The sequence below is a fragment of the Nicotiana tomentosiformis genome, chromosome 1, assembly GCF_000390325.3.
Source record: "Nicotiana tomentosiformis chromosome 1, ASM39032v3, whole genome shotgun sequence".
NCBI classification, from domain to species: domain Eukaryota; kingdom Viridiplantae; phylum Streptophyta; class Magnoliopsida; order Solanales; family Solanaceae; genus Nicotiana; species Nicotiana tomentosiformis.
Window position 1 is genome coordinate 36707518 of NC_090812.1, and position 69051 is coordinate 36776568.

General features: G+C 37.1%; 4 protein-coding genes across 6 annotated transcripts; 1 reads left to right on the forward strand and 3 right to left on the reverse strand.

The window, feature by feature from the left end:
• Nucleotides 1-22575: 22575 nt before the first annotated feature.
• Nucleotides 22576-23550, reverse strand: LOC138905727 (uncharacterized). The gene has a single exon (XM_070194252.1). It carries the CDS (start codon nt 23548-23550, stop codon nt 22576-22578), a length of 975 nt encoding a protein of 324 aa, XP_070050353.1.
• Nucleotides 23551-29811: 6261 nt separating this feature from the next.
• LOC104103492 (phytyl ester synthase 1, chloroplastic-like) lies at nt 29812-41156 on the reverse strand. 2 transcript variants are annotated; one of them, XM_009611406.4, is made up of 13 exons: nt 40861-41156; nt 39399-39450; nt 39204-39259; nt 38404-38562; nt 38205-38309; nt 37627-37733; nt 37036-37157; nt 36132-36240; nt 34693-34823; nt 32324-32693; nt 30797-30910; nt 30353-30450; nt 29812-30227 (listed from the first exon to the last, which is right to left on the reverse strand). In XM_009611406.4, the coding sequence occupies exons 2-13, from the start codon at nt 39446-39448 to the stop codon at nt 29927-29929; spliced, it is 1722 nt and encodes a 573-aa protein (XP_009609701.1). In that variant the 5' UTR covers nt 39449-39450; nt 40861-41156; the 3' UTR covers nt 29812-29926. The 2 variants fall into 2 exon arrangements, with proteins under 2 accessions (XP_009609701.1, XP_009609700.1); XM_009611405.4 differs by lacking the exon at nt 40861-41156 and adding an exon at nt 39773-40823.
• A 5268-nt stretch (nt 41157-46424) lies between these two features.
• LOC104103491 (uncharacterized) lies at nt 46425-47110 on the forward strand. Its single transcript, XM_009611404.4, has one exon. The coding sequence runs from the start codon at nt 46492-46494 to the stop codon at nt 46870-46872; it is 381 nt and encodes a 126-aa protein (XP_009609699.1). The 5' UTR covers nt 46425-46491; the 3' UTR covers nt 46873-47110.
• A 554-nt stretch (nt 47111-47664) lies between these two features.
• LOC104103489 (uncharacterized) lies at nt 47665-58382 on the reverse strand. 2 transcript variants are annotated; one of them, XM_009611403.4, is made up of 19 exons: nt 58062-58382; nt 57444-57553; nt 54678-54836; nt 54274-54339; nt 54068-54157; nt 53637-53939; nt 53437-53534; nt 52966-53001; nt 52604-52724; nt 52195-52431; nt 51448-51543; nt 51269-51334; nt 51058-51096; nt 50854-50988; nt 50350-50711; nt 50056-50149; nt 49674-49850; nt 49304-49420; nt 47665-48341 (listed from the first exon to the last, which is right to left on the reverse strand). In XM_009611403.4, the coding sequence occupies exons 2-18, from the start codon at nt 57540-57542 to the stop codon at nt 49322-49324; spliced, it is 2277 nt and encodes a 758-aa protein (XP_009609698.1). In that variant the 5' UTR covers nt 57543-57553; nt 58062-58382; the 3' UTR covers nt 47665-48341; nt 49304-49321. The 2 variants fall into 2 exon arrangements, with proteins under 2 accessions (XP_009609698.1, XP_009609697.1); XM_009611402.4 differs by having other exon boundaries at nt 58058-58381.
• Nucleotides 58383-69051: the final 10669 nt, after the last annotated feature.

Below are 69051 nucleotides of genomic sequence, written 5' to 3' on the forward strand. Positions count from 1 at the left end.
GGAAGAAAGAGGGAGGAGAATTGGATCGAGTACCTTACTGCTCTGATACCATATTGGAATAAGAACAGAAAAATGTAAAACAAATTCTTCTCTGTATCTTTCATTGAAAGACTGTACATTTATATATACAAAGCAAAAGAAATAAAATTTGTTATTCACACCTACAGGTGTCCTACCTCTATTGCTTAGCTCATAATTAACTAAAAGAATCCAAAGAATTTAACAAATATATTATTTCTATACAAACAGTATCACTGATTTTATCTGAATAGGGAAGCTTCTAGATATAGATGATTGTACTTGGTCACGTGTTCAGCTTGTGCTAAGAATCAATGGACCAGATTAAATCTTTGTAATAACACTTGATGAATGGCCCTGATTAACTTGACCCACTAAGATAAAATGGTCTGATCTTCTTTGTTTGTATTGACATTTTGTTTCAAACCCTCATTCTTCACTTTATCTGTAGACTTTGTGAAGCTGGTTCCAACATAATTGAACAAGTCAGAATGAAGATATGTTGGAAAACTAATTCAAAATTATAGTTTTTTAGAATTTTAAATTTGCTAGCTACTTAATTTATGTCTAAATAGAATTTTTAGTCAAATTCATATAGGAATAGATGATGTTGGGCATATTTCTATAAGTTTTAATATTACTTTACCCATGTTTTAACCTTTTTTGGTGCTATTTATTGTTAAAAATGATCAACATGTGTTAATTATTGGTTTTATGACTAATTAAGTTGTGTGTGATGATTTAGGATGTTTGGAGTGCAAAAATATGAAGAAAAGGTGCTCCATCTATAGGAGAAGAAGATGGATGCGACCCAACCTAGGAAAAAAGTGTATTTGGTGCATGTTTAATCAAAAAATAAGATTCTCGGTCAAAGCCTATTTTTAGAAGAACTCAGGCTACTGATAACCAAGAAATTCTGTACTTTCTCAATTATATGAAAGAAAATAAACGTGACAAGAAATATGGAAATAATTGATTGAAAACAAAAGAAAGTAATTGTATTACAGTAAGAATCAGAACGTGCCTTTACAAGTGAAATTCTCCTCCCTTATATAGGGGTTTACAAATATAACGTTTCATTCCATTTATGTCTAAGTCATTATGAGCATTAATGACATTAAATGAACCATTATAATTGGCGATCGCAACTGTCCATGAAGATTCTGTAACGGTTCTGATTCTTCTTCCTCATTAATTGGAGGTTCGTGAATCTTCTCTTTTTATTGTCTTGATTCATTTCATCTGTCTCTTCATTGAACAATTTAGGCTCGTGCAACTGCGTCCTTTCATCTCGTGAATGATTTGTTCGTTCCTCTTGTAACTTGTGCATATTTTAATTATTACACTCCAGTTGTCATCTTCTCAGTGATCCACGTATCATGCCCTGTCAAGCCACATATAATTCCATGTGTATTATTTATTTTCTACCAAAACAGATAGTCTCCCCACTTGCTAAATATTCTGCAATTGAATATTTGGGAAGTGGTACGTATTTATGACGGGAATATTTTGCCGTCGTTTCCCATGTATCATTGCGTATTCTTCAGAACCAACGCATCGCATGTCACTTCCATTTAATGTATGTGCCATGTGGCCTTCATCGATTGGGTCTACGACTCTTCATCGATTTTTAGGGCTTTCTTGCGGCTGCGTTAGTCATGAAGTGACGGTTTCATTATGACGTTTCCATCATGACTTACTTTACATGACGGTTGTTTTTTCTTATAAATACCTCATGTGCTTTTAGTTTCACAAAACCTTCAATCTACAGTGTTCTTCTTCTTTAATCGTTCATGTTCTTCAGCACGCATTATTTTCTTGTATAACTATGTCTTCATCAAACCCCAATCCTCGTAGAGTAGTAATTGTAGATGAACTTCCCCCTTCAACTACTCCTGTTAGGAGTATAAGAGGTGGTAGATTACGTAGTTTAGGATCTGTATCTATTCGTGGTTCTACTTTCCAAACCAACATTGTTACTCCTTCTTCTTCTAGGACTAGGACATCTTCAACCCATAGATCTTCTGCCAGAAATAGGGAATCAAGTGAACCCATTCGAGAACCAACAGTTGATGAAATCGTTCCTCAAGAATTTTCTTTCTCTACTGATCATGAATCGATTAGGAACCAAGTTACTTCTATGACTTCCCATGATCGTGCCGATGTCTATCCTTCCCAGATTACTAATGTCTTGATTTCTCTTGTGCGAAGAGAATGCCACTAAAAATCTGATTTTTCAGTTTTAGTTCCTGGATCAAACCAAAGGGTAACTTCTTACCAGACTGGTTATTCTTTTGTTTATACATATCCTTTTATCTTAGGTTTCAGACCACCTATTGACCTGGCGATCATAGAATTTTGTTGTTTCTTTAACGTTTGCTTAGGACAGATTGGTCCTATTGTATGGAGAGTTATTGCATGTCTACGATACCTATCTAATTTGGCTTCCTTACCTTTTACCTTTCAACACTTGCTTCATATTTATGCCCCAAAGTTATTTCGTTCAGGGGTCTTTACTCTCGTGGCCAGAAGCAAAAGGGTTTTGGTTAGCCCTGAAGATGATAGAGAACGTGGCCGGTACGCCCATTTCATTGCTGCTCCCACAAGTGGTTTGGTGGGTGAGGAGAACATGCCCTATCCAGAAAAGTGGAATTTTGCATGTAAATTTTTTTTTTTTAAGTATCTCTCTTCTTCTTTTATGAGGGAAGAAGAAACGTACGATCTCGTGGCTTTTTTCTTTTCTTTTTAGAAACCATGGAAGTTTTTGAAGAAATACCAAACTTCCGTGCTTGGGTAGAGAAATTGTTGCCGGTTGCTCCTATGGAAGGAAGGTCTTGGAAATACCTTTCTCATAGGTTTGGTTGGAAAGTCAAGACTCATGGTATCCTTCTCTTTAATTTTCCTCCTTTTTTTTGTATTTACTTGGAGGTTACTAACTTTTTCCTCTGCTGGGGTTTCCCATTCGAGGTGCCATTGCCACATTCTCTTTGTCCCTTGCTCAAGAGATGATTTTAAATTCTTCATCAAAGAGAAAAGCGGAGGGAGCTCGTGGCTCGAAGGGTGAAGAGGAACAAGAAGAGGGTCCTTTAGTGTGCAGGCCTCGGGCTAGGAGGCGCATTATTTCGGATGATGAAACCACCCCTCCTCCATGTTCAGTTCCTGTGAATGAGCCTGAAAGTGCTACTTTAGTGAGTTCTGATGAAGAGATAAATGTTGCCCATCGTGACTCTACCGATCAATTATTTACCCGTGGTTTTGATAGTGAAGATTTTGGTCCTGTTTCTGAAGAAGCACCCCTTGCCTCTTTTCCAATGTCAGTTCCTATTGATTCTCAGATTTTCACTCCTGTTGTTGCTGCTACTACTCCCCCCGGGGTTATTTTCACTTCCTCAACTGTCCCTATTGCTATCACTTCTCATGTTGAAGTTGGTACTTCCAGTAGCAATAGGATGATAAAAAAGGTTACCATAGAGTCCCCGAGGATGGTAATCTTTTGAAAAAATATGGTCAAGCCGACGTATGGCTAAAACCTCTACTTAGCCCAGTTGAGAAGTCAAAGTTGGAAAGCCACAGTTCCTTGACGTGGATAAATTATATTGTTCATTCATCTTTGAAGGTACAAATCTTAGCTCTTTCCTTTATTTTCCTCGTGATTTTTTATCTTTGTTTGATAATCACTTCTTCTTTTTCTTTTGTAGTTTAACTTGATAGGTACGGAGCTTATGAAGAGAATTGCCCACACTAAACAGCTAATCAACGATTATCGTACGGAGGTGGACAACTAGAATGAACAAAACGAGGGTATTCAGTTGGAGAAATAAGTTTTAGATGAGGAGAAGTGTGCTTTGGAACAACAAGTAAGAGTGATGGCGGCAGAATTGGCAATTGAAAAAGCCTCTTCCAGTCAAGTTGGCAAAGATAAATACATCCTTGAGTCTTCATTTGCAGAGCAACTTTCCAAAGCTATCAAAGAGATTAGGGGTTTGAAGAACTCCTTAATCAGAAGGAGACCTATGCCGGGGAGCTTGTTCAAATACTCACTCAGGCTCAAGAAGACCTTTGTGCCTCTACTGATAAAGTCCAGTTCTTGGAGAGATCCCTCGCCCCTTAGAAGGCTTCTTATGATGCCTCTTTGACTGAAAGAGAAGAGTTGAAGGCTGAAATTGAGCAATGGGAGAAGGACTACGAGACTCTTGAAGATAAATCAACTTTTGACGTAAGTTGGGCTTTTCTGAACACGTGCCTCGAGACATTGATGGAGGCTAGCCAGGAAGGCTTTGACTTGAATGCTGAGATTGCAAAAGCTAAGGAAACTATTGAAAAAACTCAACAAAGTCAGAACTTTTCCTCACCTAAGGTCAGAGTTCCCGAAGGTGATGAACTTACTCCTGGTGAAGTTGGTGTTCAAGACTCTTCTGCTCAAGTCGAATCTTCTCCCGCTATTGATGATGCCATATTGGATTCTACCTCTCCCGCTGCTGATAGTGTTGCTTTGGATTCTGCCCCATAGTGTTCTTAGTTTGTTTCTTGAACTTTTGATGGGAAGTTTGTTTTGTTTGTTTTTGTTTTTTTATTTTCTGAATGATTGGCTAGTTTTTGCCCCTGGTCCGTTCTGGGGTTTGTAATCAAACTAATACCTTGGTTTTAACTAAGTTTATATTTAGTTTTAGCCAGGTTTATTATATAATATTTCATTTGATTTTATGTTTTACTCTTTTACTTGCATTTTAAAAATGCTTTAGTATTTCGTGATTTTGGTATAGACACGAATTTTATAAAAGAGGGCCCATTTATAAACAACACTAATGAAGAAGACATCTCAACTTCATATTGGTATAAGTATATGAAATAAGTAGAAAAATACATGTTTCGAAGAGATTTCTTGAATAATTTGAGGAAGTTTCATATTTTGAACTTTCAAATTATATAACACTTTACATGTATTCAAGTAACTTTTTGTATAACATCTACAACTCTTTCATAACTATTTTCCTTATAACAAAATTTCATAAAATTCTAGGGTATATTTTCCAATCCATGACTAATCATTGCCCTTAACCTAAATACTCGTAGGATCTTGTAATTTGCATCCGCGAATTTACACTTTATCAAAGTTTATTACAAAGGTTTTTGAATCAGGCTTGTTTTTTTGCTCTTGATTAGCTCTTGATTTTTGATTTTTGGGTTGATCCAGGCTTGACTTGAATTCTGACTCTTTTAGTCTTCTTTGACTTTCAGTCTTCTTTGCCTTCCATAGTCCCCCAAGTGTTAGAGCTTTGAAGTATGAAATCTAGAGCACTTGATTATTCCTTCCATGTGGTCCATTTTCTGAAAAGGAAAATACATATGGGATTCGAAGGTATATTTTTAGATGATGACTGCTTAACCCTTTTTATTTCCATCATAAAGGTTACAACCCAGACCGGGAATAATTTTGTATCTCGCATGTCTTTTAGGTCTAATATCATCATTTGGTGTGGGCTAGCTTTTTGCCTATCATCTATAATTCTTAGTATAATTTAACTGAACAAAACAAAATCGTAGTTAAGTGATACCTGGCCATGGGTATTTCCCTTGCTTAGAAATAATATTTCTTCAAATGAACATGTCACGACCCAAACTAACCCCTGTCGTGATAGCGCCTATCGTGGAACTAGGCAAGTCTTTTCAAAAACAAACCGATATTTTTATTTCAAAGATAATTTCAATGTTATTTAACATAAAAACCTTCGTAAAGGAGCACCAATAAAAATTAAATGTGTGGAAGGAAAAGCCCGACATCGGGGTGTCACTAGTCATGAGCATCTACTACAATCTGTCTAACAATATTAAGGCTAACTCAGCCTGAAAAATAGCTAAATACAACTAGAGGAAGATAAGAGGGAGAAGAGTAGGGGACTGCGATCGCCAAACAGCTACCTTGCTATCTCCAAGAAAATCTGCAACCAGAACAATCAATAACCGCTACCCTGTCTAGCTACACTTGAATCTGCACACAAGGTGCAAGGAGTAACGTGAGTATGCCAACTTAGTAAGTAACAACAATAAATAAAGACTGAGCAGTAGTGACGAGCAATAAAGCATATAACATTCATATCAAAAAATCTCAGTAAAATACCAGATGCTTTTAAAATCATGATTTGAATCAAACATCTCGTTTAAACTCAGTTCCAGTAAAAATCATTTAAAGATATTTTTCAACAATTTTCGAACAGAGGAAAAATGCAAAGGTGAGTAAAAATGATGAAATCGTAAACATCCCCTCGAGGAAAACATCACTCATATACTACCCCTCGGGAAAACCTCACAGTCACTCGTGCCACTCGGACATACCTCACAATCACTCTTGCCACTAGGGCATACCTCACAATCGCTCATGCCTCCCAGTCACTCAGCATTCGGCACTCGGCACTCGCACTCAGTAGGTACTTGCGCTCACTAGAGATGTGTACAGACTCCGGAGGAGCACCTTCAACCCAAGCGCTATAATCTGCACGGACAACTCACGTGCTATAATAATAAAATATGTTGTAGGTGGGCAGCCCCGATCCACACTCATCCTCACAAATCAGGCCCTCGGCCTCACTCAGTCATAAACCTCTCAAGCCACTCGGGCATTTCAGTAAAACAGGGCATTCGGCCCAAAACATTTATATGCATCGAAATAGAGTCATAAAACTGAGTTATGCGGTAAACAAGTATAAACATGACTGAATATAGATTTTTAATCGAAAACAATGAGAGGATGGTAAGCAACAGCCCATAAGGGTCCAAACAACATTGGCGCAAGGCCCAAACATGGCATTCAGCCCAATTTACAGAAATCCTTTCTAAAACATATAAGTATCATATGGTTTCAACAAAGTATGAAACTTTACTGTTGCTACGGGATGGACCAAGTCACAAATCCCCAACAGTGCACGCCCACACGCCCGTCACCTAGCATGTGCGTCACTAAAAATAGTAGAATGATACAAAATCTGGGGTTTCATATCCACATGACTAGATTTACAATCGTTACTTACCTCAAACCGGTCAAATCTCTACCCCGCAATGCCCTTGCCTCTGGACTCGGCCTCCAAATGCTCAAAATCTATTCACAATCAGTACAATACCATCAATATACTCTAATGGAATGAATTCCACAAGAAAAGCTTCAAAATTAGACCAAAATTCAAAATTGGCTCAAACCCGGACCCCGGGCCCACGTCTCAAAATTTGAAAAAATTCACAAAACTAGAAAAATCATTCACTCACGAGTCTAACCATACCAAATTCATCAAAATACGACATTGTTTGGTCCTTCAAATCCTTAAATTACTCTCCAAAAATTTCAAGCCCTAACCCCTCATTTTCACTAATTACATGATTAAACAATGGGAAAATCGCCATACATACGAATATTAGGATCAAGCAACTTACCTCACTGATAGACCTTGAATCACCCTTCAAATATCACTCCAAAAGCTCCAAAAACCGAATGGAAATGGTGAAGAATGCACCAAAATAGCGAATGGTTCTATTTATGGTTTCTGCCCAGGTTTTTCGTACTTGCGGCCATTTTCTCGCACCCGCGCGACTACACCTGCGGTCCAAGGGGCCGCACCTATGCAACTCACTTAATCCCCCAGCTTCCGCACCTGTGGACACCTTTCTCGCACCTGCGAACTCGCATTTGTGGTCCCTGCTGCGCATCTGCGAAACCAGCCCAAAATTCTCTTCTCCGTATATGCACTCAAGGCCTCGCACCTGCGGGCTCGCAGATGCGGCCAATTCTTCGCACCTGCGTTCCCAGCCTTGGCCCAGCTTTGCCCTCACCTGCGCACTCCTCACGCGCACCAGCGGCCTCGCACCTACGAGGATTTCTTCCGCAGGTGCGAAAATAGCAGAAGCAGCAGCTCCAACTGCAAATTCCAACTTCGACAAATTCGTTAACCACCTGGAATCACTCCGAGGCCCTCGGGACCTCAACCAAAAATACCAACAAGTAATATATCAACATACCAACTTAGTCGAACCTTCGAATCACTCAAAACAACACCTAAACACCAAATTACCCTCGGATTCAAGCCTAAGAACTTCTAAATTTCCAAATTCGGCAACCGATGCCGAAACCAAACAAACCACGTTCGAATGACCTCAAATTTTGCACACACGTCACAAATGACACTACGAACCTACTCCAACTTCCGAAATTCCATTCTAACCTCGAAATCAAATTTTTCATTGCCGACCGAAATCGCCAAATTTTTAATTTCGCCAATTCAAGTCTGTTTCTACCGCGGACCTCCAAATAATATTCCGGACGCACTCCTAAGTCCAAAATCACCTAACGGAGCTAACAGAACCATTAGAATTCAAATCCAAGATCGTTTACACATAGGTCAATATCCGGTTGACTTTTCTAACTTAAGTTTCTACTTAAAAGACTAAGTGTCTCAATTCACTCTGAAATTACTCCGGTCCCGAACCAACTAACCCGATATAACATAATATAGCTGAATAACACAAAAGAGGTAGAAATGAAGAAAACGGGGCTATAACTCTCTAAACGACCGGTCGGGTCGTTACATCCTCCCCCTCTTAAACATCCGTTCGTCCTCGAACGGGTCTAGAAACATACCTGGAGTCTCGAATAGGCATGGATATTTGCTCTGCATCTCCCGCTAGGTCTCCCAGGTGGCCTCCTCCACAAGCTGACCTCTCCATTGCACCTTCAATGAAGTTATATCCTTTGACCTCAACCTTCAAACCTGTCGATCCAAAATAGCCACCGGCTCCACATCATAAGTCATATCACCCTCCAACTGAACCGTGCTGAAATCCAAAACATGGGAGGGATCTCCAATATACTTCCGGAGCATGGAAACATGAAACACTGGATGCACACTCGACAAGCTGGGTGGCAAGGCAAGATTATAAGCCACTTCCCCTATTATCTGAAGCACCTCAAAAGGCCCAATGAACCGGGGGCTCAACTTGCCTCTCTTCCCAAACCTCATAACACCCGTCATGGGTGATACCTTCAGCAAAATCTTCTCCCCAACCATAAAAGACACATCACGGACCTTCCTATCCGCATAGCTCTTCTGCCTAGACTGTGCGGTGTGAAGCCGCTCCTGAATCAATTTCACATTATCTAATGTGTCCTGGACCAAGTCTGTACCTAAGAGCCTAGACTCACCCGGCTCAAACCATTCAACTAGAGATCTACACCTCCTCCCATATAAAGCCTTGTACGGAGCCATCTGAATACTCGACTGACAACTGTTGTTATATGCAAACTCTGCGAGTGGCAGAAACTGGTCCCATGAACCCCCAAAGTCAATGACACAAGCACGCAACATGTTCTCCAATAACTGAATAGTGCGCTCGGAGACCGTCCGTCCGAGGGTGAAAAGTTATGCTCAACTCAACCTGAGTACCCAACTCACGCTGCACAACCCTCCAAAACTGCGATGTGAACTGAGTGCCCCTATCTGAAATGATGGAAACTGGGACACCATGCAGGCGAACAATCTCTCGGATGTAAATCTCATCCAACCACTCTGAAGAGTAAGTAGTACCAACTGGAATGAAATGCGCAGACTTGGTCAGCCGATCCACAATAACCCAAATAGCATCGAACTTTCTCGAAGTCCGTGGGAGCCCAACTACAAAGTCCATGGTGATCCGCTCCCACTTCCACTCTGGTATCTCTAATCTCTGAAGCAAGCCACCCGGTCTCTGATGCTCATACTTAACCTGCTGACAGTTGAGACAACCGAGCCACAAACCCAACTATATCCTTCTTCATCCGCCCCTACCAATAGTGCTGCCTCAAATCCTGGTACATCTTCGCGGCACCCGTATGGATGGAATACCGCGAGCTGTGGGCCTCCTCAAGAATCAACTCTCAAAACCCATCTACATTAGGCACACATATCCGGCCCTGCATTCTCAGCACGCTGTCATCACCAATAGTCACATCCCTAGCATTACCTCTCTGAACCCTATCCTGAAGTACGAGCAAGTGTGGGTCATCATACTGACTCTCCCTGATACAATCATAAAGAGAAGACCTAGAGACCACACAAGCCAATACCCGACTAGGCTCTGAAATATTCAATCTGACAAGCTGGCCCGCTAAGGCCTGAACATCCAATGCCAAAGGTCTCTCTGCTGCTGGAAGATATGCCAAACTCCCCAAACTCTCTGCCCGGCAACTCAAAGCATCGGCCACCACATTGGCCTTCCTCGGATGGTACAAAATAGTGATATCATAGTCCTTAAGAAGCTCCAACCACCGCTAACGCAAATTAAGATCCTTCTACTTTAACAGATACTGCAGACTCCGGTGATCAGTATAGATCTCACAATGAACCCCATACAAATAATGACGCCAGATCTTCAAGGTGTGAACAATGGCTGCTAACTCAAGATCATGGATAGGATAGTTCTTCTCATGGGTCTTCAACTGGAGCGAGGCATAGGCGATCACCATACCCTCCTGCATCAAAACAAAACCAATGCCTATCCTCGAGGCATCACAATACACGGTGTAAGAACCTGAAGCTAATGGCAGAACTAACACTGGAGTTATGGTCAAAGCAGTCTTGAGCTTCTGAAATCTCTCCTCACATTCATCCGACCACCTAAATGGAGCACCATTTTGGGTCAATTTGGTCAAGGGCGATGTAATAGATGAAAATCCCTCCACAAAGCGACGGTAGTAACCCGCCAAACCAAGAAAACTCCTAATCTCTATGACTGAGGATGGTCTGGGACAACTCTGCACCGCCTCTATCTTCTTCGGGTCTACCTGAATACCCTCACTAGACACCACGTGCCCCAAGAATGCTACTGAACTGAGCCAAAACTCACATTTGGAGAACTTTGCATAAAGCTTCTCCTCCCTCAATCTCTGTAATACAATCTTCAAATGCTGAGCGTGCTCCTCCTGGTTATGAGAGTACACCAGGATATCATCAATGAATACAACGACGAATGAGTCCAAATAGGACTGGAATACACTATTCATCAAATGCATGAACGCGGCTAGGGCATTGGTCAGCCCAAAAGACATCACCAAGAACTCATAATGGCCATATCGGGTCCTGAAAGTTGTCTTAAGAATATCTGAATACCGAATCTTTAGCTGATGATAACCGAACCTCAAATCAATCTTGGAGAACACCCTCACTCCCCGAAGTTGGTCAAATAAATCATCAATACAGGGCAAAGGATACTTGTTCTTGACTGTGACCTTGTTCAACTGCCTGTAATCAATACACATTCTCATGGAAACATCCTTCTTTTTCACAAATAGAACCGGTGCACCCCAAGGTGACACACTAGGCCGAATAAACCCCTTATCAAGGAGTTCCTGAAGTTGTTCTTTCAATTCCTTCAACTCCACCGGTGCCATACGATATGGTGGAATAGAAATGGGCTGAGTGTCCGGCACCAAATCAATACCAAAGTCAATATCCCTGGCAGGCAGCATTCCCGGCAGGTCTGCAGGAAACACATCTGGAAAATCACATACCACCAGAATAGAATCAATGACATGAGTCTCTGTACTAATATCCATCACAAAAGCCAAATAAGATACGCAACCCTTCTCAACCATGCGTTGAGCCTTCAAATATGAAATCACCCTACTTGGTACATAATCTACAGAACTGCTCCACTCAACCCTCGAAATTCCCGGCATAGCCAACATCACCGTCTTAGCGTGACAATCTAGAATAGCATGACATGGATATAACCAATCCATACCCAATATCACATCAAAGTCAACCATACTGAGCAACAATAGATCTACTCGAGTCTCCAGACCCCCAATAGTCACAACACATGACCGGTATACGTGGTCCACAATAATAGTATCTCCCACCGGAGTATATACATGTACAGATAAAACTAAAGACTCATGGGGCATATCCAGAAAATGGGCGAAATACGAGGAAACATATGAATACATGGAACCAGGGTCAAATAATACTGAGGCATATTTGTTACAAACTGAGACAATACCTGTAATCACAGCATCTGAAGCAATAGCATTTGGTCTAGCATGGAGAGCATAGAAACGGGCCTGACCACCCCCTGATCTGCCTCCCCCTCTAGGGCGACCCCTAGCTGACTGGCCTCCACCCCGAGCTGACTGGGCGAGTGGTGAGATAACTGATGTTATAGTCAGAGGCTGACTCATCTGCTGAGATAGACCTCCATGACGACGAGGACACTGCCTCCACATATGCCCAATCTCCACACACTCAAAACAACTCCATGGTGCTGGCGGCGGAAACTGAAGGGAACCCCTAGCACCGGGATGATTGGTAGAAGAACCTGGCATGGAAGATCCCTGAATAGGTGGAGCACAGGACGAACTATGAACTGGGAGGGAACTAAGTGATGAGTGTCCCTGATAATAACTATGAAAACGATGGCCAGATGATACACCCCGATGAAATGGCCGAGCTGACTGAGCCTGTCTGAAATGACGACCTCTACCGTGCTGGAACTAACCCCCAAAAGGAGCACCGCTGAATCCACCCTGACTACGAGGCCTCTTGGCCTCCCTCTCAGCCCTCTCCTGACCGTGAACCATCTTAATTTGCTGAGCAATATCGACAACCTCATCAAAAGTAGCGCCCGGAACCCTCTCTTTGGTCATGAGCAACTGTAGCTGATAAGTGAGACCATAAATAAACCTCACGATCCTTTCCCTATTTGTGGGAACCAACCAGATCGCATGATGGGCTAACTCAGAGAACCGCATCTCATACTGTGTCACAGACATATCACCCTGGCGAAGCTGCTCAAACTGTCTGCGCAACTCCTCTCTGCGGGATCGAGGCACAAACTTCTCCAAAAAGACCACGGAGAACTGCCGCCAAGTAAGGGTTGCTACGCCAACAGGCCTACGCCTCTCGTAAGTCTCCCACCATCTGAGTGCAGCCCCAGAAAAAACTGAAAGGTAGTGAATGAGACCCCAAAAGTCTCCATAATACTAGCAGTATGGAGTATCCTCTGACACCTGTCCAAAATGTCCTGAGCATCCTCTCTCTGTGTGCCACTGAAAGGTGGTGGCTGGAGTCTCCCAAACCTCTCCAACCTACGTTGATCATCCTCAGGCATAGCAGGAACCACATAATCCTGAACAACTGCAACCGGCTGGGCTGGTGGTGCCTCCGGTGTCTGAAGTCCCTGAATAACATCCTCGGGTGTGCGAGCGACGGGAGTCTAAGTGCCTCCCCTAGCCTAAGAAGTGGATGCGGTCGTCGAAATAGAGACCGCCTGAGCAAGACCAGTACACGCTGTCAGAATCTGAGCTAGGGCCTCCTGAAGGCCTGGAATCACAATAGGCATATGTGGTGCCTTAGCTATTGCATCAACAACTGGAACCTGGTCCTAATCTGGGACAACCGGTGGAACTGTAGGTACTACCCCAGCTGTTGTGCGGGCTACACCTCTGCCCCTACCACGGCATATACCGCGGCCTCGGCCTCTCGCGGCCCTGGCTGGTGGTACTGGTGACTGGACCTCCTGACTGGCAGCACGAGTCCTCACCATCTGTGAGAGAATGAAACAACAGATGTTTCGTTACTAGAATCAACAAATTCGCACAACAAGAATTCAAGAATGTGAAGTTTTCTAAAGGTTCTGCAGCCTCTCGAAGATAAGTACAGACGTCTCCGTACCGATCCGCAAGACTCTACTAAACTCGCTCATGACTCGTGAGACCTATGTAACCTAGGCTCTGATACCAATCTGTCACAACCAAAACTAACCTCTGTCGTGATGGCGCCTATCGTGGAACTAGGCAAGCCGACTCATTTCCAAAACAAACCGATATTTTCATTTCAAAGATAATTTCAATGTTATTTAACATAAAAACCTTTGTAAAGGAGTTCCAATAAAAATAAAAGTGCGGAAGGAAAAGCTCGACATCGGGGAGTCACTAGTCATGAGCATCTACTACAATTTGTCTAACAATATAAAGGCCAACTCAGCCTGGAAAATAGCTAAATAAAACTAGAGGAAGATAAGAGGGAGAAGAGCATGGGCTGCGATCGCCAAACAGCTACCTTGCTATCTCCAAGAAAATCTGCAACCAGAACAATCAATAACCGTTACCGTGTCCAGCTACACCTGAATCTGCACACAAGGTGCAAGGAGTAATGTGAGTACGCCAACTCAGTAAGTAACAATAATAAATAAAGACTGAGCAGTAGTGACGAGCAATAAAGCATATAATGTTCATATCAGGAAATCTCAGTAAAATACTACATGCTTTTAAAATCAGGATTTGAATCAAACATCTCGTTTAAACCCAGTTCTAGTAAAAATCATTTAAATATATTTTTCAATAGTTTTCGAACAGAGGAAAAATGCAAAGGTGAGCAAAAATGATGAAATCATAAACAGCCCCTCGGGCAAAATATCACTCATATACTGCCCCTCAGGCAAACCTCACAGTCACGCGTGCCACTCGAGCATACCTCACAATCACTCTTGCCACTCGAGCATACCTCACAATCACTCATGCCTCCCAGTCACTCACCATTCGGCACTCGCACTCAGTAGGTACTTGCGCTCACTGGGGGGTGTGTACAGACTCCGGAGGGGCTCCTTCAACCCAAGCGCTATAATCTGCACGGACAACTCATGTGCAGCATGGATAACTCACGTGGTATAATAATAAAATATGCTGCAGGTGGGCAGCCACGATCCATACTCATCCTCACAAATCAGGCCCTTGGCCTCACTCAGTCATAAACCTCTCAAGCCACTCGGGCATTTCAGCAAAATAGGGCATTCGGCCCAAAACATTTATATGCATCGAAATAGAGTCATAAAACTGAGTTGTGCAGTAAACAAGTATAACCATGACTGAATATAGATTTTCAATCGAAAACAATGAGAGGATGGTAATCAACAACCCCTAAGGGTCCAAACAACATTAGCACAAGGCCCAAACATGGTATTCAGCCCAATTTACAGAAATCCTTTCTAAAATATATAAGTATCATATGGTTTCAACAAAGTATGAAACCTTACGGTTGCTACGAGACGGACCAAGTCACAAATTCCCAACAGTTTACGCCCACACGCCCGTCACCTAGCATGTGCGTCACTAAAAATAGTAGAATGATACAAAATCCGGGGTTTCATACCCTCAGGACTAGATTTACAATCCCTACTTACCTCAAACCGGTCAAATCTCTACCCTGCAATGCCCTTGCCTTTGGACTCGGCCTCCAAATGCTCCAAATCTATTCACAATCATTACAATACCATCAATATATGCTAATGGAATGAATTCCACAAGAAAAGCTTCAAAATTAGACCAAAACCCGAAATTGGCTAAAAACCCGGCCCCCGGGCCCACGTCTCAAAAGCTAAAAAAATTCACAAAACTAGAAAGCACATTCACTCACGAGTCTAACCATGTCAAATTCATCAAAATACGACATCGTTTGGTCCTTCAAATCCTTAAATTACTCTCCAAAAAGTCCAAGCCCTAACCCCTCATTTTCACTAATTACATGATTAAACAATGGAAAAATCACCATATATACGACTATTAGGATCAAGCAACTTACCTCACTTATAGACCTTGAATCACCCTTCAAAACTCACTCCAAAAGCTCCAAAAACCGAATAGAAATGGTAAAGAATGCACCAAAATCGCGAAGGGTTCTATTTATGGTTTTTGTCCAGGTTTTTCGCACTTGCGGCCAGTTTCTCGCACCCGCACGACCGCACCTGCGGTCTAAGGGGCCGTACGTATGAAACTCACTTAATCCCCCAACTTTCGCACCTGCAGACACCTTTCTCGCACCTGCGGACTCGCATTTGTGGTCCCTGGTGCGCATCTGCGAAACAAGCCCAAACTTCTCATCTCTTCATCTGCGCACAAGGCCTCGCGCCTACGGGCTCGCAGATGCGGACAATTCTTCGCACCTGCATTCCCAGACTTGGCCCAGCGTCGCCCGCACCTCCGTACTCCCCACGCGCACCAGCGGCCTCGCACCTGCGAGGATTTCTTCTGTAGGTACAAAAATAGCATAAGCAGCAGCTCCAGCTGCAAATTCTAACTTTGACAAATTCGTTAACCACCTGGAATCACTCCGAGGCCCTCGGGACCTCAACCAAAAATACCAACAAGTCATATATCAACATACCAACTTAGTCGAACCTTCGAATCACTCAAAACAACACCCAAACACCAAATTACCCTCGGATTCAAGCCTAAGAACTTCTAAATTTCCAAATTCGGCAACCGATGCTGAAACCAACGAAATCACGTCCGAATGACCTCACATTTTGCACACACGTCATAAATGACACTACAAACCTACTTCAACTTCCGGAATTCTATTCCGACCCCGATATCAAATTTTCCACTGCCGACCGAAATCGCTAAATTTCCAATTTTGCCAATTCAAGCCTAATTCTACCACAGACCTTCAAATCATATTCTGGACGCACTCCTAAGTCCAAAATCACCTAACGGAGCTAACGGAACCATCAGAATTCAAATGCGAGATCGTTTACACATAGGTCAACATTCAGTTGACTTTTTCAACTTAAGTTTCTACTTCAAAGACTAAGTGTCTCAATTCACTCTAAAATCACTCTGGTCCCGAACCAACTAACCCGATAGAAAATAATATAGCTGAATAACACAAAATAAGTAGAAATGGGGAAAACGGGGCTATAACTCTCGAAACAACCGGCCGGGTCATTACAAAATAGTATTCCAATTCGAAGGTAACACCTTGTCGTCCATGGTTTCTAATTCATAAGCACCTTTCCCAGAGATACCTCGAACTTTATAAGGACCTTACCAATTTGGGTTCAAATTTCCTGCTCCAACTGTTTTTGTTGATTGAAAAACCTTTTTGAGAACGAAATCCCCAATCTTGAAGTATCTGAGATGAGCCTTCCTGTTGTAGTATCGTTCAATGGTTTGCTTCTGTGTTGCATCATTATTAGAGATGCTTCTCTTCTTTGCTCGAGTAAATCCAAGTTCATTCTTAACTCTTCATCATTTGATTCTTCTGTTGCTTATGTGAACCTCATACTTGGCTCTCCTATTTCAAGTAGGATTAAGGCTTCTGAATTATAAACAAGTGAAAATGGTGTTTCTCCCGTGCTTGTCTTTGTTGTTGTTCGATAAGCCCATAATACTCCTGGTAACACCTCGGGCCAATTGCCTTTTGATTCTTCTAATCTTTTATTCAAATTATTATTAATAATCTTGTTTGTTGACTCAGCTTGTCCATTTACCACGGGATGATAAGTGAGGAAGTTATTCGTTTGATTTGGCAACTTTGAAAACATTTTGTGACTTTCGAGCCTATAAACTGTGGGCCATTATCACATACGATTTCTTCTGGCACTCCGAATTGGCATATAATATTCTGCCAAATGAAATCCATTACTTCCTTTTCTCGTACCTGTTTGAAAGCTCCTGCCTCTACCCATTTGGAAAAATAATCTGTTAATACTAACAAAAATCGTACCTTTCCTTTAGCTTGTGGCAAAGGACCCACTATATCCATTCCCCACTTCATGAATAGCCATGGGAAAATAACCGTGTGTAATAATTCTGTTGGGCGATGTATATTATTGCCATATCGTTGGCATCTATCACACTTTGCTGCAAAACTTTCTGCATCTTCCTCCATTTTAGGCCAGTAGTATCCTGCTCTAATTAGAGTTTTTACCAAAGATCTACCTCCTGCGTGATTTCCACAATGCCTCTCATGCACTTCTTTCATCACATATTCTGTTTGAGAAGGTCCAAGGCATCTTGCTAAAGGTCCATCGAACATTTTCCGATATAGATTTCCTCAAATTAAACAGTAACGAGCAGCTTTTCATCGGAGCGACTGAGACTCTTTTTTGCCTTCAGGTATGGTTCCATACTGCAAAAAATTAACAAGCTCCTTTCGCCAATCCCAAGTCAGATTATTGAAACTTACTTCGTTTTTATCCTGGTCTAGTGCTGAATGAAATAAATGTATTACGATAGCATTTTTTGCACTTGTTATTTCCGCAACTGATGCAAGATTAGCTAGTGCATCTGCTTCTGCATTTTTTTCCCTGGGTATTTGCACACAATCTTCCATGATTGGAATTGCCTTATCAATTCTTGTGCCTTTTCCAAATATTGTTGCATCCGTGCCTCTCTAGCTATGTAAGTTCACTGCATCTGATTGACTACCTGTTGAGAATCACTTTTAATCACGATTTGCTCTATGGAGAGTTCTCGTGCCAGTTCTAACCCTGCAATTACAGCTTCGTACTCTGCTTCATTGTTAGTAATAGGGTAACATTTAATTGATTGTCTTATACTTTCTCCCAAAGGTGGAATTAAAACAATACTCAAACCTGCTCCTTTAATATTTGAGGAGCCATCAGTAAATAGAGTCCACGTACCTGGATTAGATCCGGTGAATATTTGTAATTCCTTTTCTACTTCAGGAACTATTTTTGTGCTAAAATCTGCTACAAAATCTGCTAAAATTTGTGATTTTATTGCAGTTCTAGGTTGGTACATGATATCATACTCACTGAGTTCTATTTCTCACTTGGTAATCTACTTGACGATTCTTGTCTATGCAAAATATTCCTTAAAGGATAAGCAGTTATTACGGAAATAGGGTGACATTGAAAGTAAGGTCTCAACTTTCTAGATGCCATAACTAATGCTAAAGCAATTTTTCTAAATGAGGATATCTAGTCTCAGCATCCAACAAAGATTTACTGACATAATAAATTGGAGATTGTTTACCTTTGTCCTCTCGTATCAAAATTGCACTTACAGCCATTTCTAAAACTGCGAGATAAACGAACAGCCTCTCACCATCTTTTGGTTTAGCCAGCAAATGAGGATTTGATAAGAATGCCTTCAAATTTTTGAGGGCTTGTTGGCATTCTTCAGTCCACTCGAACTGATTTTGCTTTTTTAGCACTGAAAAGAATTTGAAACTTTTCTCTGAAGACTTAGAAATAAATCTTCCCAGAGCTGCTATCCTTCCTGTCAATCTTTGTATCTCTTTTTTGCTCGTGAGTATATCAGGAATTTCTTCAATAGCTTTGATCTGTGCAGGGTTTACTTCAATACCTCTATTAGATACAAGAAAATCTAAGAACTTACCTGAAGCTACGCCGAAGGCATACTTTTCTGGGTTCAATTTCATATTATAGTTGCGGAGGATCTCGAAGGTATTTGAAAGATTTTGGAAATGATCTTCCGCTCGTGCAGATTTGACTAGAATATCATCAATATATACTTCCATAGTCTTTCTTGGGTGTTCTTGAAACATCTTGGTCACCAACCTTTGATATGTGGCTCCAGCATTTTTCAAACCAAAAGGCATGACTTTATAACAATAAGTCCCCATGTCCATAATAAATGAAGTTTTTTCTTCATCCAAAGGGTCCATTTTTATTTGATTATAACCTGAATATGCATCTAAAAAACTCAATAGCTCATGACCTGCGGTAGAATCAATCAATTAATCTATATGCGGTAAAGGGAATGAATCTTTTGGACAAGCTTTATTTAGATCAGTATAATCTACGCAAACTCGCCATTTACCATTCTTTTTTGGAACTACCACAATATTAGCTAACCAATTAGGATATTTTACCTCACATATTGAACCGATCTTTAAGAGTTTTTGTACCTTATCATGAATCACCTGATTTTTGAATGAACCTTGCTTCCTCTTCTTTTGCTTGACAGGTACGTATGATGGATCTTCATTCAATTTATGAGTCATCACCTCTAGAGGTATACCTGTCATATCTTAATGCGACCAAGCAAAACAATCTGCATTAGCTTTTAAAAATTCAACTAACTTACCTCTCATTCCGGGGCTCAGCTTTTCTCCAATATAAACTTTTTGATCTGGCCATTGTTCGAATAGTACAACAACTTTGAGCTCCTCAATTGTTTTTTTGATGTTTTCATCCTCCTCTGGTTCTTTAATTACATCTTGTCTCGAATCCATATCAGTTTGCTGTTACATCTCGCGTTTTCGTACGTTAAAGTTTTGTCTTCAGTTAATCGACGTAGACTCGGGGATGATATTATCTTGAGGTTATACGCATGTATGCTATCTATAACGAGCGATAAATAAGTACCGTGAAGGTTAAAGGGTAAACGAATCAAAGAAAATGAGTTTCGTCGAATGTGGTCAATTGGGATATAATACGATCCGAGCCATAATACCTGGTATTTATAGACTAGTATCATACAAAGTACCCCATGACCATGATAGAATGGTACATAAAGTGTATTAAAAGTGAGTAGTATTTTAAGTAATTTGAGATAATTCTTAAATTATGTGGGTAATTGATTAATTATTGGGTAATTAATTAAAGAGTGGGATAAGATTTAACCCCTTCCCCCAACGTGGCAAGCATCCTTTTTTCCATTTAATGACTAAGTAATAAAGGTTGCAAGGTGTCACACTCTGAGAAAGAAATGTGACACCAAGCTTAATTATGTGGAGCCACCTAAAAGGTTAAGGATAACAATTATAATCTCTTATGAAAGAACTTCAACCAAGCTTTCCATACATTAGTAACGTTATTTCTAAGAGATTCAGTCAAGCTTCCCATTTCATAGTTACGTTAATCCCAATCACTTAAGGAAAAGTTTCAGCCAAGATGGTCTTTGCATAAGCAACGTTATTGCTTCGAGCTTTTCATACAACTTGTTCCGTGTTTTGTCGCAATTAACGTGTGTTAGAAGATTGTCAAGAGAATCGACTCATGTATGTTAAGGCTATCCCTTCTTTCTTTTGGCATGATCTATACGACACAAACGAAACGAGCAAATGCATAATTTCCATAAATGACTTTATTCGTAGAAACGCTAGAGATGCGTATATTCTTGTTTTCCCATAAGTGTTATTATTCTATCATTTGTTCATGGGTCTCAGAAAATACGTAAGTTAATAAAGTCTATTTTATGATATTAATCAGATGCATAATGGTCTTATGATACTCCGAAAGATTTTATTGACGTACTTATCATGCATTGCATTCATTTATATTGACCCATGACCAGATGGCGTTATATACGCGTATATATGTATAATATATGTATATGGGATATAGGTAAAGGTTTCGGCATTATATACGCACCATCACCTGATCAGTTGGTATATGTGGATGATTTTGCCCACAGTGGCCGAGATGATATGATGGGATGCCCTCAGAGGCTTGATGATATTATGTATACCTATACCTATGCATGACATTATAAATATTTCAGGATTTACAAACTTATTTAGACTTACAGGTGGAATTCTTTATTCCATGTTTCATCTATGTCTTTTATTTACTGATTTTTATGCCTTACATACTCAGTACATTATTCGTACTGACGCCATATTTCCTGGGGCCTGCATTTCATGCCCGCAGGTGCAAGAAGACAAGCCGACGGTCGCCCTTCTTAGGATCCTTGATCAGCGAGAGTTGGCGTGCTCCATTTGATCTGGAGATGCTTTTGATTTTGGTATGATATGCTTGTATACATGTATGGGTATGACGTGGCTCAATCCCGTCCTTGTATATTTGTATATTCTATTAGAGGTCTATATACAGAATGTATAGTTGGATAGTATGTGGCCTCGCCGGCTTTCAGTTTTGGATATATAGTTATCTATAGCATCCTTGCCGGCTCGCCCCATTGTATTCCGCATGTTTATGTATATATGTCTTTTGGACAGGTTTCCCTCACGTACACTAATCATGTGTATATCTTAGATGCATACTTAAGGATGTTCGATAGGTAGGACTCGGGCATCCGTCGCGGCCCATCGATTTTGATCGTGACATTTGCTTTGATACATTTTCAGATGAGATTTGATTTACCACATCTTCCACGAAATCCTCATTTGTATCAATGCTTTCCTTGTGTGACTGCACCATTGAATTGATATTCTTAGAAGTTTGTTGATCTCCTCGAATTTGTAGAATTCCCCATTTTGAAGGAAAATTAATAACTTGATGTAATGTAGATGGCACAGCATCCGTGTCATGAATCCATGGCCTCCCAAGAATCACATTATAGGTCATGTCCGTGTATATTACTTAAAATTTTGTCTCTTTGATGACTCCTTCCGCGAATATAGTTAACATTATCTCACCCTTCGTAATAATGGTTGAATTGTTGAATACAAATAAGGAACGTGCTTTTGGTATCATCTGGTCGCCAATTTGCATTTCGTTCACCACTTGCAATAAGATAATATTCACGGAGCTACCTGAATCAATCAAAACTCATTTTACATTAGTATCATGTATAAGTAAAGATATTACCAGTGCATCATTGTGAGGAATCATTAATCCATCCGCATCTACATCATCAAATGTTATGCTATCTTCTTCCAAGGTTTGTCGAACTCGCTTTTCGTGGGTTACTGTGAATTTCGCCATCTTTTTCGCAACTGTGTACGTTACACCGTTGACTTCTTCTCCCTCGTTTATCACGTTCACTATTCTCTTTGGAGATGGAGGTTTTGAAGGTTTTGGAGGTTCTTATCTATTTTTCATGTAAGACTGTTTACCTTTCTCGCTGAACAGGTCTGTCAAGTATCCCTGCTTCAACAAATGTTCTACCTCACCTTGTAACAGTCTGCAATCTGATGTTCTGTGGTCGTGGTCATTATGAAACTCGCACCAGAAATCTGGATTTCTTCTATTTGGGTTTGATCTCATTTTCTTTGGCCATCGTACCTTATCTCCCATACTCCTTAAAACAGCTACCAACTCAGAAGTACTGATATTGAAACTATAGTCTCCAATCCTTGCATTTGCGTTGGTATCCCCATCACGCACATCTCGATCTTTTCTGAACCTAGATGATGATAAATCTGAATCTCTGTTCCTCAATCTATGGTCAGATCGTACATTTTCTGGCTTGGAACGTGTGTCTCGCCCTAAGGGTCCCATATAAAACTCGTACATGTTTTTACCGGACCTATTTTCAGATTCCGACTGCCTCGATCCTGTTCTCTCATCAACCTTTGTACTATACATGTTATATACGTCATTCCATGTTGTAGAAGGGAATTCTCGTAAGCTTTCTTTGAGCCTCCTCGTGGCTTCTGAACTTTTTTCGTTTAGATTACTCGCGAACGCCATGGCTGCCCAATTATCAGGTACTCTTGGTAGCATCATTCTTTCACGCTGGAATCTATCTACAAATTCTCTGAGCAATTTTGTATCTCCTTGCTTCACTTTTAAGATATCTTCCATTCTTTTTTCAACTTTTTGAGCCCCCGAGTGTGCTTTTATAAATAAATCTGCAAGCTCAGCAAAAGAGTCAATAGAATTTTTAGGTAAAAGATAATAACATGTTAACGCCCCTTTCGTGAGTGTTTCTCCAAACTTTTTGACCAATACTGACTCAATTTCCTGCTTGGTTAAATCATTGCCTTTTACTCCTGTGGTGAATGCAGTGACATAGTCACGTGGATCGGTTGTTCCATCATATTTTGGGATGTCAGGCATTTTGAACTTCTTGGGAATGGGCAATGGAGCCGCGCTTGGTTTCCAGGGTTGTTGAGAATATTTTCGATATCCACTCCCTTAATCACAGGCGGTACGCTAGGTATTTGCTCGATGCGGTCGTTTTGTTCTTTCACCTATTTCTGCAAAGTTAGTAGTAAAGTTTGTAAATCATAATTATTTGGTGTATCTGGTCTCCCATTACGTGACTCATTAGGAGTTCCCTCGCTTCCTGAATTAGCAAGCCCTGAGCGTGGAATTTCCACAGTTGCAGTATTATTTGGGGAAGGAGTTGGTGGTACAGGTTACAGTCCCCTCACGAAAGCTTGGAGAGCATTATTCACGTGTTCAGTGATCAACTGTTTCACAGCATCCTGCTCAACGGTCTGCTCATCTCCATGTTGTACATTCGTGTGAGTAGCAGATATTTCAGGTGTTCATTCTCGAGAAGTGCGTGGAGATCCCTGAGGTGATGGAACTGGAGTTCCTTCTACCTATTGGTTGTTGTCATTGACAGTTGACATGATTTGGTTGTGAGAGAGAAAGATTTGGAAAGTAAAAAAATTATTGTATTCCCCGGTAACGGAACCAATTTGTTTAACCAAAAAATAAGATTCTCGGTCAAAACCTATTTTTAGAAGAACTCGAGTTACTGATAACCAAGAAATTCTGTACTTTCTCAATTATATGAAGCGTGACAAGAAATATGGAAATAATTGATTGAAAACAAAAGAAAGTAATTGTATTCCAGTAAGAATCTTCCCTTTTTATTGTCTTGATTCATTTCATTTGTGTCTCTTCATTGAACAATTTAGGCTCGAGCAACTGTGTCCTTTTATCTCGTGAGTGATTTGTTCGTTCCTCTTGTAACTCGTGCATCTTTTAATTATTACACTCCAGTTGTCATCTTCTTAGTAATCCATATATCATGTCTTGTCAGCCACATATAATTCCACGTGTATTATTTATTTTCTACCAATACAGTGCACCCTTAGCAGTAAAGTCGGAATAAGGCATCCGCCTTAGCATCCGCACCATGGCACAACAGAGATGAAGGAACAGAGGGTGGAAGCATCTGATTCTGAGAAGTTCAAGCTGAGGCGGACGCAAAGCATCCACCCCAGCATCAATCCCTAAAGCTGATTCGGAAAAGGAAAAGGGAAACTTTGGCCCACGACTTTTGTACGCAATATATAAGTCAAAACGCCTCTTTTAGGGCATAAAACACACTTTTTGAAGGGGATTCAACCGAGGGAGAGCAAGGAGCCACCGTGGAGGCCGGATTTCATCTTTTTTCGCCAACTTAGTAATTTTTATGTTTCTTTGTATGATTTGTTGTTTGGCTTCCATGTCTATGTGGAGCTAAACTTCACGTTCTAGGGTTGTGATTCTTTCATGACTATTGTTATTAGAATATTGATTTTTCTTTCTTGATTTATCATATTAGTTTATTTATTTAATCTCGCGCTTAATTATTTGATTGTTCGATCACCAATTGAATATTATCTACGAATCTAGAATTGAACTCGAAAGTGGGAATTCTAGATTGCACATAGGATTGAGTAGAGCAAGTTCTTGAACTTGGGCATCAGGGAACGGATTCGCGGTTAGGATAGACATATACCTAATTGACTTGCTTGGTTGATGTACAGGAATTATAAATGCGTTATTGCTAGTTCTAACTCCATAGACATATAAGCATTAGGTTAACTTGTATAGGCGAGTAAGAACTCGACAGATTCTTACGAGCAATATTAACCATGTCAATCAATAAGCTAGATGAATTAGTCAGGCAATTCAATTGAAGAATACAATAGGAATGTTAGATAGCTCATAACCCTAGATCGTTTTCATTACATTGATAACATAAAAATCTACACTTCCTTTATTCAGAGTTCATTATTTATTTTCTTTTTAGTTTAGTTAGATCGGAGCCATATACCTCTAGGTTTAACTCTTGTTTAGATAATTAGAATAGTCTAATTTAGTTAATAGTTAATCACAAGTCCTCGTGGGTTCGACACTCCATCTTATCACTTTATTACTTGACGACCGCGTATACTTGTGTGTGCGTTTGGCTGGAACAATAGACTTTCCATTTTCTAAGTTAAAGTAAGTTCCATACTATTGTATTATATATAAGTCAAATTCTTTCTTCCAACTTTGATAATTCTCATATCCATTTGTGGTTGTTTCTGGAAGCTTTTAGGAAAAGTCCTCATCTGCTGCTTGACTTACTCTTAATCTTCTTTTAATCAGGACTGACGTTCCAAATTTCGTGTTTTGGACTTTGTTCACTCCAGTTCATACCTTTTGTTGTTTGTGATGGACTTCTTATAGTTGGTTTTTCGTATTAGCTCATGAATTGCCTCATTATTGAAATTTTATTTTGGTTTTACTTTTCATTTTTGCTGTTGCTTTGTTGATCTTTCCGCCTGGTTTTTATTTCTATGGAGCAGGTGGACAGTGCGCTCACTTTTTAAAATTTTATTTCAAAGTAAATAAGTTTTGGCCAAACTATATATACTGGAAATTAGATTAAAGTAAAGCTGAAATCAATATTAACTTGATCAAGAGGATGATTTAAAGTAATAAATTTGATCAAAGTATGGTACTTTTCGATATTAGATGAAGTTAAGTTTGTCCAGTGAATGAGAAATTTATCCAAATTATCCAGTTCACTAAGCTAGGTTGGAAACAAACAACTCATGTGCCAAACCATGAACAAATCTACATAATAAACACAACTGTTCTCTCATTTCATATGCAATCACAAGTACACAAGCAAACTGTATTACTACTAGACTAGCAACTACTACTTACCATAACATGCTTTTATTCAAACACAAACACTCAAGAAAACATTACCACACTCGCGAAGTAGAAAACAAAAGATATGATGTGCTTGATTATCATTGCAGCAGGAACCATCTTCAATAAGCCAAGTAATATCCCTGCATTTCTCTAAGGAACAAATGCACCGTTGTACTTTTTCACAGCCTCTCTGCTATCAAGTGTTCCATTGTATTTCATATGTGCTGGTGACACGGGTTTTAAGTTAGCATACCTTTTCTTGGCCTCACTGCTATTGATGGTTTCTTTCGGTGGGATGCTTGAACCATAGCGGGGTTCCTCATATGGAGATGGAAAAGACTTACCGCCCTGGATTTTGTCGGGGTAATGGTCTTCCATTTGTGGACTGTGGTGTTCCTTTTGTGGAGACGAAGGGGTAAATGAAGGTTTCCAACCTCGTGTTTCATAATCAGGGTAGCTTTGTTTCATTTCAGGTGTTGAATGTGATGTTGGAGGGTGTGGTTTTTGCTTATCAGCAGGGGAAAACAGAGGTTTCCCACCTTGTGGTTTATTCGGGTAACTTTCTTTATTTTGAGGTGTTGGATTTGAAGTTGGATAATGTGGTTGTTGTGCAGAACCAGTGGAAAAATGAGGGTTTGCATCGTGTGCTGTCTCAGGGTAACTTTCTTTTCTTTGATGCATTGGACTTGAAGTTGGCAAGTGTGATTGTTGTGTATAAACAGGGGAAAACAGAGGCTTTGCGCCATGTGCTGTTTCAGGGTAACTTTCTTTCCTTTGAGATGTCGGATTAGAAGTTGGTGAATGTGATTGTGGTGTATAAACAGGGGAAAACAGAGGCTTTGCGCCATGCGCTGTTTCAGGGTAACTTTCTTTCCTTTGAGATGTCGGATTAGAAGTTGGTGACTGTGATTGTGGTGTATAAACAGGGGAAAACAGAGGCTTTGCGCCATGCGCTGATTCAGGGTAATTTTCTTTCCTTTGAGATGTCGGATTAGAAGTTGGTGAATGTGATTGTGGTGTATAAACAGGGGAAAACAGAGGCTTTGCGCCATGCGCTGTTTCAGGGTAACTTTCTTTCCTTTGAGGCTGAGGTTTTGAAGTTGGTAAATGTGGTTGTTGTGTATAGCCAGGGGAAAACAGAGGCTTCATTACTTTTATTGGTTCAGGGTAACTTTCTTTCCTTTCGGTTGTCGAATTTGATATTGGATAATAGGATGGTTGTGTAGAAACAGGTGAAGCCAGAGGCTTTCCACCTTGATTTCTCTCAGGGTAACTCTCTTTTCTATGTGGAGTTGAGTAAGATGCTGGAAAATGTGATTGTGGTGCATAAGTAGGAGAAGCCAAAGTGTTATTACCTTCCTCAAGGATCTTCATAGCAGTGCCAATATCATTTGTGGCCTGGCTAAGTGGAGGACTACTACTTGTTTTGTAACCTCCATTGAATTTTGGCTTGTCATAATCATCTTTGGTGTTGCTATATGGGCTTATTCCTCTTGATCTTGGTGGTGAATCCCATTTGTTGTTGACCCCATAGTCCTTGAAATGACCAGCCTTGGGAGAATCCGCGGAGTGAGTGAAGCTAGGCTTTTCATAACCATCTTTCCTGTACGAATATGGACTTGATCCGCGATTATCTTGAAGGTGCAATCCTTCAAACTTATTGCGAAGAGGGCTGCCATCAAAATCGCGATGATCGCTATACTTGGGAGAGTCATGATCTTCACTCCTCCAACTAGGCTTAGTGCTCCACTTTGGAGAGCTCAAAAGAGTGGGATGAGTTGGTTGACTAGCTTCGTTATGAACTTTATCAAAGAATTCATGGACCTTTCTAGGACTATGATTGTCCCATTCTTCGTGCACATTGTACTCGTCTAGAAGACCTCTCGAATCATAACTATGACGAACTTCAACAATTCTTTGAGCTCTCACCACATAGCCCTCGACGCCACCAATGATAACAGGGCGATGGACATGATCAGGGTAGTCACTTACAGTAGTAATTGGCTTCCCCCAATCATTTTGGTATGGACCCTTGCCATAACCAGCCATAAACTATTATTTAGACTATAGCTTATTGCTTAGTTTTTTTTCCCCTTGTTTGGTTTTAATCAAGTTAAAGTTGCTCCTTATATAGAGAAGTTGAGTCATGTTGTACGTGTATACATTCTCTTCTTTATTCTGTTTCTACTGTTATATCTTTGGATTCTCTTAGCTTTGGCTATAATGTGAAAGAACCAAATTCTCCTACTTTGCCTGGCTATGAGGTTTTCATTTCCCATTGGTTGATTTTCGTGAGAGGGCTAATAAGGCCAAGAAGGAAACAGGTAACAAGAGATTCTTTTGTGAGAATAGTTCAGGGTATAAGAGATAAATGTGAATATTTCACTCTTCAAGTAAAGAATAAGATTACTCCAATTTGAGCCTCCAAGAATTAGAACAAGCTACTAGATGAGGATATTTGCTATTGGAATAGAATCTCTTACTTTTACTTGAAGTGAACTTCAGTAAACCTCTATTCCATGGAATTTAACTTTAATATTTTACTTCCTTTTTATCACATTTTCTGTGGCACACTACAAAAGGAACATGTTACTTGTCCATCGGCCTCTACAGGAAACCAAATTAGTAAACTGAAATCAATATGAACGGAACAGATCACATTCAACTTTTTACTTGCACTACAGTCTACAGGAAACCAAATAGGAGTATGACTTTTCGGGAAAGAAGTATTGGCTATTTAAAAATTCTAACGTTTTACGTGGCACTATTTACTTATTAGTATGTTCCAAAAAAGAACTGGCACCTCTTTATATTTGAAAATAATTCAACTTTAAACTTCTTATTCCACCCTTAATTGTTTCAACCTTCGTTATATTGGAAGGGAGAATATGTATTTAAAAGAGAATCTGGTGCAAACTTATCTGGATGAGATAATGAAGCATATATTTTTTCTGCCTCAGTTCTTCAGTTATATCCACCCACTTCAGCTCTAACCAACAAATAGTCCGGAATCCGAATATTATGCTTCTTAAGGACGGTATATTATCCTCTTGCTAATGTTGAAAACGACCCCAAAAAGATATGGTCATTTTAAGTATACATCTATAACGATCAGATGTATGTCCCTTCGCTAAAACTGGTAGCTGAAAGTCAAATTTCTTGTAGTGGATCAGCTGCAGTTGATGCACATGTTGTGATGTTAACAGGGAATAGTAACTGCAGTTGAGTTTTCATATTGGAGCCTAGTCAGTGGCTTAGCTTGAAAATTGAACTAAAGTAGGATCAAAGTGGTACTCAATCTAAAGACCCTTAAGAACATAGGTGCAATATGTACATAATCTTTGACAATTAGAACAATATCTGCAGAAAAATTAAAATTGTTTCTGCTTGATCAAGTTCTATCTGACACTGATGCAAGTTATGATAAAGATTTGATATTTTCCTTAGTCATTGGTGGAAAGCTTGCTCATATTGGGAGAAAATTTTAATATACCAACATAAAATTGAACCATGAATACGTATACATCATCTACTATAAAAATAAATCTAACTTCTAACTCATCACCTAATAATCAAATGTTGGGACATCATCAAAAGTAGCAGAAAATGCTCTATATGTGGTCCGATCAATGACGCTTCGGTAAGGATCCTCCTCTCTTTTCTTAAGCAAATAATTCATGCTATTTTGAACTTCAGATTTTATATGCAAGTACAATTCTTTTGCTTTCTCTCTATCTTTCAACAGGTCCTGCCTTCCCTTTGTATGAATAGGTTTTCCAAACAAGTAGTAAAAACGACCGGGTACCTTAGGTAAAAGGCCCGGGAGATACAATGTTTGATTGGCAACCTCCCCGGTCATACCCGTCCTACAGAAAAATTTATAGAACGGTTAAAAGGATATAATAATAAATGGTTCAGAATGAAAGAGGCAGGAGCGCAAGGAGCAAATATTAGGAAACGATACGAAAACAATAGGGAACCATGAATGAACCTGACTGTTACACCCATCCTCGCCACCAGTTCGTTGTCACGCCTTATCTGATCACTCAATATAGGAATCTTTTTTAGGTCGTCATAGTCGAGAACTAACTGCAATCAGAACAGCTAAGATCAGGCAAGAATATGTTGAGAAATGGTACATAACTGGTTCCAATTCCAAGAATGAACAAGTCACTATATACAGATCAAAGGGATAAGTGAATAGTTCTTCCTTGTTCTACTCCTATTTCTACGAAAATCTCTTTCAAGATTAATTTATTCGAAAATGCAATATACCCAAGAGAAAATAACTCACTGCAACTTCCAAATTGAAATGAGACTAGCTAACAGATACGTGACCAAAGCTTTTAAGGGAAATAATATCAAGGAACCAAAAAGCATCATTATTTCTTCTAATGTTACAAAGGAAAATATATGTAAGACAGCATAAACAAACCTGTGCTATATCATCTTCCCCAACAACGCCAAATGGCACAATTGTCGCACCAAATCTTGCAGCCATTCTGATGAATTCTGGTTGGTCAGGCCAAATCACCTTGTACTCTTCTCCCTATCACAAATACAAAACCATCAACATAGGAAATAACATCACAAGGAAAAACCCTAACTTGATGACAATGAGGTTATTGTTATTTTCTTGTCATTTCGATGAGGTACACTAGAAGACAGCCAGTCACCAGCCTTTCTCTTCAACTTACCTTTGTGAATAGCAGTTACAGAAAAGCACAGAAAATTATACTAAATCCACTTTGAAGCAAACATTTCCAAAAGAAAAGGTGATATTCTCACTTTGTTATTGGGAATACCAGTTGTAACATATCCCTAAAAGAGACTATGACTACATAAGCTCTGTCGAAGTTCAAGAATATAAGGTGCTTGTTCTTATGTTAGAAGTAAACTGTTAATAGTTAAAATGATAAGAGTTAGAATATTTCAAGATTCAATTCTTAAGTAAGATATATCACACAATGGACAAATATTGTGTGTATTGAGGTTGATACTTAAAGTGTGTCATGTATTCATCATATCGTCAATTATTTGATACATTAAGTTTCTTCTCTTATTTTCCAGCAAGAAAGCATTGCTTTGTTATTTTTGCGTTGCTAGATGTCTTTATCAAATTCACAAGCAAAATGAGCTTTAATTGCTTATTAACGTCACTGACATCATAAATAATTTTTTATTTTCCAGTTAAATTAGCGTCCTCTTTTACGCCCTTGACATTCCAGTGTATGGAACTAACGAGAAGTAACAGACAACCTAAATCTCTAAAACTTTTCCAATATGTCCAGTTAGATTCTTAACTAACTTGATGGGAAGTTCAGCCAAGTTATAACTTATAAGAATCATGAACTAACACATTATGCATTTTAATTAAATAACACATATAGAGACATTTATACACATGCAGAAATGTAGTTTTCCTGCATCAATTTCACCATTTAACAACTATGAAATGTTATATAAAGAGACACACTAACTAGACAAGTGTATATCATAGTGGTTAGCTTGCCACCAAATGGAGGCCACTGGCTAAGGTGAATAATTGCAAAACAGTTAAGAATCTCCTCTGTGAGCCTTTCTGTTCAGCACTGGCCTTACTTTTAGCTAACGGTACTTTTCCTTTTCTGAAGTGAGTTATTTTTAGCTGTCCTTAGTTGCAAGGAAATTCCATCTTTATGGTTTTAGGCATATATGAGGGGTATACTCCCCCATGAATCCACTATTCATTAAATTCCTCTAGTTACAGAAGAAAATGTATCTACAAGCAGAGAATTCCAGTATTAAGTACCAGTAATTCACATCCTAGCGTAAAGGTAAGGAACTGGAGTCAAGAATGATTTTAAAGTGGATAACAATTTTACCAGACTTGTAGGAGAAGGCATGAACAGCAATAGTACAAGGCTTCCCATTTAAGAATAATATAGAAGATGGAATTAACCAAGGGAAGATTATGACGCACCTTACGATGTAAGGCCTCACGGGCACCACCAGGATACAGCAGAACATGTGACTTTGTTGCAAGCAACTTAAAAAAGTTGCTGGCAGTGACAGGCGTAGCTCCATATAGTCTCAGCATGTCAAAGATTGAACTTTCATTAGTTTCACTCTCAATCAGCTGAGTGAACAATGTTGGATGTGCTATACCACGAAGTAAAATTTTCTTCTGCCTCAAATATTGTTCAACAAGAGGGATTACTTCTAAACCCATAAGCATGTGATAACCAACCAACAATACAGGGCCTTCACATGGGACCCCTGCTAGACCTCTTATAATTTTCCCATTTTCCATTGTGGACAACATAACTGAACAAGTAAAATTGAGATACCATCTGCAATATCATTTTGCATAATATTAGCCGCAAGGTGCAAGATATTAACACGCATGCATTATAAATCAAATAGGTAGCTGAAAATTTGTTAGTTTGATTGGCGTATTAAAGGAAAAAAGAAAGACTAATGCAATTCGGTTATAGCTCTATGACCCAACACCTTCCTAGAAAATAAATTGCTCCAACTTCAATTACCTTCTTACAGGTTTGACCAAATAAAGGAGCATGAGCTTTTGCATAATGATAGTTTTCGTCCCAAAGTGATGGACGTTATAGGTTCAGAATTCAATTAAGCACTCTCGTCAAGGGATCAGACTCCTTAATCCTAGCAGGGCTGTAGTTAAAACTTTATACATGATGTCTTATCATTATCTAAAGGCGATAAGGTAATAAACTTGTGTCACATGAAATTGTGTTCTTTTTACACCCTTGCCATGTTGATTATTTCCTTTTTGCATTTAAATTACTGTTAGGAATTAAAGAATACACTACATAACTAGATGGAACATGCACGAAATGAAGATCATACATCTGAACAAATATTGTCATGTTACTTTCTCTCATTAGCAAAATTTCAAATTATATCACATAGAGCGTTCTCAGCGAAAATCCTTGATATATCTGTTGCATAACTAAAACACATATACTTTGCCCAACACTTTCAGAGTATTTCATCCAAAACAACAAAGCTGCAAGGAGGAATCGACAAGCTTGGTCACAAGTAGAGAATGAAACAAAATCACAAAACCATGAGCAGGTCGAAGAGGAGAAAAAAGGGAACAAAATATAAAAATTACTGAAGGTGCAAATGGCAGGATTGCCAAAGATCATTCAAATACTTCTAATGGCTATGTCAGTCATTTATGTCTATCAGTGCTGCAGCAAGTGCCAACAAGGAACTGCTACATGAACAAAGTGACAGTCAACTGAGCAGAGGTGAGATAGTTGAAAGAAATTAAAACGTGTTCAAGTGAATAGATATTTATTGCTGCATCGAAGCAAGTAGGACATGCATATGCTTCACATGGACATACATATACACATGGAGATAGAGAGACTCGGGAAAGAGGAAGAACGCACATAAAGAAGCAAATATGTGTTTTATACATGTGGAAACGTGTAATCATTGATGTAGATACTGCTCACTAACGGCTTAACTATGGTGGTAGCTTTTTGCAGATACATACATTTTATAGGTTAAAATGGAGGAGGACTTTATCTGTTTGGTTTTCACCATGCTGTTTTAGTATGTCAATGGAGCTTTTCGTGCAATGTAACCTTAATTCCAAGAAAAAAGTTCAAAAGAGAAGGATGACAAATTAGCGTCATTCCCCTGGTTGTTTCCACTAGTTCAATCACCCCTTCCTCTAATCACTTATTCAAGTAATTTTGTCTACCGCATGGGCATTCAATGATGGTCTATCAGTGAAGACTTTGGCCAATCTCTAGATTCAAATTGACTCAACCTTCCTTATATTGCAGCAGGGATTTCCTATCTCCTTTTCCCCTTGAAGTTTAATGACCTTACACAAATCGCAGTCGACCAAAGTCTGGTCTTGCATTGTGGAGCTTTGTTAGGCAGTGACTATTTTATTGTTCTAAATGCAAGTCAGCATAGGAATTCATCACAGATTGTTAAATATATATTTGCTTCTCCACGTCTTTATCGATAAAGGGTAACAAATAGAGGTTACTTGAATATTTTGTCAAAATAGGTGTGGTTCACAATTAGTCATATAATTTAAATTAATGTTAAGCTGTAGTTCAAATCAGCCCTCATTTGTATCACATATGCTCGACTACACAAACATATGTATTCTACTACAGACCGCACAGGGAAAGAAAAGATCATGCAAACAAGAGGGAAAAAGAACAAAGAGAAACAAGGAAGAACTACTGGGAAAAATAGAAAAAGGAAAAAAGGGATAAGCTTATGCTCGATGATATGCTACAACCAAGTATTTGCCTGATGCACCTTATGCTCAAATAGTCAAATTACCGAAAGTCCTGGACTGCTTTCTTGAACTCTGACATACTAGGAGGCAGAAAATCCATGACATAATCATGCCTTTTTGAATGACGATATTTACTAGTACCTTTGATGATGGATAGCAGATTAATACCATCTTCCTGCACAATTAAAACTGCAGTCAACCAACTGCTTCAAAGTTCCCACAACAGAATTCATCCACATAGCATAAGGTCATGTTACAGGAATACAACTACCAGTCACCAGACTCACCAAAAAACATAAGAATCCAAAAATAAACTCTAATTTTCTGTCTTTTTATTAGATTTTCTACTGCAGATTTCAGACAATTTTAAAAAACTGAAACAGAAAGGGGAAGAGAACATAGAATTACATCTGCATTTAGCAAAAAATAGGATGTTCCATTCACTACACTCAGGCATTGAGGGGGATGTACACTAAATTGAAATGGAGAAGGAATAGGCACTGACTTATTAACCCTCGCCAGGCATGAATATCAGATACCATTGTAGCTTTAAATTTTTAACGAGGGTATGGAAAAAATATGTCAAGTTATAAAAGGCAGAACAACAACAACAACAGAAAGGGGAAGAGAACATAGAATTACATCTGCATTTAGCAAAAAATAGGATGTTCCATTCACTACACTCAGGCATTGAGGGGGATGTACACTAAATTGAAATGGAGAAGGAATAGGCACTGACTTATTAACCCTCGCCAGGCATGAATATCAGATACCATTGTAGCTTTAAATTTTTAACGAGGGTATGGAAAAAATATGTCAAGTTATAAAAGGCAGAACACATAATAATAATAATAATAATAATAATAATAATAATAATAATAATAATAATAATAATAATAATAATAATAATAATAATAACAATAATAAGAAGAAGAAAGAAACAGAAGAGTATATGTTTAGTAATAGCTGTGTAAAATGTGGCAATTTTATTTTTCTAATGCTACTTTTACTGCAAACTTCATGTTTGAACTTGATAAAATCTTAAGCATGTTCAAATGCCATTATTATCTAAACACCGAACACCACTTGAGAAAAAAAATCTAAAAGGTCCAGATGGACTTGTACTTATAGAAAACTTTTAAATTATTCAATTGTTCTAACTTCGAAAACTAAGAAGTGCAAGCTGCAAGTGGCAGCTTATTTTGGATCGGTAAATTAAAGTAAGAGTGAAGTGTTATCTTAATATCTATTTCTAGGGCACCTAGAGAAACAAGAAAAACAATTGGGAATTAAATCAATATGAAACTTAAATTTAAAAACAATGATAAGTTATCGAGGCTCCCTACAGCTACCGTCTGATTAAACTTTAAAGTTACCACAAATATAGTAAGGACAGTAACTCCTGAAAGAAAGCAGTTAGTTTTATTTTTTTTCAAGGAAGAAGCATGATAAGAGCCCAAAAAGGGAAGAACTCCCCACTTACCAATAAAATAGCATGTCCATTGTCTTTGAAGTACCGTACTTTGCAGTTTCTTAATGAACTTGCTAGCCTCTGAGCTTCATTTGCACTTGGAAGCACGTTGTCCTTGCCACTATACATTACAATTCAGTTACATCACTTCTTGTTTTAAAATGTTTATCCAATAGGCAGAATAAATTCAAGCTCATGCATGCATGGAATACAGAGAGAAAATCCTACAGAAGATATTAGCATTATTAGCAATCTTTCCCTCATAAGGCAGAAGTATGCTCGTAAGGATATACATCAATTTAGGTTCCATGAGATTTTTTTCACTTTTCAGAACATCAACTAAGAAAGGTTAAAGAATTTAATGGAACCGAAGGTGATGATTATTATGGAAAAAGAAAATTGATGCTTATTAACTATTATGACCCCTAAAGTATAACTTTTACCTTATCAAAAAAACTATTATGACCCCTAAAGTATAACAACTGATGAAAGCCTAAGTAGAGAGAGTATTTCTTTTGCATGAGTTATTATCCCAGACAAAAACAATGAAATTGATTATTGCAATTTCGTAAAGCAAATGATAACTACTCCAAAACAGACTCTACCCATGAACTTCACCTTCGCTGTAGTGAAAGATATTTGAATTAAATGTTTTGCTCCAAAGACTACTTATATGCTTCGTACTGCACGAGATGATCCACCAAAAAGAGATAGAACGAAAAAATAAAAATAAAAACCAAAAGAGAAAAGGTGAAGAAACATAAACTAATTCTTAGATAATTGGTCTAGAAAAGGCCCATGAGGCATAACTACAAGGCCTAGTGTACCAATATTCAGAATTGAGCAAAACGCTTTAACCTACATACCCGCACAAAAAACTTCAGTCACAACAACATAAAGAGAATAGAGATCAGACCTAGCAAGCACAAGTACTTCAGCATTAACAGCATGGAGACGGGAATTTGAATAAGATGAAGCAGATCTAAGAAGCTTCAACTTCCAGAGAAGAGTTGCCTTTGGTATAATATCAGCCACACCCTGAAGAAAGGGAAGGGATACAATTACTGTAACATGAATCCCTAAACAATTTCCTAGCGGAGAAAAATGACATGGAACTTCAAATCATTTGAATGACCAAGCAGAAGCATCTATCTTCTTATTTTTCTTCTTTAAACAACGGCCGTTCTTCTTCTTCTAGTATGCACATTCTCCTCTTCTGCTACTTCTAATTGTGGCCTTCTCTTTTCTTCTCTTTTCTACTCTCTTAGTATAATTTCTAGAGTAATTAAACATGAAAAGTTCTGTCACTCATACAAGGAGTACTGTTTTAATTTGATCCAAGCTGTGACAGAACTATCATTTTGGTTAATATCATAGTTATTATCCTAGACAACAAGTGAAGAAACTGAAACTAGCACTTGCTAAAACCAGTCTATACAAAAGTCTTCCTTTAGCAATAGAGAAACCTAAATCCAGGAAGAATCAAAGTAGTTCAAGCAGAACTTACAGAAAGGTGGGCCAGGAAAGCAGTGAGGTTGTCAGAGAGATGTTGAATAATTTGTCTAGGAGGAAGCATGGAATCAATGTTAACCATCGCCATCTTCATTGGATCACCTGATGCAGAAATGGCACATTATTTTGTCGACAATATGAAGAACTTGCCAGTTGCAACTGCACATTGTTCATCAATGTAAAAGGGAAAAAGGACGAAATAAAGGGTTATAAGAAATATATCCTCTTCAACACAATTTTCGAACAGGAAAAAATCAACAAGAACTAAGAATGCATAAGCAACTCAATTTTGGATTGATGTCTCATAAAGTTCCGAGATTACTCCAAGGTATAATCAAGATTTATGTATGGTACAAGTTTCTAGTAGAAGAAATATCAACACTATGAACACTTGAAATATTATTCAGCTAAAGAGGAAAATGACGACCATCAATTAACACGCAACGGTTAAAATTACAAGAATGGAAACACATATCTTGTTAAGATCAAAAATCAAAGAAACATTTCAATAAATGCACCAAGAAACTTGGAAGTTACAGACGATTATATTCTGGGAAAGAGATTGAATTATACCCATAATAAAGCTCAGAAGATAAGGGACTGTCACATGAAATTCATCAGGCAAAGACTTTAGAAGAGGAAGCAGAGGTTGGAGAGGCATCCTGCCAAATGAAGTTGCTGAAAGATACAGAAACTGATAATTAGACAATGGATTATTACCGCGTGTCATAAGGAGTTACAGTAAGAAGTTGCTCTCTTTCTGATAGCTTACCTGGATTAGCTAATATTAGAACAAGGTCAATCTTAGGGTTACGAGCAGCAACAGCAAGAGCCAAGCACCCTCCAAATGAATCTCCAACTAAATAAATAGGCTTGTTTGGAGATGAAGCATGCCTCATCCTCACAGTTTCCTCGACATATTCCGCCAGCTCTATACGATTTAAGCAAATAGAATATAATCATAAACTATATTCTTTTCCAGCTGTGATAAATCTCACTTACAGATGAACCAAAACCAAAACACATTCAAGCATCATTCATAATTTCCAACCCCAATCTCCAAAACGGTAAAAAGTAGACCTTTACCTTTTATTTCAGTTCTTAAAGCTTTTGGCTGGCGGTTAACCATACAAAGGACAACTATATGGAAAAGAAAAAGAAGTAGAAAGCAAGAAAACATAAAACTCCAATTTCTTCTCTCTGCCAATTTTATTCCCTAAGCATGTGATTAAGTAGTTTGGTTCTTAATTCGATCATTCAAAAGAGAGAAACATGTGAGATAATTGGAGAGACATGCATAATGTCAAACTACTGCCTTCTATATTGATTTCCTTCCATCAGCCTCCAATGTGCCTTCTTCAAGTAGTCACCCAAATTCTTTCTATCAATCCTTGCAAATGCAGGAACCTATGATATTTTTTTAACTCGCTTGGTGATTTTGTACAGTAAAGTTTCTAAAATTGATACGTGTTGCAAATATAAACATAAATCCAGAATAGAAGGCTTCTTAATTGAACCAACCAACAGATGCACAAAGCACTAAATAAAGAGAAGAAAGAAAAAATACTATACCGTCAAACGGTGTTCTATCATACACAGGAATATGCAAGCACCAAACCTGAAAAACTCTGCAACAAGCAAGTTACAGTATCATACACTTGTGGAATCACGAAGCTGACTGATTGCTGCCTCGGCATCAATAGGGAAAGAACAATACCAGAACAGACGAATATTATTACATGTTATAGAAGATTGTGTGGTACTTACTTCCCAAGAGCCTTCTCATGTAAAACAAGACCCAACCCAGTGCCATCCATTCCTATACATTCGAATAGCGTTCTAGTTAGTAATTCAAATCCAACAATAAAAACTGTATCCTAGGAACAGCATGCATGGCTTGCTGAAATGTACTGCTCCATCTAAAAATGCAAAGGAAAACCCTCCACAAATTCAACAATAAAAACTGTATCCTAGAAATCGCATGCATGAGTTGCTGAAATGAACTGCTACATCTGATTGATTCAAAGGCTTTTCCTCAAATTTTACGACTACCATACTAATATTAATTCCCCTAGCTGTACCACTAAATTATAAGAAAAGCTCTGTTCAATCATTATTTTTCTTTTCATTATGAAGATTACCAGGCAGAAAAAGAAGGAGAGGAGAGTCTTTCAAAGGAGGGCCAGCTGATATGGGAGTAAACCACCGCGGAGGACCTCCATCGGGCTTAATAATGTCCGATCCTATCTCAAGAAAATCCTTCACAGTTTGAGTTCCATATCCGTCATCCCAAAGGGGTTCCAACTTGTCATGAATATCCTCCTTGCTCTTCTCCTTAATACTTGAAGACAGATGACCGTTTTCCACATCATCTATTGGGATAACTTTCTCCCTTTCCTCAATAGATGGTACACCATTAACTCTAACAGTATCTGAAGACAATAACGTGGAGTCCCTGCTAGCTAAGCACCTGATTTGAGCTATACACTGAGGCTTATAGTCTTGGTTAAGAGCAAAACGAGGGGTTGCCCAGAAATTTCGCAGAAGAGAAGCCATGGTTTCTGCAACCAATGGCCACAAACTGCAAAGTTCAAACTTTTGAACAAGTACTGAATAGGCTCCAAAATATAAGCCCTCTCTCTTACTCCCTATATGTTTATGAAAATAATACTAGAAAGCGAATTTAACACTTTCTGTCCACCACTACCATCAAAAGGAATGACAACAAGAATAGCTGGTGAAAGTAAAAGAAACCAGAAATGAATACCTAATTTGCAAAAACAAAGAAACTTTGAAAATTCAAGACTCCTCTAATCACATGAAATCTGAACAAACAGACCAATTAAAGAAGCTTAAAGACACAAACTTTTGTTAGATTCTTGTCTTAAAAAAAAGGTCTATTACAACAAATAAACACACACAAAATAAAGCAATGAATTCACCACTAGTACTTCATAGCTAATCCAGAACAGACAAATTAACCCTCTCAGTGAACATGTGAAAGTGGAAGGTGCAGAGAGATATAGTAAAATAAGGCAAGTGGGGTCTGACGAAAGTACAACTTTTACATGTGGCCTTACTTGAATAGTTGAATTGAACTATTGAAACATACCATCCAATTACAATATTTTACAAAATTCTTGGAGATTTCTCGAGATAACAAAAGAAAATGCACTGTTCATAACCAATTAAGAAATTGTAAATGACGTGAGATTGGATGTTTACTTACCAAATCAGAAGAACCCATGTGTGGCTTTTTATGGGAGATACACTCCATTAATGAGAAATTAAAATGGTAAAAAATGCTAGAACTTTTGCAGAGAATGGAGAATCTCGTAAGTAGCTTGAATTGTTTGATGGTGACTGTTGGTGGAGAATTTGGTGGCAGATTCTATAATTTGCAAAGTACCTAAAAAGTTTCCTCCTTTCTCTTTTCTTTTCTTCTCTTTCCTTTTCCTTTGAAATAAAACTATAACGGAGTAATTATTTTTCCCGTAATAAACTCTTAAGCATAGTCAAAATAGGGAAATTTGTACTTCTCTCTTCAAATACTTTGATATGTGAAATTCATCCATTTGAGTAGAAATGTTTTTCTTAAAGACTTTTTTTTTATGTGACGTCTCATTTCTATCCCCATCAAATATTTAATACAACAATTTGGGTGGATATTAATCTTTTCTAGATTCGCTGTCATTGTTGAGCAATAATGAATAAAATTAACATTGATCTTCTCTAGATTTGCTGTCATTATTGAGCAATAATAAATAAAAATAATCATTACATTAGTGTTCTTGTTTGACAAAGTTAAGTACATCCCTATCTGAAGTGATATTTGGTTAGTGATGTTGCCTAAAACTGCATAAAATTGCTTTTATTCCCACCTAAATTTTATAGAACGAAGAATAAAATACCTTTATTACTAACACTGTATTATTAATATCCTATTATAATCCGTACATAATATGTTTCTAAACTATACTATTTTTCTTCTTCATCCATGCATAACTTGCTTCAAAACCAAAGGATCCCTCCCTAAGGTCATATAAATTATTTGTATAACTTATTTGGAGTATTGTGTTTCTTTAAACAATTATCCCATACAGTAGAGAAGTTCTATGAAAACACAAAATCAGAACTCATATAGAGCAATTCTGTGGGTAGAGTTAACAACGACCTTAATGTTAACTTGTACCCATTTTTTAAATTTTTTTTAACTAGTACCCAAAGTTTAAATAACTTAAGCCTTTTTCTCCTCTTTCTTCTTCTTCTTCTTCTTCTTCTTCGTGTGACAATAAATTTATATTGTGTTTGTGAACATATTTTAAGGTAGTTTATGGTGTTTTACAATGGTGAGCTGTTGTGACACTTTATTTATTTTTACTACTAATTAGGATTTCTTCTACTTCTTTTTCTTAATTGCAAAATGGATTCGTTAGAATTATTGTTGTTTTGACAAATTGATGATTAGGTTTTGTTCTTGATGATATTTGGAGGTTATGTTTCAAATTTGAGCTCATTTGGAGTAGATTTAGGTGTTAAATCGTATATTGATTGTTAAAATTCTAAGAACAAATTTATGTTTCTCCACAATTTGAACTCCAGTCCTATTTGGCCTCAAGTGCATGAAACCATTGGTTTCACTTCAGGCCTATTTGGCCTTATGTGCATCTATAGTATAATATTTTCACTTCGGGCTAATTTTTTTTAAATTCCACACCATATAAGTCTGAGGTTGATCGTAAAGTGTAGGCTTGCTTGCAAAGTGGGTATAATTTCAATTGTGATCCCAAAATCGGGTATAGATGCAAAAAGCCCCGACCTTAATTACATTATAAAAATGAGAACCCCCTCCCCTCCCCCTCCCTCCCCCCCCCCCCCCCAAAAAAAAAAACATAAATAGCTCAAAAATCCATTTCCATTTTCCCAAAAATTTCATTTACTTTTTCCTCTTCTCTTATAGCCTATTTGGCCAAACAGGAGAAATCAACTTATTTTGAGAAGTACTTTTTTTAAAAGTGCTTTTGAAAAAAGTATTTTTGCAGAAAAGCAGTTTGTGTTTGGCTAATCAATTTGAAAAGCACTTTTGATCAATAATTTGTGTTTGGCCAAACTTTTCAAAAAGTGCTTTTAAGTATCAAATTACGAATAAGGACATGAATAGATTTGCTTAATAGTTAATATTATAAGTATAAAAAAATAATCTTAAAATTTTGTTCTTACATGCAATAATTAAATCTTTTCATTTTATTTAAGTAAAATATGAAAATAAAATTTTAAAATACTTAATTCTTTTAATATAAGTTAAATATATTAAAAATCATTCAACAAAATATAAAAATATTCACCCCTAAAGTCACTATATATTAGAAAGCTATCCTAAAAATAATAAGAAATTATTATACATTAATATCCTAAGTATTATGTTTAACGGTTATTTTGGTATATACTATATTTTGTTAAGGGTATTTTTGGTAAGAAGAAAAGTCAAAACTACTTCTGCTTCTGCTTTTGGGAAGAAGCTACTTTTTTCTGCTTCTCAAAAGCTGCTTCTGCTTCTTCCCAAAAGCACTCTCCCCTCTCTCCCCCCCCCCCCCAAAAAAAAAAAAACTTGGCCAAACACCTCAAGTTAGGGGGAAAAGTGCTTTTGAGAAAGAAAAAAAAAAAATATTTTTGGCCTATTGAGAAACTTGGCCAAACATGCTATTATACTGCATGGGCTTGGATTTGCTGGGATCAAATTGTAAAAATTACACGTGGCGCCCTATTTAGTCGTCCCCATTTAACCCATACCCACTTTTTTAAAAAGTTTTAACTTGTACCCACTGTTTAAACAATTTCAAGCATCTCTATCATCCTCCTTCTCTTCCTTCGTTAATAGTTGTACCCACTGTCTTATTCATCTTGTTTCTTTCTTTCCTCTTTTATTTTCTCTTTCTTTATTTATTTCCATTAATTTTGGCTCTTTTGAAACTTAAGATCGCCGATTTTTCAAATATCTTACATGGAGCGTAGTTATATATTTATACAGCGTGAATGTTCTATCATATTTATTTAACCTACGGGTTCGGTCAAATTACTATTTTTCCCTCAAAAATAAAACTTCAAACCTCTTCATGTCGAAAATATCTTTCATTCTTTAATCTTTGAAATGAACAGCATCAATCGATGTTAATCATGATCTATTAAATTCATTGTTGTTTAGAACTTCAGCTCTAAGAATGCTGAAGTTCAATAAATATAAGCAAAAACTTCAGCTCCTAGAACGCTGAAGTTCAGCAAATACAAAACAAACTTCAGCCATGAAGTTCATCACAAACAAAACAAAGTTTCAGCTAAAACATGTTGAAGTTTAGCAAATACAGAACAAAGCTTCAGCTAAAACATGCTAGAGTTTAGCAAATACAGAACAAAGCTTCAGTTACTAGAGCAATTACAAACAAAAACTTCAGCCAAAACATGTTGTTATTTTATTGAACTCCAGTCTTATTTGGCCTTAAGTGCATGAAACCATTGGTTTCACTTCAGGCATGTTTGGCCTTATGTGCATCTATAGTATAATTTTTTCACTTCGGGTTAATTTTTTTAAAATTCCACACCAGATAAGTCTGAGGTTGATCGTAAAGTGTAGGCTTGCTTGCAAAGTGGGTATAACTACAATTGTGACCCCAAAATCGAGTATAGATGCAAAAAGCCCCGACCTTAATTACATTATAGAAATGAGAATACCCACCCCCCACCCCCAAAAAAACACATAAATAGCTCAAAAATCCATTTCTATTTTCCCAAAAATTTCATTTACCTTTTCCTCTTCTCTTATAGCCTGTTTGGCCAAGCAGGAGAAATCAGCTTATTTTGAGAAGTACTTTTTTCAAAAGTGCTTTTGAAAAAAGTATTTTTGCAGAAAAACAGTTTGTGTTTGGCTAATCACTTTGAAAAGTACTTTTGACCAATAATTTGTGTTTGGCCAAGCTTTTCAGAAAGTGTTTTTAAGTATCAAATTACGAATAAGGACATGAATAGATTTGCTTAATAGTTAATATTATAAGTATAAAAAAAAATAATCTTAAAATTTTGTTCTTACATGCAATAATTCAATCTTTTCATTTTATTTAAGTAAAATATGAAAATAAAATTTAAAAATACTTAATTCTTTTAATATAAGTTAAATATATTAAGAATCATTCAACAAATATAAAAGCATTCACCCCTAAAGTCACTATATATTAGAAAGCTATCCTAAAAATAATAAGAAATTATTATACATTAATATCCTAAGTATTAAATTTAACGGTTATTTTGGTATATACTATATTTTGTTAAGGGTATTTTTTGTAAGAATAAAAATCAAAACTACTTCTGCTTCTGGTTTTGGGAAGAACCTACTTTTTTCTGCTTCTCAAAAACTGCTTCTGCTTCTTCCCAAAAGCACTTTTTTTCCAAACAAAGCTTGGCCAAACACCTCAAGTTAGGGAAAAAAGTGCTTTTGAAAAAGAAAAAAAAAATACTTTTGTCCTCTTGAGAAGCTTGGCCAAACATGCTATTATACTGCATGGGCTTGGATCTGCTGGGATCAAATTGTAAAAATTGCACGTGGCGCCCTATTTGGTCGCCCCCATTTAACCTATACCCACTTTTTAAAAAGATTTTAACTTGTACCCATTGTTTAAACAATTTCAAGCATCTCTCTCCTCCTCCTTCTCCTCCTTCGTTAATAGTTGTACCCACTGTCTTATTCATCTAGTTTCTTTCCTTCCTCTTTTATTTTCTCTTTCTTTATTTATTTCCATTAATTTTGGCTCTTTTGAAACTTAAGATCGCCGATTTTCCAAATATCTTACATGGAGCGTAGTTATATATTTATACAGCGTGAATGTTTTATCATATTTATTTAACCTACGGATTCGGTAAAATTACTATTTTCCCCTCAAAAATAAAACTTCAGACCTCTTCATATCGAAAATATTTTTCATTCTTTAATCTTTGAAATGAACAACATCAATCGTTGTTAATCATGATCTATTAAATTCATTGTTGTTTAGAACTTCAGCTCTAAGAATGCTGAAGTTCAACAAATATAAGCAAAAACTTCAGCTCCTAGAACGCTGAAGTTCAGCAAATACAAAACAAACTTCACCCCTGAAGTTCATCACAAACAGAACAAAGCTTCAGCTAAAACATGCTGAAGTTCAGCAAATACAGAACAAAGCTTCAGCTAAAACATGCTAGAGTTCAGTAAATACAAAATAAATCATCAGCTACTAGAATGCTGAAGTGCAGCAATTACAAACAAAAACTTGAGCCAAAACATACTGTTGTTTTATTGAACTGAAGTTTGCCATTTGCCCTAGAATGCTGAAGTGCAGCAATTACAAATAAAAACTTCAGCCAAAACATGATATTGTTTTATTGAACTGAAGTTTTCCATTTGCACTATGAACTGAAGTTTGCCATTTGCACTATGAACTGAAATTTGCGTGATTGCCTTTGCAAGTTAGGCCATCATGCAAAAATATCTGAATTTTTGCTACACTTTAGGCAAAACATTCTGAAGTTCAAATTTCAGACATAAATTTTTGCTACTTTAGGCCCGTATGTCTGAAGTTACGCGAAAAGTAGGTACGCTTGCAATTGTTTTTGCAAAATGAGTATAAGTTAAAAGGTGACCCAAAAAGTGGGTATAGATGCAAATCCCCCGATCAAATTGGGTCATGAGTGAGGCCCATTATTGTCCAACCTGATGACTAGGTCCTTTAGTACTTAATGAAAAAAAATGAAATAGTATTATTTTTCTTAGATATGTCGGGTTAAATCCTTAATAAACTTGTTGAAATTCCCCGGTTCTGATAATTACAGGTATCCTATGCCTCCCTCGAAGAAAAGCAAAGGTAAAAGCAAGTCAGGCGAGTTAACTCAGCCGGCTGTTTCAACTCCCAAAATTCCGGCGTGCATCCGCGCCATTCCTCCGTCGTCCGTCGCCATCACGATCCACGCGAAGCCAGGGTCCAAAATCGCCACCGTCACTGACTTGGATGACGATGCAGTTGGTGTTCAAATAGACGCTCCTGCTAAAGATGGTGAAGCTAATGCTGCCCTAATCGATTATATAAGCTCCGTTGTTGGGGTCAAAAGAAGACAAGTTTCTATAGGTTCTGGTTCGAAATCCAGGGATAAGGTCCTCATTGTGGAGGATGTTACTTTACAGGGAGTTTTTGATGCTCTCGCCAAAGTTTTGAAAGATTAGTAACAGACCAATGGTATCTTCACGTGGTATTGACGCTGATCAAAGGAAAAGAATTTACAGGGGAGAGCTCGAGATTCCTGACTCTGATCGTGTAAATAGGTGCCTAAATGTGCAAGTACATTTTATTACCTCTACTACTATTTTGTGTTGGTCTGTAGTGCTGTGAATTTCAACTGATGTTGCCAGATTCGGCTTCTCCATCTTTGCATTTAAAAAGTTCATGTCATTTGCTGGATAATTGAAATGTTTTTTGTTTGATGGAAAAGAAAAAAAAATCAAAGTCTCTCAACAGCAAGAAGGAATTTTACCGATAAGCCAACAGCTTCACAAAACTCTAAAGCATTTGGAGGAAGCTCTTCATTAAATTAAATTGTCCACACGGGATACATTTTTGCGTAGAAATTGAGATAGTATGGAACGTTTTCAAAATATTTCATCTTTGTGTGTTTCTTCAAATTATTATAGTCCAAATAGCGTCTTGAAAGTTAAGATACTAGTTAAATCATGAGAAAATCATTAAAAGATGGTGCATTAAGTTGCAAAATTTAATTGTTAATCTTGTGCTCTTAAACAATATTAGTAGTAAAGTTCTTAAGTAGAATCATTAACGGAAAAAAATGAATTTATTAAGATACTATATTGAACCTTTAGAGTATAAAGTGTCAAATTTGGAAATCCTGCAACTTTTAGCATTGTGGCAATGAACCTTATAATCCAAGTTTGTCTGATCCCAGCAAACACCATTATTTTTTTAGGACTGCACTTCTATTTTCCATCATTATTTCCAGAATATTTCATTCAAAACTTGAATGATTGATAGATATAGTTCTAAATACAGAAGCACAAAACTTCACCATGTCCGAAATTCAGAGCAACATCATAGCAACGTCAGTAAGAACTGGCTAGGTCGATGTAAAAACAATTTGCTCTGCTATGTAAATGCCTATCATCAAATCTTCCCCACTAAAACTGAGAATACTAATAACAAAGAAGATTTACAACGTAAATGAAACAGGAAAGAAAGTAAATATATAAATTAGTTCGGTCAGAAGAGGTAAATTTTACTTCCGGAGATTATTCACCTTCCCTACGGTTAGGTTGTTGGAAGACAATCCAAACATCCAAACCCTTGCATTTGCATTATAGCCTCATATATATAAATCTACAGGCTCCCGACATTGTCATGAGCTCTTTCTCTTGAGAATTCAGTCTCATGTACCCTCAAAACCAAAAATCCTTCCATTAGCAAATGCAAGCTTTCTATTTTTTCTAAAAGCGCCAAAAACCAAAATTCGATATTAATTACCACCTTAACGACGTGCAAACAGCAAAGTGGTCCTCGTGTGAATTTTCCTAATAATCCAACCACTTGAATCCCAGATCTACAAGGAAGCAATAAATCATGACAGCAGCCGGCAGCCAGTTGAATGCTAAACCTTTGTATATGATTTGCTCAAGCATGCCTTCCTCTGTATATGAATAAAAAAACAGAAAACATGTGATAGTTGTGGTTTCTCTATTTGCCTTTAGAAAACACTTATTCATATCATCTAAAAATAAAAGAATATCATGGCACCTATACCTCAAAACTACATTACATGCTGTAACGACCGTGGAAGAATCCAACTTTTCCTCATTTTACAACCAGCACCAATAAGCGAAAACAAGGGACAAATGAAAACCAAAGAGTTCTCCAGTTTACTAGGTTTTATGTTTTGGTAAAGGGACGCAGGGAAAGAAGGAACATGCTCTAATACAAGTAGAAGCAAGGATTACCTGATAACAGTAATCAACTAGCCAATAATCAGAAGATTGAGGGAGGGAGAGAATTGGTTAGCAGATCCTTTGAAAGTCCAAGGCAGGGTTTTTGATTATTTTCAATTTGAAGGGAAGCAGGAAGAATATAGCAATGTCCATTTGCAAGGAAAACATAAGTTCTCAATCGTTTAGTCAATGCAGCAAGCTATCAAAGCAAAAGCAGACAAGCGTGAGCTAGCAAACAGGAGATCAAGTAAAACGTAGGTAGGACATATGATTGCATCTTTGAGATATATAGAGCAGTGCTCCTGACTAAGATTTTTGGTTTGTTTTGTCACGAACTCAGAGCTGGAGGTGAAACTGTCAGATTGTTTGGATATGTAACCAGGAACAGCAATTACAACTCTTAAATCATACTAATGGAATAGCGCTAAAGATTGTTATTTGTCACCACATAGCATGAGTATTTGGTCTGCATCAAAGCCCCAAACTAACTCCTTCTCATCTATCCCTTAACAACTAATCAACTCTAAATCACAACCAACCCACCAAAATAGCTCCATCCAAAAGAAAAAAAGATGGAAGCAATTGAACTGCCCCCAAAAAAAAAAAAAGGGTGGGGTGGGGAGGGGGGGGGGGAGCCAAAATAGGTAAAGAAAAATGATGAATATACCTGATAAAGATAATCCTATCACCTGCTCGTCAACACCCGGTAGTTGAGGACAAGATCTTCAGGTTTCTTCCATATATAGGCACGGACAGTTGCTAAGCTCATATCAGGAGATAAAACCTGGTAAAAGAACAAAAGGGAGTTCATTAACCAGAAATCAGAGTGAGCAGAGCCTACATATTACCAATTGACCAATTATCTACCACATCCTCCAACATATACAAAGATTGTTTGGCAGTCCTAATGCTAAAATATGACTTTCAAAGCTTCCATAAAGTACAAAAAGATGAAATGGAAACACAAAACAGTGCTTGAAATTAATTCTTAACCAGTTAAGCATACCACACACTAGAAGACAGAATCCTGAACTTGCCTGGTTATTGCACAAGATTTCTATAGATGGCTTAAGCTTTTGCCAAGGCTTCAACCCAGTCCGAAATAAGCCATCTCCTCCAAGAGCTGGGTGTGTAACCTGTCCTCCAGTTCCATCTGAGTTTATATTATCCATGGGTTTGTCAAGAACCATCTTTTCAACGACATAGTTGATGACCTGAAAAACAAATCAGTGCAACTTTGTCATATTCGTCCTCTACATAATGTAGATTATTTTGCAATAGATTTGTAAGAGAACCACGAAAAGAAAAATGTGCAAGTGTAGAATGCAGAACATAACAAGTGACGTGAGTAGCCAAAAGGGGCCTCTGAAGATCACCACAACACTGAATAAACCAGAGATTCAAGGAAAAGATGCTTACTTTGTGAATTCTTAATATGCGAGGTGCACTCAGCTTTCCTTGGGTAAGGATCTGGACAGTAGAACCCTCACATGGATGCAAGTAGAAGCTACATCTGCAAACCCATTGAGAAAGAGGGGAAAAACTGGTCAGTGGAAAAAGTAATTTTGCACGTGAAGGAAGGATCATAACATGGAGATGTAACTGCCCTCCAGAAAGATTGCCTTTTAGTTGTAAAAAAATGCTACTATATAATATCAATATGCAAGCCAAGGACAGTGAACAACTTAGAAAACAGTTATATTGAAATATTACTTGGTATTTTCCCTGGGAGGCAAGCGATTGTTCATCACACAATCCATTACCCACCATGGCATGTCCTTCTCATCCTCCATTCCATCTAAATCAGTAATCTTTTTCCTCCATGGACCACTTTGAGAGCCCTCTGTAATAATTGATGGAGGGGATGCTGCTGAAAATTCGAAGGGGGGATATACTGCAGAATCATTGTCAGCATTACCATCTACTTCAACTCTTGATGCAGTCAAATTCCTTGTAGATACATCCTTTCCAGGTGGGGCTTCCCCATTCGCTGAAGCTTGAGATCCAAATCTCTGCTTTCGTTTGGTTAACCAATGAGCCAACAGCCCTTTAAGAGTTTCTCGAGCTAAATTAACCTAAGTATTAAAAAATCCAAACACAGAAGTTAGTTCATCTCTTGCATAAATATTTAGTAATACTTACCATTTCAAAAAGAAAATGGCAGCTAAATAAGATCTGAAATATCGAAAAGTTCAGATGAAGCGTATCAGTAAATACCTTGTCATCTTCAGGCTTCCCCGGAATGTTGAGGTCAGCAGAGTACATCTCAGCAGAAAAGCATTGTGGAGTATCCAGATGTACAGCCAGGCTTCCAAGCCTAGTGTCCACAGTGAACCATGCAGGGATGCTCACCTAAAGAGGCAAACAATATCAGAAGGAAATTTGCATATGAAAGTTGGAGAATTCTACAAAGATATTTACCATCTCAAAAAGTTCTTCTTTCTTCTTCTCAAATGAAACCTACATTTGAAAAAAGAAAAAAAAAACACGGTGAAAGGAAGTTAAGAGGACACAACAAAAAAGAACTTAGAGGCAGAAGGTGACAATTATCATAACTCAAAGGAAATTAAGTAAAAGCATTCTCAACACGTCATTATCACTTAGCACATCACTTGAAACATTACATTCTAACCTCTCCATAGTTGTGAATCACAGCACCTCTAGTGATCTCCCACAACTTCACTGTACCAGCAGCATCCTTTAAAAGCACAATCCAGAATCAGGTTACATGATTATATTCTTTCAAAGATAGTTTAACCCATTAAAAAAATAAGTCAGAAGCCACAAGGGAAAAAGGCAAGACAAATTTACCTTAGTCAGGACATGTCTTCTGTTGTTCAAAATCTCGTGTTGCACTATTCCTGGAGTTCCAGGAATGCTAAGAGATGGTTCTTTATAGACAGGCACCTACATTATTGGCCAACTGTCAGTTTTTCAAGATTTAAATATGTGAAGAAATAAAGAAAGAAAAGAATATTTGGGAATAAATTGCTTGCTTATTCCCTCAAACACTTTGGAATTTAAAGCAAAGGATCAACTACAATTGCTAAGTCACATAAGAAAAATAAAAAGAAAAAGAAAAAGAAAAAGAAAAAAAGATTTTGACTTAGAAATACAAATGATCCATAGAGAGCACAAAAAATAATAAATCCTAATACTCTCCTCTTTAATAAGTTCCCGAATACAGTCTTACATATAGCAATTATGTTAGCATGTCAATAGACAATAGGCATTTGAATTTGATGAAACTTTCTTGGTTAGCCCAGGAGAACACAGAGCAAACAGAACATAAAAGGGCGAAATATTTCTTCTGTACACCTTGTAAACTCCATGAGAAATAAGAAAACCCAACATAAACTCAAAATCCAAATATATTCTTCATGTGCTCAGTCGTTAAACAGAAGCCAGTTTGCGATTCTCATAAGCATGTTCGTCTTTAAAATGCATCCTTTCTCAACAGGAATCTAAACCTAGCAGTTATTTTGGAACCAGGCAGATGCAATTACAAGTATGTTTAACCATAACATGAGAAAAGGATATAAAGGGGTTGAAACTCACAGGCGTAGATCCTTCTAGAGAAACCCTCGCCCTGGAAAAGGACAAATTTCCAGCCAAGAATGAGCCCCCTCTTTGAAAAACTTTCTGGGGATTACGCACTTCTGCAGGCCACATATGTACAGATGAATCAGTTGTGGCCACCCAAATGCCGTCATCATGCAATGCTAACTGCGAAATAGGGTGTTCCTTCGTGCAGAGCAATACACTCTCCCTTGTTGCCAAATCTGTCAAGTACAACTGCAAGTGCAAATAAAATTTAGCAAACAGAACAATGGCTCTGAAAGCATAGAAATTCGGGCAGAGAGAGCTAGAGATAGAGAGAGAGATATACATATATACATAAGAGAGAGAGAGAGAACCATTTTTTTTGCTAGAGCCATATTGGATAAGTTGTATCAAGTTCACTTACAGAGAGGTCTCTTCCACCACTATAAACATGACTAAATGTCGGAGTGCTAGCAAGTGACCATACAGAATCCATATGCACAGCATAAGAATGCACACATCTCTGCTGACCTAGATCCCACAGTCTGAAGAGTTGAAGGCAAAGTGAAGTTTCTAATCAGATGAAAAACAGACTAGTGTGAACACAAAATATGATTTGGAAAATATGTATGACCTCCTTTCACAAAACAATGCAGATAGCATAGCCAAGCTGTTTACTACACTAACATAAACTTGCCAGATTTTAAGGATTCAATCCCAAACCACCTACCACGCAAAGGAAGCCGTTGTCTATGAAAACTAGGTAATGGAACAATCGATACTTACCTAATCATGGAATCAGATGACCCAGATATGCAGAACCTACAAAAATGGAGTAAAATCGTTATTCAAAAGAATTCAATGGGTCGCACTACCCATACTCTGAAGGCACTAGGGATGCCTCGACCAATATAGGAACTTAACCCAAGTGCAAAACATCTAGATATGGATACAAAATGTACTTCTCTAAAGCTACGTGGAACATGGACCAATAATATAACTTCATGTTGGGAGACAGAACAATGCCGCCTGAGAGATCACAGTTTATTTTATGTATTTGATAATAACTTATATAGTATATTGTTTTACTATTAAGATTTTGTGAGTCTTAATATATTATTATGCCTAGACAATTAAATTAGCTTTTGCCACTTCTTTTTTGCAGCTAGAAGCAATGGTATTTAGATGAACAAAGAATATTGCAACTTGAGCTAAAAGCAGTCAAAATGCCTTCACAGCATCGCTTATCCAACATACCTGCCAGTAGAATCTATCAGTAGTGCCCTAATATTATCTGTATGACCTTTTAGCTTCATGGTCTTGGAACCAGTTCTTGGGTCCCAAACACGCACAACCTAGAAGAAAATCAGAACACAGTCATACACACAGCTGCTTTGGTAGTAAGCTAACTGCACATTCCAAAAGATTAAAAACTAACCTAACAACCAGAAATATACCTTCTCAGTTCCACCAGAAACAAGAAGGGATCCGCTCTCATTCATTGCCAATGCATATACTGACTCCTTATGGCCTTTTGCAGCCACAGGAATATATGCTTGAGACTGGGTGTGCAAGGAAATGTTATTGCTCGAACTAATAGGACGGATGCTTGTCATGGGCAATGAACTTCCTGAACTATTGACACCATTTGAACAGTCTTCTTCGGTTGCATCACCTGATTTAGATGTCGGAGCAAGTGCAGCTTCAAGATCCCATATGAATACCTCACCACCAAGACCAGCAGATGCAATAACATTACTCTGTTATTATGGTAACAACAAATCAGAAATTACAGGGAAATACTCACATTAAACCCGAAATATTCGGCCTTAACTTTGATTCATCAAACAATTAATCAATACTAAAAGGTTTTGTAGAAAAATTGTACATTTTTTTCTGCTGAAGCTAGGCTGGTGACGTAATCAGAGTGCTGACGGAGTGTCTTAATACAAGAGCCCTCCGATAAGCCATCCCACACCTAATGATCCACATAAATTTTGCAGAGCAAAAGAAATTTCGAAATTAGCTTTATATAGAAACTGTAAAAGTTGTACACAAATTTATATAATAAAAAGTTCAAAAGAGAAATAAAACCTTGACTGTGGTGTCTGAGGAGCATGACACTAATCTGTTACTGCCTGTAAGAACTGCATCATTTACCTGCACAATTAATGAGCCCCAAGAACAACTCAACGTCTGTGATATTCACAATAAACATGATATAACAGGATATAGTTACATCACCAAATATTAAATTAAGCATCTCAAGGACAAGTCAACAACACATCCTGGTATGTGCACCAGGTTGCGAGATTCACTCATCTAATCTGCTGAATTCCACGCCAAAATGGAGCACTGCAGAAGCTAGGAACTAATACTTGGTGATCCTCATCTGAGGAACACATATTCTTCTCGAGTATATATATTGAAAACTAGATGAAATTAAACTTCAGCAGGAGCCCAGGGAAATAAAACTAGCAAGCCAGACAGGCCAGTACCCAGTCGACATGTGACTCAAATGTAGCAGAACAGGTGGCACCATCTTCAGCCAACGCCCATCTCTTTAATGTGCCATCTCTACTCCCAGTAAATAGGTAGTCACATCCATCAGCTGCTGATGACTTCAATACAGCCAAACAATTTACACCTGCACAATGCTGTAAACAGAAAAATGTCATGAACCAACGGTTATAAATCATTTAGCAGAGATGAAAAACAAAGTAACCGATCAGTATTTGTTGAACTGCAAAAAATGAAAGGTATACATGCAAAACTGATGCATTTAATGGATATATACTAATATAGTGTACCTGCAAAAAGTAGTGAAAGAAAGATGAACAATCTTCAAGATAACCACCTTGTAATAGAACTTAAATTAATTTAAGTCAAACTACATCAAGGAGTTCATTTCTTTCTCGGTTGCCAGGACAGGAGGTGAGATGGATCCTTCACATGAATACATTTTATAACAAACAACAAAAGATAGACAGAGAAGACGGAGACAGCATAACCTTTCAAAGATATAGATGTAAAAAGGGAAAATATTAATGACTTAAGTCACAGGAATGAATCTGAGTTAGCATAGAAACTTTTCAGCTTAATACAGAAGAAAGTGTCAGCTAATGCTACATTGCTTTGAATTGTAGATGGGAGTGATCTTGCAATTTGCTACCTAACTTAAAACATTTTACACTATACATAGGCTTCTTCAGAGCAGGCGTCAATGTATTTTAGAAAGCTTGATTGGAAAATTACTATTTCTAACTTAGTACTTATGTAATATTAAAAACTTAAAATAATAAAATTGACAAGAAAATACTGTTGGAATCACATATTCTCTTAAGTTGTGTTTGATCTATAGACAAAAGCACAATAAAATTGTAAGAGAAAGTATGTCCTACACTAGAAAGCTAGAAAAGATGTGATGTTTACAGAGAATTCATGCTACAATGTACTTATGGCTAAAGGGGGTAGAAGAGGACAGTGGCCTTGGAAGATGATTTGTAAATTAAAGCACAAGCTAACGTAGCTTGCATTGGATGGATAACAAGTTAAGAGCCCTGTTGACTCGTGGTATATAAATCTTGTACTTCACTGTTTTTGTGCACCTATTTGATGCTATGAAATCATCAGAAAAGAAAAGGAAAGGATAACAATTTTGGTAGCTAATATTGATATTTTAAATCACTACTTTATATTTTTAACATCCCCAAAACACATGGTAACTTTGATACAGAATGGTATTTTATCGGTAACAGCTCTCCATTTTTATTTTATTTTTTTGGGATGTGTAACGGCTCTCCGCCAATAAATAAGTAACATTGTATAATTTAGGAATCCATGCTAAGGCATTCGTACAAGATATTTAACAAGTCAAAGTATAACTGGTACACTGAGCATCCACTTAAAATTTGGTTATCAACGTAGGCAGAGCTGGACTAGATAAGCCTTCTCAGCTTTTTTTGTCTTTAATAGTAGAAGCAATGTACAAACAACCACACCCTTCAGCCCTTGAGAGAGAGAGAGAGAGATTCCATCCCTAGCTAGCATACTTCTTCGCCATTCAATTTATATCTTAACTTCTTTTTCTGAGAAGGAATTTATATCGTAACTTTAATAACCCAGATATACTCTTCTACAGCCCTTTCTCACACACGCTTCTATACAACCATCCACCATTCACTCCAACCGAGTACAGTAAAAGAGGCACCATCTCATCTGATCTCTACACCAACTAAAATGCAGCCCAATCCCATATGCTACACCTCATATTGTTTTTATCCTTTCCCATTTTAGCATATGTATATCGGTACCTTTGGCTGTATGTTAAAATTAAGGAGATGAAGTATAAAAAAATGAGCAACTCCTAGCAGCAAAAGAAGATATGGCGTGAACACTTTATGTTGCTGGTTGATCTCTGCTCAGTTGAACTTTCAAATCAAGGACATCCATTTTTTTTAGCAAAATGCAGCTTATGGCTGCTTCAAATAAACTACCACCTGAAAAGCGGTTGACTATCTTTATGATCTTTGGACCCCGCACATGGACATGTCATACAAATCTTAGGCACCCAAAAGAGAGGTAACAAAGAACGTCCAATGGTATCAGGGAGTAAGGGTGCCCTCAATGGGTGCCTTAGTAGTTGAATAGATGGAGTAACAACCTTGGGAACAAGCTTCAAATCTCAGGCGAGGCAATGCCAGGTGAATTCTTCACATCAATCTAAGCCTTAATGAAAGTTACCAAGTCATTGTGCTAGTGGGAAGTAGCAAGAATAGGTGGATTAATCAAAATGCACGCGAACGAACTTGGATATCACCATTATCAGTAAAAGTAAGGGAATAACGGCCTTTTTGGGAGTGGGAGTGTGGAACACTTTGAGAATGTTTTATTAGAACTGACGCTTGGAAAATAAAAAAAGTTAACTACCTTCCATCTCAAATTTGTCTAGGTCCGCATATGAATTCTCCTTATTCATTTCATTCTATGCACATCAATTTCATTCCAATACTAGATAATTTCTCTTTTCTGTCCAATCACATGGTGCTGCTTGAACCAAAAACGAAGCAATCACAATTTCCACTCCGCTTAGTTCAGCTTCCCGGCTATTCAGAATAGATAAATAAAACATAATGCGCATAAGAGAAGGATGAAAGTGAGGGAACCAGGGGCGGAGGACACTAAGGGAAACAATAAACATCAGCGGAAAAGTTAGTCACCATAGTTTACACAGAAAAAAAGACAGCTTTCAAACAATCACTAACCTTAGTGTCATCTGCATCATTCAAAACATATGTCAACCTCTTCTCCTTTCTAGGCCGAACCGAATTGGATGTGTTGCCTGCACTTGCTACACGGTGCATTGCAGAAATCCCTAACCAAAAAAATGTGTAGGCATTAATATTCTGTTTATGCGGGACAAAATCTCCAATCACTCTAAACCCCAAAAAGGAAATCTTTAATTTAGACCATACAAATATCCAAAATATTCATCAAGAACCAACCTGCAACTTACAACAACTCTATTCTAAGCAGATTATAGCCTTAGAATTTAATCTCGACCTCAATATTTCTCCAATTTCTTTCAACTCCAAATAAAATAATCTTTTATCAATTTCCATAAACACCCAAAAAAATTCACCGTGAACCCAATTCAAAAAATATCACGATCAATAACGAAAGCAATTGTTTACTCAATTATAAATAGAACAAAATCGGATCAAACAACGAGAACCTTTCCCAATTATAGACAAGTCAAACACTTAAAAATCAGAAATTTATCTAAATTCAGATACCCCAAAAAAGAATAACGGTGTGGTCACTATTCGGATTTGGTAAAAAATTAAAGAAGTGAAAATTATAGAGATAGAAAACCAACCTACTTCATTAAAATCTGCACAAAGACTGAAGCTTTGGGTGTGAAAAATAAACCCCTTTTAACGATTTAGGATACAATTGGTTGCTCCGATTTCTATTTAGGGCACTTTTCTCTCTCTTCGCTGTTGAGAGTGAAAGAAGATTGTAGGGAATTATCGGTGTGGTTATAGTCTTTGAGTTCGAGAGAGAGAGGTGTGTTTGTTTAATGCTTTCAATGCTTGGGGTTTGAGATGAACTGATCTTCCTTTGGAGCTTCCTTTTTCTTTCTTTTTTTTCTTTTCTTCTTTTCTACTTTTCTAATTCTAATCCAATACAGAACTCTTCTTCATTGTTTTTTTTTTCTTTTCTTTTGGTCAGTTGACCCATTATTATTTTTAGACGTATAACATTATATATTCTTTCAACTTTACATTTCACGCTCATATATGGGACACCACAAATAGTGTATCTTAAAAAGCTATTATTTCTTTTCAAAAGGGAATTATATAAAAGAAGTTTTTTCCTTTTTTTAATGTATGTAAATTAAGGTGAATGACACAGTTATATATAAAAATAAAATTATTTACCCTTACCTACTCATTTATTTTTTTACCCATTAAAATAATTATATTTCCTACCCATAATAGTTTTTATGGGAAATTTTTTCTTTTTTCTCCAATTTTTTTTATTTCTATTCTTCTTTTCTTTTTTCCTTTTTTCTTTCTTTTCTCCTTTTCTTTTTTCTCGTTTTCTTCTTCTTCTTTTTTCTCTTTTTCTATTCATTTATTTTTGCCCAAATCGTATTATTGTTATTTTTACCATAACTTATTTCACACTCAATTTTTACTCCTTCTTTATTTATTTATTTATTTTTATTTTTATTTTCTTTATTTCTTGTTCCTTTTCTAATTCTATTTAACTCTTTTTTCTTTTATTTTCTTTATTTCTTGTTCCTTGTCTAATTACATTTAAATTTTTTTATATATATTTTTTTTCTCTTCATAATCTAATTTTATTTACTATTTTCACTATTTTTTATTATTCTTATTTTTATACAATAAGAAAAAATAACTGATATAGTAAATATTTGTTCACCTTTTTTTTAATATAACTAGTATAATATACCTTTTGTCTTTTTTCATTTTTTTAATTCAATTATTAAACTGAAATAATATCAGTTGTCACTTGATCTAATTCATTGAATATCACACTGACTGCTGCTGAGCACCATAAATTACATAATCAGACTCTAAAAACCTAACACGTGATTGTCGTGCAAACCTTGATCTTCTTCCCTACAAATGTCAGTACACACTCTACCATTAGCAGTAACACAACCAATTATGGAGCAAAAAAACATAATCTATGGCCACTAAATCTATATATATACTAGTTAAAATATAAATGATAATAAAATATTAGAAAATGCAATAAAAGTATAAGTAGCAAAAAAGACTTGTAGTACCATATGATACCAATATGGTATACATGTATACCAACAAAGTATATGATTGCTCTAGAATATTGCTACAACTATCTACGACTATACTACTGTACCAAAACATTAAAAGATACAATAAAAGTATGAGAAAATTATATGCTCGCATTGCAAGCTAAATATTCGCAAAGCAACTTGCTCATTCCGTATACTAACAGAGTATATAGTTGTATGGGGTCGTTCCAACAATTGTCTATAACTTTAAAAACTATTACATAATACATATAATCTATGTCCATCTGCACAAAAGAATTCCAGCACTGCAAATCATGTTCATATAAATAATTTCATAATAGAATTCACTTAAAAATGCAACTAAAACAACCAAAAAATGTTCAAACTATCATATGGTACCAATATGGCATATAACTATACCAACATGGTATACAATTTTACTTGTTAATTCCCGAAAACTATATGACTATACTACTATTACATAACACACATGCATAAAGAGAAAAATAAAAAAAATAGTGTACCACATATTAATATAATAAATTATTTTAAAATATTGTACTATATTACTATTATTAAAAGGAAATCAAATAGTGTACCAATTAAATGCATCTAATACAACCAAAAAATAATTCAACTAGCATATGATACCAATATAGTATATAGTTATACTAATATGGTATATAGTTGTACGAGGTCGTTCCAACAACTGCATATAACTATAAAAACTATTACATAATATACAAAATCTATGTCCATAGGTACAAGAAAATCCAACAAAACAAAACATGATCATATAAATCATTTCAGAATAGAATTCACTTAAAATGCAGCTAAAACATCCAAACAAATTTCAACTACCATATGATACCAATATGACATATAATTATACCAATAGGGTATACAGTTCTACTAGTTACTTCAGGCAACTATATATAACTATACTAGTATTACATAATACGCATGCATAAAGAGAAAAATCAAAAAATAATGTACCATATATTAGTATAATAATGTATTTTAAGATATTGTACTATAATACTATTATATAAAATAAACGCATAAATAAAAAATCAAAATGATTGCATAATACACATGCATAAAGAAAAATTAAAAAAAAATTAAGATAATGTACTATTCTACTATTACTAAAGAAAAATCAAATAATGTACAAATTAAATGTAGCTAATACAACCAAAAAATTATAACGACTCGACCGGTCATTTTACTTTCTAGAGCCTCGTTCCCCTAAATAAGACTTTTCGTACATGCTTTTACTGATTTATGACTTGCGGGGACGGTTGGTTTGGGATTTGGAAGAGTTCGGGTTGAAATCGGAACACTTGGTTCCTTAAGGTTGGCTTGAAATGCCAAGTTTGACTTCGGTCAATATTTTGAGTAAAAGACCTCGAAATCGGGATTTAACGGTTCCAATAGGTTCTTATGATGATTTTGGATTTGGGCGTATGTTCGAATCGGGTTTTGGATGACTTGGGAGCATTTTGGCGCCCAATAGTGAAAGTTGGTTCTTGAAGGTTTTAGAAGTTCTTTAAAAATTGGTTTGGAGCAGTTTTTTGGTGATATCGAGGTCCAAACAGAATTCCGAGACCAGGAATAGTTCTGTAGTGTCATTTAATACTTGCACACAAAATTTGATGTCATTCCGAGTAGTATAAGTACGTTTCGGCGCATTAGAAGTAAATTGAAGAACTTGAAGTTCCTAAGTTTGATTCAATTGGTTTTAGGGTATGATTCTTAGTTTTAATGTTGTTTGGGGCGTTCCGAGAGTTCGAGCTAGTCCGTTTTCTGATTTTAAACTTGTTGGTACGTTCGGACAGGGGCCCGGGAGCCCCGAGTGTCAATCGGATGAGGCTCGGGCTAAGTTGGAATTTGGAAGGCAAAGCTGAAGCTCCAGCTTCTGTCATAATCGTACCTGCGCTTGGTCAGCCGCAGGTGCGAGCCCATGATCGCAGATGCATCCCAGCACAGGCTGCCCATCCATCGCAGAAGCGGAAGAAGGACCGCACCTGCGAAAGCGCAGGTGCGAAGACAGGCATCGTAGGAGCGGGATGTGTCGCAGATGCGCGCCGTTTGTCGTTGATGCATGGCCGCAGGTGCGATCACCTGGGCGTAGAAGCGAGATGAGGCAGCCTGGATTTGGTCCGCACCTGGACGAGTTGTCCGCAGAAGTAAAGCTGCAGGTGCGCCAATTTAACCGCAAGTGCGGAAGTCGCTGAAGGGCAATATGTTTTAAATCGGACTTTGAGCACTTTTGCTCACTTCTTACTCTTCTTGGGGGGCGATTTTGGAGTTGGTTAGAGAGGTTGATTTCCATCAACTAGTTGAGGTAAGTAATTTCTATCAAGTGTGAGTTAAATACATGGTTAATGGGTAGGTTATAACATGTAAATTAGTAAAAATTACAGGTTTAGATAAAAACCTAGTTTTTTGATAAAAATTGGGATTTAACCACGAAATTCGTTATGGAATTTAGTAAAAATTATATATTTATGTTCCTAAGGTTATGGGTAACAACTTTCTTTAAATATTTTCGCAAATTCGAGCATGTGGGCCCGAGGTGAATTTTAGGAATCTTGCAATTTAAGTTGGGTAATCACTTAAATGGTAGAATTATGAACCTTTGAGCATAGATTGATTAGTTTATGTAATGTTTGACTAGCTTCGAGTCGTTTGGCGTCAAATTTGGAGATTTGAGCACGTTCTTGAATTGAAAAGTAGGCTTTGAGACGAGGTAAGTCTCCCTTTTAACCTTGTAAGAGGGAAATTACCCCATATGTAAACTAAATGAATATGTGTTATTGTTTGTGGGGGGCCACGTACGCACGGAGTGACGAGAGTCCGTACGTAGCTACTATTCCTGTTATGTCCGAGTAGTATTAGGCTTACACCATGCCTTGTTGATATTATTATTGTTTTAAGTATATTGTTTGCCTTGAGAAGGGCAAAATGGAATGTGCTTATTAAATATTTCAAAAGGAAGTTTGGAATTGAGGAAAAATAATGGGATCTTAAAAAATTTCATTTGAATGTCGTATTTTGAAAGAAAAAAAAGAGGAGAGCACTATAAAAATTTATGAAATCTTTGTGTAACCGCGTCGCATGTATGATTCGCGAGCGAAAAAAATAGATGCATCTATGGTTCACGCCGTTCGACCCTCGGCAGTGCACAATTTAAATATTTTGTTAGATCGGGCCGTACGACCTCGGCATAATTGCGCATGCTAATTATTTGGAATTTTTCCATGGTTTATTCTGCTTAAATGCCTTGAAATGTAAGTTGCTAACCAGTATTACTAAAATTAAGTTATAATTATGAAAGAAGGACTTATCTCTTCCTGTTGTTGAACTGGCAGTATCATTCATGATATCCATGCTTAGTATAATGCTTTAAATTACATTATTATTGGCCTAGTAAGTGTCAAGTCGACCCCTCGTTACTACTTCTTCGAGGTTAGACGGGATACTTACTGAGTACATATTGTTTATGTACTCATACTATGCTTCTGTACTTAATTGTACATGATCTGAGGCTGGTGCGTCTAGTTACCCGTCTGGCGCGCATACCTGATTTTGGACCGAGACTTCACGGTGAGTTGCCCTCATGAGCCGTTCACCAGCATACCGGAGTTTCTCTTTTATTTTTATCTGTCTATTCTGTTTCAGACAGTAGGATAGTCATCATTTGTATTTTCTACTAGTTGCCCACCCACTTGTGATACCAGATCTTGGCACATATTAGTGGACTTTGATTTTTGGGTTATAATTCAATAGTTATAACTGCTTTTAGTTGTTTCCGTTTGTTTTGCCTTTAAAATTCTTTATTCATTAAATGCTTTAAAGGTAAGTAAAGCTAAATGTTGGAATTTCTTAATAAACAAAAAAAAAATGGAAAATCACTAAGTTGTTCACTTTTAGCTTGTCCAGCAACGGTGCTGGACGCCATCACGGTCTAACATGAAGTTGGGTCGTGACAAAAATATTCCAACTAACATATGATACCAGTATAGTATATAACTATACCAATAGGGTATACAATTGTACGCAAAGAGTTTAAATTTTTTTTAATTCAATTATTAAACTGAAATAATATCAGTTGTCAATAAAAAATTAAAAAAATTCTAAAAGGACCTAATTATAAGAGTATACCGTTACATTATACAGTATACTATAATAGTATATCATTGAAATGAACCGTATACCAAAATGGTATATAGTATATCTTTTTGGTATACAATACAAAATTCTTCTTCGCCAGTTCAACGCAATAAATTATACACTATTGAACTAACCAAAATGGTTTATAATATGTTATTTTGGTATATAGAGGATTGGTTCATTCCTTCAAAAAAAAAAAGCAGTATACTATTGTAGTTAATTATATACTCTTGAATTAATTATTGTATACCAATACAGTATATAATATACCATTTTGGTATACAATACAAATCCGTCTTCTTTGCTAGTTCAACTCAATTTCAACCCAAAATTTAAAAATCTACTCTAAAATCTCCGCCAAATTGACTCAGAATATAGCCACATCCTCCAATTAATATTTCGAACATACTCGGTCAGAATCGGATCAAAATAACCACAAACTCAACAAATCCAACTTCAACACACAATCTATACCAAAATAGTATAGTATAACATTTTAGTATACAATATAAATTCATCTTCTTCACTAGTTCAACTCAAAATTGAAAAATCTACTCCAAAATCTCTATCAAATTGACTCAAAATTTTGCCACAACCTCCAATTGACATTTCAAAGACACTCCAGTGAGACGAAACAACTACATAATATCAAACTCAATTTATGAATTTCAAGCTTCAAGGTCCTTCAATGGTGGATTTTTTTAATACCAAATTTTCGAACACACACTCATAAGCAAAACAAATACTTCTAACCTTCAAGAAGCTTAGCCAAACATGCTCTAAATGGCACAATTTAAATAAAGATTAAGTGTTCAAATGATTATAAATTTAATATGGATGGCTAAAATAAATATTCGCACATATTTAGAGGGTTGTCTATGCGTTTGACCTTTTTAAAACTCTAAATCATCACCGGTAAATTAAGATGAAAAATCAGCATAGCTACTAAGTACAGAGAACGCCTACTTTGAATTTTTTTAAAAAGAATATAGGGGACATAAACGTTTGGAACCAAATATAAGCTTCAGCCAGAAAGGAAAAAAAGAGGAAAGGAGAAGAAAAAGATGGGGATAAGTGCAGGGCAGTTGCAGTATAAGAATAAATTATAAAGTTGGGTATGCAGGTAAATATTTTTGGTCGGATAGGTATTTAGTGTAATTAGTTTGAGAGTAGGTAATAACGGGTAATTATTTTATATTAGGCAGGTATATAGCATAAATTGCCCAATTATTTCAGGGATCTTTACGCAAATAACCAGTCGTATTAAGTATTTATCTTTTTAGCCGATATATGTAGATTATATACTAATTATATATGATTATATACACACACACACACACACACACACACACACACACACACACACACACACGATTATATACATATTGTAATCCGCCCGGCAATATTGTAGATTATGAATACTATTATATACATATTAGATTAGATTATTATCTAATCTAATCACAATTGCACGGACAATTTACGTGCCAGATATCATTATCAATTAATCACAGCACCTCGTGCCCACATTTCGTATCACAACTGCACAAACAATTCACATGCCAATATCCTCATTATTTACTCACAACACCTCGTGTTCACATTTTATTTTATAATTCGCCTCGCAATAGCCACATGCTTTCAATTTTAACATAAATCAGATTATTATCAATTTACCAACAACAAGACAATTTGCACAAGGTATAAAAATAAACACAAGAAAATCACATCACATGAAAATCACCAACACCACAACTCCACATCATCACATATCGTCCCTGACAATAGCCACCGTTATCGCTCCTATTGCCACCCTTATCACTCCGCCCAGACAATACCAATAGCCACCCTTATCGCTCATATTACCACCCTTATCGCTCCGCCCAGACAATACCAATAGCCACCCTTATCGCTCATATTGCCACCCTTATCGCTCCGCCTAGATAATATTCCAACAAATACAACAACAGTGAAATGCCACCCTTATACCCACATAATACAAACGGTAAAATTTCTCCCTTATCTCCTCAAAATAATAACTCGCACAACACAACAATTTACACGAGAAAATTTTACGGTAACATAACAAAATCAATTCATATCACAAATTGCCCGATGGCCACAACAAAAATTCCAAAGACACAACCAAATTAATTAATTTCATAACAGATAGCCGAAGGCTCCACAAAATGCGTATAACACCCCCAAAACAATCAGCAGAGATAGAAATTACTCACCATAAAGCAAAACCTTCATTAATCCAAAATTAGATAATTATATTAACCCTTCTTTTTAAACTTGCTTAATTAATTATTTACATAGGAAAAATTCATATTAAAATAAATTTTCAAGAAATATTAAACCAACAATACTCACGAAAATTCATAAATGTTTTAAGTAACAATCACATCAAATTGTCATATAACAACAGATTCAACATCAAGGATTTAGGCACGACAAATAGATGATTAAATATATGCCAACAATTATCCAATTTACTACACAATATGCCTAAGACTTTAACTCAATGAATTTTGCACATATAACCCCAAGTACGTACTCGTCACCTCGCGTACACGGCTTTTCACATTTCACAAATGGCACATAAGACTCGATGCCTAAGGGGTAATTCCCCCACTCGAGGTTAAGCAAGACACTTACCTTTTTAAAGTTATCCCGATATTCCAAAATCGCCTTCTTACTTGAATTGACCTCCGCATAGCTCAAATCTATCCAAATTAATTCCATAACTTCATTAAAATTCAGCGAAAATAATTCCGAATAATAATACATCGACTTAAAAATTTATTCCAAAAAGTCAATAAAAGTCAACACGGGGCCCGCCTATCGGAACCCGACAAAATTTTATCAATTCCGAACACCCATTCCGATACGAGTTCAACCATACCAATTTTATCGAATTCCAATAACAATTCGACTTCCAAATCTTAAATTTTTGTTTTTGGAAGATTTTACAAAAAACTTGATTTTCCTCTATAAAAATCTGAATTAAATGATAAATTCAAAGGCATAATCATGAAAATTAATCAAAACTGGATAAGAATCACTTACCCCAAACACCCACGCAAGAATCTCTACAAAAATCGCCTTCTACCGAGCTCCCAATTTGATTTTGTGTTATGAACTCAAACCCCCATTTTTGGGACTTTTAATTCTGCCCAGATAGGCCTTCTTCGCGTTCGCGACATCTGTCTCGCATTCACGAAGGCCAAAAACCCAGTTGCCTCAAATTCTTCTTCGCGTTCGCGTGACCAGCGTCGCGTTCGCGAAGGCCTAACATGCAAAGCATCGCGTTCGCGTTCAAGCTCTCGCGTTCGCGTTCAAGCTCTCGCGTTCGCGATGCCCTCAAGTCCTACTGCTTCGCGTTCGCGAAGGCTAATGACTCCAGGCCCAGTCCCCTCTTCCTTCTACGCGTTCGCGATTAGCCCCTCGCGTTCGCGACTGGCCCCTCGCGTTCGCGTAAGTTCTTCAGACATACCTTCGCGTTCGCGACCCCTCCTTTGCTTTCGCGAAGGCCAAATCCAGCACCCCCAAAATTTCTTCTTTGCGTTCGCGAAGAAGGAAATCAAATACCAGATACAACAGTTCCGAAACAACCCGAAATGATCCGAAAATACCCTGAAACACACCCGAGACCCCCGGGACGGGTCTAAACATACCAACAAATTCCATAACTTAACACGGACTCTCTCGAGGCCTCATATCACATCAAACAACATCAAAACGACGAATCGCACCTCAAATCAAAATCTATGAATTTTGAACTTTCAAATTCTATATCTTGTGTCGAAACATATTAAATCAATCCGGAATGACTTCAAATTTTGCACACAAGTCATAATTAGCATAACGAAGCTATTTAAATTTCTAGAATCGGATTCTGAACCCGATATAAAAAAGTCCACCCCGATCAAACTTCCCAAAAATTCATCTTTCAGCATTTCAAGCCTAATTCCACTACGGACCTTCAAATAATTTTTCAGACACGCTCCTAAGTCCAAAATAACTATATGGAGCTATTGGCATCATCAAATTTTCATTTCGAAGTCGTTTGCTCAAAAGTCAACTCTCCGGTCAACTATTTCCATTTAAGCTTCTAATTAAGGATTGTTTCTTTTAATTAATTTCGAATCTTCCGAAAAATCAAACTCGACCACACCCGCGCGTCATAATACATATCACGAAGCTGCTCGAGACCTTAAACCACTGAACGGGACATTAATTCTTAAAACGACAAGTCGGGTCGTTACACCTCCTCTATTCAATAAGAATTCAACATTATATAAATTTTAAAATACATAAATATATAATTAATTATTTTAAAAAAATCTCAACAAATAACTATTGTGATGAAAATTATATTATATCCTAAATAGTATCTCAATCATATCGAATGAAATTAGAAAAAATTATAATATTTCAGTTTAAGGTCAATTTGATTAGTATTTAGAGTGATCGAGAGATTAATTTATTTTTAATATTATGTCATTAAACTAGAACGAAATACAAATTTTCTTGTTAAAAATTCTTAATAATTAAAAATCACGATTATTATTTCAAAGAACCAAAAAATTACCTTTCATCAACTATTTGGGAATAAAATTAATATGTTTTATTATTCAAATTTTGATTAGCATAAAAAGAAAAGGTAATACTTTAACACAACTGAAAATACTAAAAGAATAAAACTATATATCATTCAATTTAAACAATGAGAAAAATACATCACGACTTATTTTTCGACTGACTTTTTAATCATTATTTTATAGTAATTAATTTTAAGTTTGGTGGTGCAAAAAGTTTTTAAAATAAAAAAGTGTAGACCCTATGTAGAAATAATTTAAGTTGTACTTGAATTATTATCTAATCATTGTATAATAAAGTATCAAATTTCGACAAGTATTACAAAGTGATTGGTATAGTAATACGATTTCAGAAAAATTAAAATGCACATAATGCTAAAGATAAATAACAATACTTGTAATCGTGGTTCTATACGTTATTACACAAAAGCCTATTCTCTTTCTTCTTTCCCTAAAGGCATAGAAAGTGTGTAATTAGTAATAGACCAAGAAATATTAAAAGGAAGAAAACAAGAAGAAGAAAAAAAAAATTGGCCCGTGCATCGCACGGGTACATCATCTAGTATATTGTTTATGACGATAACAAAAGAAAAAAAGTCTTATTTGATAATTAAAAAATTAATAAGAAAACAACACATATTAATTAATACTTGATAGGAGTTGTGCGGGTTGGGCTCAAATTTTAGTCCATCTTGATCCAACTCATCTCAGCCCAAGTAGCTTTTGGGCGGACAATGACCCGTCAATTTATTGACTAAGCTCATTTTGACCCGCCCAAATCAT

Bases quoted from the DNA above. Each gene is read 5' to 3' on its own strand.
- LOC138905727 (XM_070194252.1), bottom strand. From the start codon at position 23,550: ATGCCTGACATCCCAAAATATGATGGAACAACCGATCCACGTGACTAT.
- LOC104103492 (XM_009611405.4), bottom strand. From the start codon at position 40,187: ATGGCTTCTCTTCTGCGAAATTTCTGGGCAACCCCTCGTTTTGCTCTT. The intron at 32,694-34,692 runs GTAATTTGACTA...ATGATATTGCAG, and splicing joins AAAGCAGTCCAGGACTTTCG to ATGGTATCTCAATTTTACTT. The intron at 30,451-30,796 runs GTTTGTTTATGC...TTCTGATTGCAG, and splicing joins GGGAAGATGATATAGCACAG to TTAGTTCTCGACTATGACGA.
- LOC104103491 (XM_009611404.4), top strand. From the start codon at position 46,492: ATGCCTCCCTCGAAGAAAAGCAAAGGTAAAAGCAAGTCAGGCGAGTTA.
- LOC104103489 (XM_009611403.4), bottom strand. From the start codon at position 57,542: ATGCACCGTGTAGCAAGTGCAGGCAACACATCCAATTCGGTTCGGCCT. The intron at 52,725-52,965 runs GTAAGTATCGAT...TCAACTCTTCAG, and splicing joins TCATCTGATTCCATGATTAG to ACTGTGGGATCTAGGTCAGC. The intron at 50,712-50,853 runs GTATTTACTGAT...TTTAATACTTAG, and splicing joins GGAAGCCTGAAGATGACAAG to GTTAATTTAGCTCGAGAAAC.